Raw genomic sequence first — 72,089 nt, 5'->3', positions numbered from 1 at the left:
TGGGGTGGTCATCCTTACCTCCTCTGTGTGCCCACCCTAAACTGTGTAGGTTCAAAAAGGATGGAGAAAACACCCCCAAAACACATGTCGAGGGATGTTCTCAAAGTGTAATTTAAATACAGTCAGGCCATCTTCATTTTTAGATCTGAGTGCCTGTAGTATTACCTAGAGTGTAATTCACTTATATAATGAGTATATGTTCATGAGATATAAGTACTCTTGTATAATGTGTGTGAGTATAATGTGCTTTATAGAATGGTTTTTTTCCTGTATAGATCTAGACTAAATCAAACCTACTTATAGGTGCAAATGTTATGCATGTTAATCCTTTCTGCATATATTAGGCTATGTGCCTTTCTGTACATTGAACACAGTCAATGCACCAGAGGGTGTTAAAGTAGTCAAAAACAATGCTGAGTTCTAAACTCTAAACATCAAAGTGAGCTTTATTAATATTACCTCTTCACTAATAATGAAGTATCTCTTGAACTAAGGGCAACTCTGCACAGCAGGCACATCTGCAAGTGCAGAAGGATGTGATCTCTTCTATTTGTTTCCTGAACTAAATGCAGATCTATTCCAGCTTGAGGACACACGGCCATGCCGGTGTGGCGTAGCACTGAAAGATGCCAACCCAGGAGCACTGGTTATTCAGTTTGGTGCAGCCTGGTAGTGTCATAGGTTACACAGTTGTGGACTGGTGCAGATGGTGTGAATAGCTGGGGGAAGCCAAGCCCTATCTCTACATTGTGGTGTTTCAATTTCACATTAATGCTTGCAGAGCCTTTTCATTTCTTTTCTTTTTGCTTTTTAGTAGCACTTTTTATCTCTTTCAAGAGAGTATTTAAGTACTTATTAATAAGTAGAAATCTCTTTTACTAATTAAAAATGATCAACTTAATGTTCCCTAATAAATGGGAACTGGGTTTGCAAAGAGTGGGAAAAGTCTTAAATATCTAATTCTGTTAACTGTTAGAAGTATATCTATACTGATGTGGTAAAACTTATATGACTAAATTATTATTGGATCTATTTCCAAGTACAGCTTGCTGAAGATCTCTGATATCAAACTCGGTGTATACTGGCAATTCCAGCATTTGGTGTCTCAGACTGCGTTTTCTATTAGCAGTTTTAAAAATTTTGCCTGTGTGCACTCCAGTGCCAAGTCAGTTGATGGGCAGATGTGAATTAAGCAAAAATGTATATAACTTCTTTTTTGCTTATGAAAGAACCGGTGACTTTATATAGAAATTGAAGGCCTGATTTCCCATTCGATTTATGCATATACTGTCTGCTTTTTAAAGCCTGTCGTTTGTGTGCTTCTATGATAGTGGCTCAATACAGCATGTGGATGCTACTTTTTCTTGGCTATATGTTGCTTGTATATGCATAAGGCTGGATTTTGCTGAAACCTATGCATAAATGATCACTTCATGGCTTTCACATTCCATGGTAAGAGGCATAAAAATGAATGTGGAGTGTTTTTTTTAATGTCTAGAGGCTTAATGTGTGGAGACAATTTACTGTCATATACAACTATTGCAACATAAAGAAAATTCTTTGCCTGGTAAATGGCACACCTTACATTAACAGAATAGTTTTCATACTTTTATGATGATACCTTATGAGAGAGTGTGAAGGGAAGCATAAAATATTTACCTTTTTTTTTTTTCTATTAACTCACTGTAAATGTTAGAGTACCTGGAGCATTCAAATACACAAGGGGCATTTCCCTGCAGAAGGATTTTCTGAAATTTTTGCAGGAAGACATAGGTTTTATATCTCTGCCAGTCTGTACTTTGTGAATGTTAGATGTTGTTTCCCATTTACCTGCGTTGCAGTGGTACTGACAGCTGGAAATGAAGTTTTAGGGTATCAGAGACCTTGCATACATAAGTTTAAAATTTATTGGCCCAAGCCCCTGCAGTCCCACTGGGCAGTGACTAGTACTACAGTGTGTACATAGTTCGCATCTTGATATAGCCCTGATAATTTGATCTTCACCATGTTTCTTATTTGAAAAGAATAGCTCTCTAACTTTCTCTACTCACTAGTAATTATCTATACATATATGGCTATCTATATGGATATAGATCCTAATATATGATTTAACTATCAATTTCTAAATACATAGCATATCTGGAGTCTAAATATATTTGAAGCCCAGTAAGCAATCATTGTTATGCCATAAAATATTTTCATCAAATCTGGATGTCTCACTTTGAAATGACAACCAAAAAAATGGTCATGGTATTGCTTAACAGATAACAGTTCAAGACATAAAAATCCATGTAACGTTATCTTAGATTAATAGTTATCTTAGATTAATAGATATTTTATTGCAGTATTTAATCTCATTCTGCTTAAATTAGTGATTTCCTCTCAACATGCACACGCTGCATAAATTCTTGTTCAGGTTAGCCACTCAGCTGCTGTGTGATTGCATAGCTTAGCTAAACTGGATGATGACATGAAATTAATAATTTAGACAGAAACTGCTGTTGTAACAGTGCATGCATGACTCTCAAAAACAAATTCCAAGCAGGTTTCTTCTTTCACTGAAGCAGTCAGTTACCATGGTGATGGGGAGTGTATAAAACTAGAAGAGACAGAACAATGCATAACTTCAAAGTACTCTCCTACCCACCAAAAATGTCATTGCTCCCCATTCCCCAGCAATTCTTACACATCAAATGCTCTATGCCAGGGACAGTCAAGATGTCCTAAAAATGCCTGTGCACAAGCAGAGAGAATAGCCCTATCTTCTATTAAACGAGTTTTTCTGTCCTTGTGTCTTTTAAAATCTTCCAATGTCTTAGAAAGACTTCAGCCAAAACCAACTATCTTTATTCAGAAATCAGAATTGCTGTTACCCGATGCTTGCTGAGCTACAATTTTAAATTGCTCAGAATAATAGAATGGTTAATACAAAGACAACATAGCACAGGATAAAAGAAAACAATCTAGTTTTTGTTTTGGGACTTTATCCATCCAATTCTGTTAGCTAATGCTCATATAAAACGTAGTGTTAATGATAAAACTATGTGGGACGAATACTTGATCATAAAACAATGTTTTCACATAGAATTTAGGACCAGTTTGTCTCTACTCTCACCAAGAATGATGTCACAGGGGAAGCAATATGATGCAAGTCAGGGTAGAGATTGCCTCAGGAGAAGCTTTGAACAAATACATGAGGCCTGGAGCCTCACAACAAAGAAAGAAATGCCTGTGGACAGCGTGGGTCCCCATAGGCAGTGGCAGACATGGAATTACATTCCAATATAAAAGCCATGGACTCTTGGAAAGGTTGTGTGGGTATGGAGTAGTTATGTTCTCTTCCACTTTGATTCCTACCAACAGTGGGAACAGATGGTGCATTACATCTCCTCCCCAAAAAGAACCATCATCTGCGTACTCACCCACCAATCTCAGCACTGCAAAAGAGGCAGGGACCTTGGAACAGAGTTCTTTCATGCTGATTTCGTGTTGCTTTATTTTCACTGACATGATTTGCATAACACTAATGGAATAGAGCTAAAAAATAATCATGTTGTCTTAAGAAGGAAGGAGTCTCAGGGGACATATGGAAAAGCATATTAAAGATGAATCCAATTCTAGAAACTGAAACTAGTTAAAGCAATACTCAAAACAATCTTGAAATATTGCTGTAGTAGAGTAACCTACATAAGGGAAAACGCATCTTTATAAATCAAGCAAAATCCCTCGAGGACACTGTTTTATGACATGTATTCTTGAATACCAAAGAAGTAAAAGCCATTCACCAGTTCCTCCATAAAGAAGTACCTCCCAGACTTTAATAGGAATATTATGCTAGATGTACGCTTCTGTCCACCTCATGAAATTATACTGACCACGACGTTGGCTAGGTTGGAAGTAAGCTGAATCAAGGGTCATTAAAATTGATGTGAATATACTGACACAGACTTCTGAGACTTTGATACGACACCAAGTGAGCACCTAGACCAATGTAAACAGAGGTATTGTATATGCTCTGCAGCATTTGGGCAAAGTAAAACTGCTGTTGAGGAAGCTTTCCTGTTCTGTGGTACCTAGAGTTGGATTTATTTATTTATTTTTTTAATACTTCAAAAGCTTGTATTACCCAGAACTGTCTCTGTTTTAAGGAGATTCTTGCAGTTACTGCTTTTCCATTTGCATATCAGTGTTTTTTGGTCAACTTGTTCTCCATATTTCTGTTTTTGTATGTTTGTGTGATACCAGGTAAAAACAAAACAAGCAATATCAGAAGAGCAATATTACAGGAAATGCCTAGCAAATAATAAGCAAGTTAGTTTTTGGTTTATCTATTTTGACTTTATACAGCCACAAAGTGAAAATAAACATCAGATAAACACTTGCCCTGTGTATGAAAATGAAGTGCAGATTAGCAACTGGCTACTTAACAGGCAGAAAGCAAACTAATCATTGCCTTTGTTAATGCTTTCCTATTGTTTTCTTTAGCAAAGCTTGCTTAGCTGAATGTAAAAGATACCTTTGCACAATTTGGAGTTGTACAATGGGTGTAGAGCACCCTCTACTTTCTTTTGATCAAATAACATTCCTGGGCTTGAAGAGAAGGGTGTGCAGAAGGAACGTAGATGCTGTTTTTCTGCAGATTTTTGTACTGAAATCAGAAGAAAGAATTTGTCTATAGGGTTCATTAACTGTTGGCCTCTGCTGGCAGTAACCCATGTTATATAGGCCACCATTGTGACATCCTCAAAAGAACTCCCTGAAGGAGGCAAAGTCTAGAAGGAGAATATCTACTCTGAAGTTTCCCACCTTCCCTGAACTATATCTGCTGAGCCACCCCAGGAGGGGAGAATGTGGCTTTGAAAAATAACACCTTTGTTATTCCAAGTGTTAGAGATGAAGCAGAGTTTTCAGATGGCCCCAAGGTTTTTGCACCCTTCACCAAACACAGATGGAAACTGGACTCTTTGAACTGCTTTGAAAATCTGTTACCATGCATTGCTGTGGGGCCTGGGAAGCAGCCATTGCTAACTTCTGTCTGCCTGCAATTTTTATGGCCATGTGATGACAAGGATTAAATAGCTTCATTTTAGCAGCAGACAGCTTTTAAATGTAAAAATGAAAAACAAAATAAAACAAAAAGCCCAATAACTCTTTGCTCAAGGCAAAACCTTAATAGACATTGAGGTAACATTTCAATGAATGAGGTGAATTCTGAAGCAAAAATAAAAGCAGTTTAGAATTTAGAATTGTATCTTAGGCAATAGTTGCAAAACCTTTATAACATTAAGATCTCAGTATGTTGGAATCCAGAAAATAAAGATTATCCCTTGTTTAGGAATGTATTGGAATTACAGTATATGATACCATGACTGTTTCTTGTGGTGTTTTATATTTAGTGCCTGTAATTTACATGGAATTATAGAGGTGCTGAAAAATTGTCAATTCACGTAATGAACGCTTCTTTGACTCATCTGAATTAATTGTGCTGTTGATGGCAAATAGCATAGTTTTCTATAAGAAAATATGTCCTTTAAGATTTCTATTGCATCTTATTCATTATTCAGACTATCAGAAATGTACTGCTTATTACAACTGCTCTTGGTTTATTGAAAGTGGTCTATTGAAAGCAGTTTTTCTGCCATTATTCAATATATTGAATTTAAATAGCAGTAGATTGTCTTGTATTTTCATCTTTTTTATTCCAGAAGTATTTAGTTTGTATGCTAGAAAAATGTTTTTCATTCATAGATGAAAAACAAAACAATTGCTTTATTAGTTTGCCCAATCTCAGATATATCTGTCAGGAGAAACACCATGCTGCAGACTTCATCCACTTTTCATGAGGACTTTGGGTAAATTCGATAGCGTGCAATGCAGCTTCTGGTGTCTTTGTCAGTCAGTACAACCTGTGCTGTATTCCTTTTATCCATTATAGATGCATAACTCATGTACAGCAGCTTTGCTGGTGGAACAGCTTTGGAAGAGACGAAAATGTGATGTTTTCTTCAAGTTCTGCCTTTGCATTGGTACTGCAGTGGGCTCAGAAGCTTCCAGGCTGAAGCTTCTCTGAAGTCTCTTGTCTCCAGGTACTCGCCTGGATACTGATCTCTTCATTAAGACATGAGGATTGGCTTTTTCTCAGCCAAGATCCTCTTCAGAAGTTGGTTTAATGATCTGATGTTCTGTCTGGAAGGTGAATCTATCCAGGAAGACTGAGGCTGTAGTGAGGCTGTAGAGTTCACCACAGATTTGCTCTGTATTCCATCCATCTTAAACATGTGTGTGTGTATATAAATATATATATATATATATTTTTTTTCCATATATATATATATATATATATATATATATATATATATATATATATATATATAAGTGTGTTCTGCATATACTGCAACCCCATGAAACATGAGATTTTATTCTAGCTCAAGGATTTTTAATTATGAGCTGCATTGTCATGGCTGCATTTTACATGGAATGGAGCTTTCAATAAATATGTTGTGTTTTAGAATTTCCTCATTAGAATTATTATTTTCTGTTTTATTTTTTATAATACTGTACAAAAGAATTCAGACACAGTCTTACACCTTATGCTTTTCCTGTCAACTTATGTGCAAAAACAGAGTATGTGTATAGAGTAAGGATAACTTCAGTTATTCCTGAAGAAAGTATATCTTGATAGAAATGGAGAAAAACTTATCACAAAAGTGTGTTATATTTCACTTGCTAATGAAGATACGGATGGTTAAAGCTGCAAGTAGGATAGCCAGTAAAATGAAATGTGAAGACCCAGGATCAGTCTGAGCAATGATAAGCTTGTAACAAATCTGCAGTTCTTGGTGGCCATTAATCTTGCTGAAATTCCTTTATCCATTAATTGTAATGTTTCTTCTAGTTCAGTGAGTTTTGACCTTTAGCACAAATCATTTTATTTCTGAGGAAAGCTCAAGACTATTTTAATATTTAATCATGATTTAAAACTAATACTGGAAACATAGGGGGGCATTTTCTTTTTTAGAAGCCCTACAAAAGTTAATAGAAAGGAATACATTTTCAGTACATTTTTAAGTAGGAATATAACACCCAGCAGAATTCTGATGAGTAATTTAAACACTAAATTCTTTAAAATATATAGATCTTCAAAGAAAATTTTCTAGCTTGCTTTTTTATCTCTATAAACAGTAACATCACTTGTCACGAAAATCTATAATATGGGGTGTCAAAATATTTGGAATGAGAACAGGTACACAGACAGTGACAACACTGTCTTATGGAAAGTTTAAGAGCTTGTTCTACACATATAAAGTGGGTTTTGGCCAGACATTGCACTTTAGTGCTGATATCTTCTCAGGGAAAGCCTAATAAAAAGCTAATAACATTTCAGTCATTATACATGGCCATATACAAAGCCTTTTGTAAGGATGAAAGACCAGTTCATAAGCTGTCCTTTCTCTGAACTGCATGCGTGTTAGTCCTGCCTGTCTTTGCAGTATAACTACATTGATCACATCTAAATACTGGATCAATTGATCGTTTCTTTCAGTAAATTAAGAGATCTGGTATTTGGTGTGTTGGGTTTATAACATTGCAGTTACTAAGTCTGCAGTGTGCTCTGGGGCAGGGACAGGCCTGTGCTTCTCTTTGTTCAACTTTGGTTTTTCGCTCATAGCAGAATTATCTAAGATGCTTTGAAAGAGACTTTGGACTTATAAAAGGTCGTATTAAGGCAACTTGGCTGGTAATAGGTGCAAGCTGCTGAGCTGGATGGCTTGACTACAAAGGGACAATTGGGGGAGGCTTAGTTTAATAAGCTAAAAGTATCTTATTAATGCACATAACTGCAATCCCTTCTCTCTTGTGAATATCTTATTCAGAGTAAATTGATTTTGGTTACTATAGCTTTGTCCTCCTCTTGGGCCCTGACACAAATAGGATCATACAAAGTACAACATGCCTTCGATTCTGTGTGCTGACCCTCAGTTTGCTCCTGAACATCTTCCTGCGTGTCTTCCTGTACTGGGGATGTGCTGCCTGTTCAAAGCAGATTGCTATGCAAAAACCATTACCTTCCACCTTTACTCTGGGGCGGGGACTGATTCTTCTCTTTGTGCAGTCAAGAAAGTTGTTTTGCTGCTTGGTTGTAGCAAGAAATTCAAGAGTAGCTTCATGGGACATCCTTATTGGTTGGTTGGAGTGGTGCTCACATACCAGCCTTGTGCTGTGTCAGCTGCTGAGCAATGTAAGGCACGGTTAATCATTTATTATAATCAATCTGCACAGCCTAGCAGATGTGTGGGGAAACTATACATAAATTGCATACATATATATATATATATATATATATATATATTTAAAATGAAGGGCATACATGCTCAGAAGTTTTTTTTGATGAGGAATGTTGGATGAATAGAAGCTCAATCTGCTGAGTGTCCTTTTGTGGCCTTCATTTTTTTCCATATTTTTGCATAGTGCAATTGTAGTTCAGTATCTCATTTTTCATGTTTTTGATATTGAATTCTTAGTTATTCCTTTGATGCACTCTTCTCTTGGAGCACACTGGAGTGCTACATCCACAGCTGGTAGGAGCTGCTGAGCTTCCTGTTGTTCCACCATATTCAACTTTATTTATTCACCTTGGAATCAGGGCCTGAAGTTATTTTTTTTAAGTATGAACATAATATGTAAATGTTCTGGCATATATTAATGCTAAAGGTCACCTGGCTGATTTTGTTCTTTCTTTGAATTGCAGCAACCGTTTGAAGAATGTTAATTGATTGTAATTGTTTTAGTTAATCAATTTCAGGGTATCAGGAGCCTATTTTGCATGCAGGAGTTGTTTGCTTTCAGGCAGTTCACAGAAGTGGTGAAAACTATCCTAGGTCAATTGTTTCTTTGCAGGAGATTGTTTTGTATGTATGACTGTAGCTATGAGGGTAGTATGCCTCCAAGTTGAAGAAAACTGTTCTCTGACAATAATTGCTAAAATGATTTAACACTTTAAGTTTACTCTGAGAATAACAAGTCAAAGGTATGGAGAGCATTACTGTGACTCTTCTGGATTCAACTTCTCTAAAAATGATTTATTCTGGTTTTTTTTTTTTGGTTTTTTTTTTTTTTTTAAATTGAACAATGAAAGTAGAAAAGAGGAATCCTCTCCACCTTGTTTCTTCTAACATTTAAGGCTGTTTCACCGGTGCAAACATCAAAGGTTTACCAGATTTAAATCATCAGTCTTGTTCCTTAGTGGAAATCTGCCGATCTCAAAATGCCTTCATTGGAAATCCAAAAGATTTCTGTACAAAAATGTACTTAGCCATTCAGACGTGTTTATTTGCATAGGAATACACATGAAAGATTTTGCAATGTGTTTATGAAGTACAGCCAGGTAATAAACTCTAGGGGTGAGTTTTTGATAAGCAGATTTAATCTATTCCATCTATTAGTCTAACATTTCTTGGGATAGAGCAAAAATATTCTTTCCTACTTTTCCATTGCATTTTCCCTGTCTGCAAGTCAAAGTCTGTTGGCTGAGAGAGAAGAGGCTATCTAAAGCACATTGAAAGTAGCGTTGTATATGAAATTAAATAGAGCTTCATTGTAATTGGAGAGTGATATTGTTTTAGAAGTCTTCGGTATGTGAACATTTCCATCTATCAAAGATACTTATCCCATGAAAATAGGATGAACTTCTTGGTTTCTGTATTTTTATTGAAGTCCATAATGTAACCAAACAGTCTTTATGCCTCAGGCTGGAATTATGTACCTTAGTTTATTTTTTTATTTGTGTGAAGCTGACACTCATTTAATAAAAAGCAAATAAGCTGTTTTCTCCTTTTCCAAGTTTTCATTCATAGTTCTTTCTTTTTCCCATGACTTTTGTTATCTCTGTAGTGGCTTTCCAAACTGGCAGATGAATTAAACACCAAAATTCTGAAGGGAAACAGAAAAGCTTCTGACAGAAGTATGGGTGGCTCACTGAGGGGCATGCTATTAGTAGAAAATGAGAAGGAAGGTAGTTAATGTGAATCCCAGATTTCTGGTAGGAAGAGAAAAACAGAAGCATCAATGGAATGAAATTACCCAGATACAGAAATCTTCAATGGGTAGGCAGAATAGCATAAATATCATGAAAGGGGGACTACATACAAACGTACAGGTAGGTAAGTGCAAATTTGACTATGTAATTGGGAATCCCACACATGAAAGTGGGGGAAGATACAGAAAGGATTTACATTCTCTTTAAGATAATGAGTAAAATTGAGAGGTATGTACTACTGTGTAGTAAAGGAGATGGCAGTGGATACGTTTTCCAGAGCTGCTGAATCCCTTGTTCTCCTCAGACTGCTGTGGCCACAAGGCCCAGGGGCTGGGCAGAAGCTGAGCCTGGAAGTGTGCATGTTGAAGAAAGGAATGGCTGTACCTGGGACTCATCTTGGTCTTTTTATAGGGAAAAAAATACTGTGTTTTATGGGGGAAAAAAAAATAAAATTAAACTGCCTCTAGTCTGCTAACTTCCAGAAACAAACAGGAGTTACAGCAAACCTTCTGTATGTTCTCAATTTGTCTGCCTCAAACAGTCTCAGGTGCCTGACTCATTTTATATACCTTTCTGTTTTTAAGACAGGCAGGAAATTCAAGAACAACATAATTGTCAGTATGATAAATGAGAAGGCAAAATACTCTTGAGCAGTAGAGGACACCGGGTGTTATTATGGCCTATTGTTGCTATGAATAGCACCACCCAGACACCAATTAACATCTCATTGCTATGATTACTTGCCATAGTATCTATTCCACTAATCAAACTTGCACCTTTTTAGTCCATATTTTGATTTCAAAAAGTTATACTAAGAACAGATTACATTTATCTCAAATGCAAATAAATGTGAAGCTTAAGAAGCTAATTAAGTTTATAACCACTGAGAATAACATTAAAAAGAAAATTAAATTGCTTAGTTTGGAGGAAAACCTTTTAGGAAACATTTGTTGAATAAACATAAAAGAAATTCTCTTAATGTACTCTTATGCAAATAGTGTTCTGTTTATATTTTTCCATATGCCAATCATATATAACTCATATAATTTTTCCTTCAGTAAGCATTCTTCTTTATAGGAATATTTGCTATCAAGCACACAATGTATAGTAAGTATGAGAGCTACATGACAGCAATCTGCTCCAGATTCCCAAACTTTCTGAGAAAACAGCATCAGAAATATTTAGCAAATAATTGCTGTAGGCAAGGGGACAGAAATGATGTTGAAAGCACGTGAGATATTCCTTCTCTCATTTTTCTGTCTTTTTTTTAGAGGTCATAAAAGGTACTAAATTGAAAGCCCTGGAGGAAGGAAATGCTTTTTATGCATAGCACACGTAGCAGTACCACAAAATTTCTTGGGCTGGGTTCCATCTTTTGAAGTGCTGTGATGTTGATAGCCTATTAGCTTGCTGAGGTGCGTCTACCAAGTCTCTGAAGTCAGTAGGAAAACAAGAGTAGTTGAGCAGACTGGGGTTTTAGTAGGTTGTGCTGCTGCTCTGCCCCAGGACCTATGCCTTCTGCTGGGAGCAGTCCTGGCAGGCACAGCTTTGGCAGCAGCTTGCTGCCCAGGGGACTTGGCTGAGCACCCAGTGCTGCTCTCATCCCAAATGGATTAGCTGCTCTCAGGAAAGAAACTTCTGCTTACAAATCATTCCTCCACCTGCTTTGAGGACAAACAACTTTTGAAGGAGAAATAGTAATTCATACTCCAAAAAACAAAAACCAGGATTGTCTTGATTTCTCCTTGAAGAACTCTTCTGTCAAGGATATCGACTCTCCTTCTGTTGCTCCTATTCCTTATTTCTCACTGCAGATAAAATATGTGCAGTATGCACCCCTTCTTTACAGAAAGGAGCAAAGCAAGGCTTCTGTGTCGTCTTTGTGAGAGTAAATCCCAGGAGGCCAGGATATACTTTCCATCTTGTCCCTGCGTACTGTTTTAAGATTTTTTGGCAGCAGAGTTGGTCTCAAGGAGAGATAGCAGTACATCTGGCTTGTTGTATGGAGTCTGGGTGACCTGATGAGCTAGGAGGTAGTTCTACCCTCTGCTGGTAACATCTTCATTCTTGTGAACTGAGCTCTATGCATACTGGGAGGAGAATGTTGTGATGGTAGTGGTGATTGTCATTACAGAGGACTTGAACTTATTGTTTTGTTAATTCTTAACACATGAATTTAGCCTGCTGGTGTACAGATAGCTTGCCTTTCACTGATAAGATTTCAATTGCAACTGGAAAATTTTATATTTTGAAATGAGCCCCTAGTGGTCCACCACTATCATTTTTAAAGCTTTGGACATGGAAGACCAATGTTGAACTTGGAGCTTGGATGTAGGTATAACTTTTTTATAAAGCAGCTGACAAGTTTGCTGGATTAGTGTTTATAAAACTTATTGACATCCCATGATACCTTTCCATAGCTGAGCAGAGTTTAGATTGACTCTGGAGTATTAGTACTTGATGAAGGTAATCTGTTTCCTTGGCTGAAGCTAACAAACAAAGCAGTTAAATCCCCATTACAAATGGCTAAACAGGGACCCATTAAACTTCTTATAGGCTTGTCTCATTTCTATAGCCCCTGAAACATTTATAAAGGGCACTGTTAAAAATTTACAGAACCTTGAGATAGTTTCTTAAGCAAAGCTATTCTTTGCGTATTACCTGAAATATGCAGTCTTTCCTTAAAGAATAAAATAGAAGTCGTTAAGAAAAACTTTTTCCCTCTATCCTTTAATCTGCAGTAACTGTTTTGGCTTTTAATGCTTTATTTTAAAAGTTTCATAGAAAAATAAGTCTTGCAGGTAGAAAAGCCAATTCATGCTGAAGATATCATAGGAAGCAGTGGTTATTGGGATTGGTTATAGATAATCAAACTGTCTTTGCTAATGTTTATTTCAATTATTACTTCTTCAATCACCCTTCGTATGGAAGTCACTCTGGAAATTGTTGGCACCAAATTTGTGATGAATATGGTAATAGTGCATGTATCATGTTAATGAGAATTCTCATATTAAAAAGTATAAGAGACATTATTTTTATGATTCTACTGGCATCAAACCATGGAAGCCATAGAGTTGTTATTTTTTTTTTTTTTTAATAAATCAATCCCCACAGGACTACAATAACTGTGTTAAAATTGTTTGCTTGTTTTTTAAATTATTCTGGTAAAAGACAACCCCAATTTGAAATTATATTTTCACTGTTTTAGTCAATGTTTTGCAATGACAATACCAGGTATTCTGTAAACCTCAAAAGACAAAATGCTTTGCAGAGCTCTGAAGTGGGGAGGTTGATTCAGGCCTCCCAATGCATGTCAATAAAGAGGTGATAATTAGAGAGAGAAAAAGCTAAGCCTTCATTAGGCCCCAGATTATTTGAGTTGCATGGGCAAACTGTCAAATTGAGCTCACCAGGGATGAGAGTATCTTGTGAGACAGCCTGTACCTTAGCATGTGGGGATAGTGGCATTTGTTTGTGTAATGGGGACATGCTACTGGGAAGGGGGAGGGGATGGCCAAGCATAGAAAAGCACTATTGTCTCGTTTGGGTCATAATATTTCTATTCTGGTCATCCTTTCTGAGAGCTTAAACTTCTGTTCAACTATTTTTAAAAATAAATAAGCAAAAGATTCTGTCTTTCTAAATATGGGAGGTGATGCAGGAGGGTAGGGAATAATGAAACCACACTGTGTATATATTTTCTAGTTCCTGTGAATTTTGATAATTTCCAGATGGTGACTTGTAGGCATATTCATCAAATGCGAAGAATGGTTTTACAGACCACAATATGTATTCTAAGAAACCTCTAAAATGTTCAGAAACTTTGAATCTTTAGGAGCTGTTTTTCTCCCTACCCAACCATTGTTGTTGCAAGGAACAATAATAAAGAAGTGAATATGATAGCATACTTTTACATGGATCCTGAAAATATGTGCTAAGCCATCTGCAACATCTGCTCCAGTGAGGTCAAAGACCCAGCTGTACAAGCTTTAGGAGTAAGTATTGTAGAACTGATATTTTGTATGGGATGTAGTTGGTGTTTAAAGTGATTTAAAGCAAGCTTTTCACAGAGTTCAGGGATGCAGATAATGCATGCTAGTCTGTTCCTTCTTGTGAAATCTTGGTAGAAAAATAACAGACCTCGTTACCAGGTCCCTTAAGGAAAATGCTAGGAAGTCTACATGTGATGCAAGCTGAGAGATTAAAGTGTCTTGTTCCCTTTACAGTATATAAGGAGGGATCTGCTGGTCCAAATAGTCACCTAAATGTCCATCTTCACTTAACAGAGTAATCTTATAGTTGAACAGCTTCTACATGCCCATCTCCAGAATACAGACCAGTTCAAAATGCAGTCCCGTGCTGAATTCTTTTCATTTTGTGCTGATCTCTGTCAATCACTCGTTAGCCAAGCACAAGACACTAATGAATTATACAAGCCCTTACAGTGCTTATATTTGTTCCAGGTACTTGTTTCATCCCTGTCCTTTCAAGTAGATAAGTCAGACAAAGTCATCAGACAGAGGACAAAAAATATAGGAAATTAGTATCAGCATCAACTAAAAAGATCCATTTTGACTATCCATTTTGACTTTGGCTTAGGAGAGTTAAATGTCCTAGAATATTCTAAGCAGCTAAGCTAAGCAGCTTGTGTTATTTTGACTCTTCTGAATATTTTAGGGTATAAGGCACAAAGAAACAAACTACACATCATTTAGATCTTCTTTTATACTGTGTTGAGTAGCTAACATCCTAGAGGAACCTCTTCTCATGTTGCTTTTACTTTCAGAAGTTTAGTGACCCCAAATACTTTTTTCTAGAATGGTGAAGTACTTTTATCTAGAAGAATATTTCCGCAAGAGCATCATAGCCTTGTAGACGGTCTATAATAATAAAAAGCACTTCTTGAGAATATGACAGTTGTAAGTAAAATTAAAAGGGTTAATCTCCTGTTCTCCCACAGACTTTGTGACTTCTCAAGTTTTTCTCAAACATCGGCTTTCAACTCCAGAATTTAGAGGAAAGCCAGAAAAGCTCATCCATTTCTATATATCTCCTCAAGTGGGCACTCATAGATATCACCAACCATGTCAGTGGCTATGTCTAGCAGTCTACATTTGAAGGCAATGATGAAAACAGCAATGAAAATACAAACAGAATTTAGAAATAGTACTGAGGGAGAGGCAGGGAAAAGAGCCCTCACATACCACAGCTTTATTGTTCTGTCTGTTTAGCAGTTATGCCAAGTGCCAATATGACATACCAGAATGTTTCAATCATCAAATTATTATTGTTATTACCGAAGAAAGAATTTTAAAACCATGGCTTGCACTACTTCTTGAAATGTCATCATAATTGCGTATCTGATGAAGTGCTATTGGTTTTGTACTTGCAGGGCCATACTTAGACAAACACTTCTGGGAGCTGAGACTGCCCTTTGGAGCACTATTTTGGTACCAGTAGTAGTTTGAAATAAGCCACTAGAGTCCTTTGTGCATTCTTCTGCAAATCAAATTACCTACTAGCTGACTGAGAGAGCAATAACAGAAGGCAATTTGTCTGAAGAAAAAGACATAGAGAATGATGGGTGAAAGGTACTTGGATTTTAGAGATCAGTCAGAACTTTCAATCCATTGTTTAAATTTCATGTCAGAAGTGAATTTTCAAAAATTACAGTTACAATGATGCTTTTCAAAAAACCTTTGTGCCTCTAGAATGGAGTTTCACGAGAACTGACAGTGCTGTCCCAGAAGGTAATTTCCCACATGGTTTGCCCTCCTTTTCAGGAGGAAGAGACAGCTCTTCAGATTCCTCTCTTCCACCTTAAGTTAGGAGCTAGACTGAGAGTTCTTAATGTCTCTTGTATTGCACCCTTTGAGCAGACAAAAAGTGACAAAAACAGGTGTAATCACTTTGTTTCTCCTAGGATTCCAAAATTCTAGGCCTACCCAGAGTAGGAATAGCTCTGGGTGGTCACAGCTGTGGATGTGCCCAGGCAATGGTCAGGTTTCCTTTTTTGTCTGTTTGGCAGAGATGTTGATGTTCAAGCCCTTACAAGTCAGGAAAATTATTTCCTATGAGTTCTCATTGTGTTCATGTTGCTCTTTTTCAATAGGAAATAACACATTCACAACTGAGTTTCTATGAAACAGTTCTCCTTAATGCAATTCTCTATTTGGGGAAAGGGGAGAGGAGAGGATGTAGTGGACACCTGGCTTAGCTTGTTACTGGAAGATTCTCAAAAATAGCATAGTGGGAACACTCAAAGTATGGTGTAAGTTACTGTAAATTTTGCGGTTGTGCCTGCAGTCTACTAGAAAATATCCCAAGACTCCCAGCCTGTGAATTTTTACTGCTGTACTCTGATTAGTATTGTTAGTTACCATGAGGATTTTGCCTCGGTTGTGAGTTGATCTCAGGCTTCAGAGAGCCCACAGTCTGGGTGCTGAGTGAGTTGGACTGGCTAAACCCCTCTGTCATGGCCCCAGGGAACACAGGCAGGTGCCAGGTGCATTGGTGGTTTACAAACTGATGCTAAGGACCCATGTTGCTGGGTGAGGGCTAACACGTACTCACCCAGCCTTGAGCATCTTTCTGCACTTTAGGGTGTATTTTTCTGCCTTTTTTTTCTTCTGTTGTACAGGGCATGCTCGCTTAACATTACCCTAGTGCACAAGTGATTGATTTGTGTGGATGTAGTTAACTTCTTTTCTTTTGCCATTCTTCTCAATTTTCTAGATATTTCAGAATCCTTTACAAGTAAAACAAGAATTTCCATTTCCCAATTCATGACTGCACGTGCTGTGAAGAAGTAGGGGCTTTTTCTGGTTATAAGATACCTACTTGTATGAGAAATGTGTATCTTTGGCAGGCTGCTAAAGATTGCTGCTTAAATCTATTACATGGAAGCACAATTTTCTGTAACTTAATTTCCTAAGCCTAATGAACCTAGTAAATTTCCTTTGATGTCTTCCCAAGTTAATATGTTAAATCTAATTTATTTGGCAAAAAATTGGACAAATTTCCTCGTAATTGAATTAACCTAAAAAAAAATGTATTGTTATGGTAATCTGTGACTAATAATTCCTGGGTTTGGTTCAATTCATTTACTAGCTTGCAATTGCTATTTTGTGAGCTGTAATTTAAATGACTGATCCAAATATGTATTTGAAAAGTTTGATAGATGATCCTGAATTACTTATTGCAACTTAATGTTGCAGAAGGTTTTCTGTCCTACATCATTATTTACGTACTTAGTCAATATTTTGTTCACTCATTGATTTTCTTGACGTGTTACTGGTATTTTGTGGGCAGTGCTAATGATTTGATGATACACTTTCATCAGCACTAACACATTTTTAGTGCAGAGAGAATTCCATCTGTTTGGCTTAATTTTTTAAAAAATGAAAGCGTTGAGCAGTTCCATCAAAAGCTGAGGCAAAACCACAACTGGGAGAATGTCCTGGGCAAGGTTCAGTGGCAAGACAAAATATGAGCTTGTCTATACATCCTTACTTTGATGTTTTGTGAAGCGAGTATATATCAAATAAGAGTTCTTTTCTTCTGGAAGGTGATTCATAGTCTTCATGCCAACAACGATGCTCCTCCTTTCCTGCCACTCATTTGTTATGTGTGAAGTATGATATGATGTAAGCAGTAGAGCCAAACATCTGACAAATGTGTTCCACGGGCCAATAATGAGTGCAAATCCATGTATAACCTTTAGAGATTTGTGCAGCTGTTTCCACCCTCAGATGTAGCTCATGCTGAAGGAATCTTGATACCTGATGGTACAAAATGACTAGGTATATCAAAAGAATAGGGCTGGTTTATTTTGTTTGTATGTTTCTGCCAGTTTCAAAATTGCTCAGGACAGAGTTTGGCTTTAAAATCACAGGCCAAAGATCTTCCTAACAGTCTTGTATTTTAAATTGAATCTTAGTGATATCCAGTAATATTTGTAAATGGCCCAGGAGTGTTTCTGCTGTAAATGTTTACCCTGATGCTTATATCTTTTTCAGCACATCTGCAATTGCATGAAAAATAGTCAACAAGCTGCAATAGTAAGGTCAACAGTTTTAGTATTAAAATCAGTTTACAGTATGTTTGCTTGAAGAGCACATAAATTCAAAGAGGCAATAAGTATAAACAGAATAGCTGATTTCTTGGATGCACTCCAATATAATTATAGCTATTCACCCTTGTGACTATTTGTGCGTGTAGCTTAAAGCTATTTGCCTGCCCTAAGGTACAGTAGCAGTATTTTTATACATCTTTGTATCTGATTGAAATGCAAAATTCAGTAAACCTGGAAAGGATGCTAACAAGCTTAAAGAAATGCATGAGTAAAATGAACCGGCAGATTGACGGTGCGTTTTGGTGTTTGTTAGCAGCATCACCCAGTTCTTGGTGCAGGTACCTCTCATTCGCTTCAGTTTTGTAACTGAGATATCCCTAAAGGATTTGTTACCAAAATAGTGTATTTCTAATAGGCAATTATGAAAAAAAAAAATCATCATCAATCACATTTATTGCAAACATCTCATATAACAGTAAAACATTTATGTGGCTATGGAAGGCAAGTATGTTGCCATGTAATATACTAAGATTTGCATATAAAGAACAGCAGGCAGCGAACAAGTATCTTTTCCTTTCTTATTCCATTTATATGAGCGCCTTTGATGCAATGCATCTATTTAATTCACATCAAAACATTATAGCTGCAACACCTGAGTGATATTAACTGCCATTAGGTCTGGGAAGCACGCAACATGGAGGTGGCTGGTAGCGCTGCTCTCTGCAGGTAAGGTCCATCAGGCACATTGCACCTTGTCACAGCCTGTTTATCACCGAGCAGGCAGGGTTTTGTCTCAAGCTGATGTGCACCTGTCAGGGATTTTTCTCATTTTTGCTCTCTCCCTCCCACAGTGTCTCCAAGGATCATTCCTGTCAGGATTTTGTTTTCAGGCTAATTCCAAGGCTATTGGGACTCTGCGTTGTTTCCATGTGAATAAGAATAAAATGTAGGTGCTTGGAAAGACACAGGTCTTGATTTGGGGTTGGGGGAAGCTTATGGCAACTGACTGTCAATACCAGGATCCACTAATCCCCCCTGTAATCATGCGTGCCGTGTGCTCACAAACACTCAGAAATCATTTTCCTGAAACTTTTTTTAATAGCGCAGAGTGCGTCTACTGCAGTGCTGTATGATACAAAATGACTACTAAAATGTGAGGTTATTTGTGTGTCAGAGCTGGTAACAACTGTCTTTATCTGTTGTGTTTTTTGTTTCTTGTTTTTTTTCCTGCAAGCTTCAAGGCAAAATGAAGCAGGCAGAAAAGAGAAATGAATGACATCACATTGTATAAATCTGTGGGATTTTTTGACATTTGACTTTCAACTATCATTTTAAAAAATTCTGCCTTCTATTTACTTGTCAGAGCCGGATTTAATTCTTATATGCTGCAAGGAATTCGCCATGTTAAGATATTGATATAACAAATTGCTGAATGTTTTAGAGATTGATTCTTGCTGACCAAAATGGGCTTTCAGATTGGAAGTCTTTTTTTCTAGAAGACACCTGCTGAGATAGAAGTCTGAATGCTACACAAAAGAAATATATGGTTTGTTTAGTCTGCTTCTATCTAGCAATTTAAGGATGCTATCAGAAATTGCATTTTTTAATGAAAATTACCTAAGGATTTGGCAAAGACCCTTGGTTAAAATGGATGGAATAGCCAGTGCCAGGTGAGTATTAACATACTGATTGGTTGTTACTGCTGTCAATCTTGCTGCAAAATTATGACAGGCCACACAGCAGGGAGCAAATGATCATTAATACTCCATCCTCCGGGACACAATAAACTGCCATTCACTTGCATACAAATAAAATACATAATGCTTGTCAGGCAAGGTGACAGAAAAAAATGTTTTCTCAAAATGATTTATACTACAATGGGATGTGATCATTTAAGACATATTTTTATATTGTACAGTGTATGATCTTGGTAGCAGAATATTTGAATTTGTTCCATTCAAAAAATATCCTGTAGTTCTATTTCCCAGTGTTTATTTCATTAGAAGACCACATGATTTTGGACAGTGTTCTCAGCTGTACAGTGGAAAGTTAACAATACCTCTTGCAGACAGCAATGTTTCTGTATTCAACTCAGTTTCTGAAATAATCCAGACTCTATATGTGTGTTTGTGTATGCAAAGTGAATGCAAAGTCTGATGCCAAAGTTGCCAAACAGAACAGATATTTCCAAACCAAAAGAGGCTGTTCTGAACTTGAATAAGCTGTTTCCACAATATTTTCAGTAACAAAAAAAAAAAAGGGGGGGGGAAAGGGTTGTATTATATTCTTGGTAAGGACTAGAATTTGAGGTATTTGTTTGGCCTGTGCTTCCAGTAATGCTGCTTCTGTTCTGGGAAGTGCACTGAGAGAAGATAATTACTGATTTATGAGGAGATTTTGCATGTTCTGCCTATAGCATTTTCTGTTTTGCAGTTTTTTGACACATCCAGCAATGAATTATTAGGTGGTTACTGCACTGAAAGTTTTGTGCAAGCAAAAGGCATAGGATTGCTTAACCAGGCAGTGTGGAGCCTGGTAATCTCACAGTATTGGAAGGAATTCCTTACAATTTGTTAGAAAAAAATAAGTTCTCTCTCACACTTTTAATGTTTCAACCCATTTTCCTGCTTTAGTACTTCCTGTAACTCACCTAAGGCAAGCATTTGATGGAATGTTTCAGAGTTAGCTTCTGCTTGGGGTTTTCTTCTCCTGGTCTTAATGGCAGAAGTTTCACTAATGAATGCTCTCTTTTGATGGTAATAGAAGAAAGAAGTATTGAAAGTTTCACATGAATGCTTTGCAGATCTGTTCATGTTCTCTTGGATTTCTGCTCCTTCTATGTTCCTGTTAGTGTTTCAGTGTCACCTATGTTAAGATGCAATATGACAAAATGCTGATGAATGATGAGTGTTAGCACCTGAGAATCAAGCACATGTGCCACCGGAAGGGATAGTGAGGAATCTCCCAATATTGTGGAGATAGAAAAAGTTAGATGTTACTGAATCCAGAGGGTAGTGTTGTTATGTGTGTGGTTGGGCAGGCAAGGAAAACAAAAATAGAAAAATACTTCTTATATCACTTGTGTAACTTCTCTAGATCCAGTTTTTGGATTAAATTCTGAGAATGAAGCAGCAAAACTAAATAGCACTCTGGAAAAAACAGGTGGAGAAAACTGTGATGCAGTGTGTTCTGTTTTTTGTTTTTGCCTGGTAAGTACATGCATTGAGTGCTTGTGGGTTGTTGTGTTTCTGTTATTTAGAAACAGAAAAATGCTCAATAGTCTCAAAGAGGAAAATAAACCTTCTGTTTTGGTAGAATGTTATCTTTTATATAGACTTTTTAATATGTCCTGATATTTAAATTCAAAGTCTATATTAAGGGGTAAGCTCCACTGTAAGACTAAGAGCAGACTATCTGAATTTTTTTATGATATGTTATTAAATATCATGGTTCATATTGCTTGGAGTTTATGAAGTTCAAATGAAATCAGTATTTTTTTTGGCACAGTAATTTCCCTTCACCTTTCTTGTGTCCTGTTGCTTCTGGTTTGTGCATGCAGAAGCATGAAAGTTAGGACTGATGAGCTCGACTGGCACTGCAAAATCCCAAGAAAAATACTCCTGTTAATGAGAATTGTGCAGATAACCACCTGCGTACTGCAATGACAATTCACTCCCTATGACTCTGTCAAACATTGCAAAAAAATAAATAAACCTCATAACTCAATAATAAATAGCTCAAGACACTTTAAAGAAAACTTTAAAATGCAATAGCCTAAAATCCTCATCCTGGCTGAATCCTCCTCTCTGACTGAGTTCAAGGCAGATAAACTGATTTACAGTGGCTAGGGAATTAGCTGGTTGTGAGTCAGACTGCAAAGTATGCAAAGGTTTTGGGAAATTCAGTTGGAACATGGATGGAAATGAATATGGGGGTTTCAAATGTTAAAACAAAGCACCCTTAAACTACTTCTTGAAAATCCTGAACTACCACTGCATATGTTCCAGTAATTTGTTCAGCCATGCATTATGCTGTATTCACTGAACGAAGGAAACTTCTCATGAGAATGTTTGAAATGTCACTGAAGTTCAGTGTGGATCAGAGTGCAGGTGGCTCTACAAAGGCTTTGCAGAGAGGATGTGTTTATACAGTTGCTGCTGACGGATGGTATTGATTGGTTAGGCAACTAATAAAACAAGCCACTTCACTTTCATCTTTGTGGTTTCTGTTCCTTCAGTACATAGAAAAGTGGTTTTAATTATTCACATCATCCATTTTAATATATATTTTTATTCTTATCCACCCACTGTCTTCCAATCAAGTCATGTTCTTCTGATTATTGAATGAAACTTTCAAAAGGGTGGGGAGACAGATAATGTGTTTTAAAGAATAGGAACTTTTGCAGCCTTGTTGGTAAGGTGAGCAGAAATCTGCTCACCATGAGATCGTTTGGGCAAGCTGTAGGATGGCAGCTCTTGATAGCAACATGGATTTTGGTATCACTGTAGGTTCTCAAGTGTTTGGTGTATTTGTGACTTGTATTTTCAGTCTCATGGCTCTACATCTAAAACCATTTCTTCCATAATAAAGCATGTTTTTCAGCTTTCATGCAACTTGGGAGTTGCGTACAGGAAGGTGAGGTCACTCAGTGTTCTTGGGTTTTGCAATGTCTGGTTATCTTCAGAATAGAAAGATGTGATCCATATCTGAAAGGGTATTGGAGACTTTTAGCTTTAATTGTCCATTCTTTCATGAGGTAATGGCTACTGAGGAGGAGACATTAATGTGCACATGTGCAAACCAGCAGAAAATGTCCTTTATTTGTTCACTTTTTTTTTTTAGTAAAAAGGTGAATATATTCCTTTAATGTTTATAGATGATAACATTATTGCTATTATCTTGAATACAACAGTTTATGGGCTGATTTACATCTGTCAGCTTTAGTTAATGTTGATGTTTATCATCATCAGAACCTGCAGGTTTTAGTCATCTTCACAGACAGTCTTAGATGGAGCAGAGCATGGACATGATGGTTAGGGCTACTTGCTGGTTCTGTGGTACAGTGGACCTGAGTCAGACTATCTAATGGAAGAGCACTTAAAATCTTCTGAGGTTTTCATACTTTGCACATATACATTTCCCTGCTAAAAATAAATAAGTAAATGCATTTATTGGAGCACGGAGCTAAAGCACAGTTGATTTTTTTTTAATAAATGTTTTATATAAATATAGGCTTTTCTAAGTTTCAAAATCCTTGCTGCTCTCTGGGTTTGTAAAAGACAAATGAGTGAAGTAAATATGATAAGCCTTGTTGACAGCTCCAGGAAAAGGAAAAGCAGAAGATAAAGAGCATTATAGTCTCTGAAATGGCCCAGCAGAGCTCTGAAGAGATTTCTGGCAATGAGCATCTGAGATACATAACATAAAAATACACAATTATGCACCAGTTCAGAAAAAACATATGGTGTATGTTAGAGCTGCCTTTTAAGCACCTTGGACTTATTTCCCTGCTAATTATTGTTTTTGGTACACTTTTTGCCCATAAATCTAAGTGCTAGGATAAAGCTTTCTGTCTACTGTTCTCTTGCACAACAAGTAAAAAGAGAAAGCATAGATGGGAGAGTTCCTTACTCAACTGGAAAGGATTGTTGGAAAGGATTGTTTGGAGAAAGCACTGCAGTGGTGACCCTTTCTTTTTTCTTTTTGAGATGTTCATTTTTCCTTCAAGCTAATTTTAACTTTAAAACATCTGTGATTATTTTCTTTTTAAATCAAATTGGGCTGTATGGGGAAGGAAGGTGGGGAAATGAAGCCCCAGGGCTGAGAGATAGGGTCTCTCCCACTGCAACAGCCATTGGTGGGCACAGGGCTGGGGGGGGGGGGTCACCGATGGATGGATGGATGGCAGCACAAGCTGTCTCAGCCTCCCTGTGACAAACATGGAAGCAAAAGGGCAAGCAAAACCTTGTTTTCTGCTTCCTTCATATTTAGAAGCTTAATCTTGAGTTTACTGGTAGCTGTTCACACTAAGTGCATATTCCTTTTATGCTTTTGTTTCCTCTGTAGCATCAGCCTGTCTCTCAGAAGTAATAATTTGAGTGTGGAAGAAAGAGCTGAGTTGATTGCAGAGGATGCATACTCCCTATCCTCAGTAAAATAAACTAGGAACCCATGGAAATGAGGCATACAGTTTAAAATGAATTGGGCTGATCATGATAATGTGTTCGAATGTGTCTCCCAAAGTTCATTAACTTAATGTAATATACAGCAGCAAGTATGACACCTATGATTACTCCAATTCAAATGATAGTTCTGTACTTTTCCATGATGCAAGGTAATGCTGTGAGAATAATGAAACACCTCATGAATGGCACCCAGCTGCACAAGTGGCAAAGTGAATCTTCCAGCTTGTCCCACACAGCATTGGGAATGATAGGAGTATGGGCTGTGGTTGGGTGCTGTTAGAGCACAACAACACCAAGGCAATACACCTGTGATAACGTTGTTCAACAAGTTTTTAAAACACATAGGGAAACATGAAAATATAAACTCTTAAATGGAAGTAAAAGAATAAAGCAAATAGAATTAAATATACCACTAAGAGAAGGCTGTAAGCAAGAGAGGAGTGCTCACCATCCTGCTCAAAGGAAGTGCAGGATTAAAGCCGTGCTCTGTTTTGAGCTCACTGCTTATTAATAAAGAGTGGATGGGAACTGAAGAGATGAAGAGACTGTATTGTGAGACACCGCAGAGCACTGAGTATGTGATGTTCCTTCTGAAGCCATAATAACCATTTGATTTCTGACCCTGAGGTGAATTCTGTATACTCATATGCATGAAGGAGGTGAAGGGATGTGCACTGAGATATGCCCTTCCTTCCAAACGGTGTTTTTAGAAGTGACATAATTGAGGTATAAATAAAATAACAAAGAAGCCTTTTTCATACATATATGATTATTTCAAACTACCAACAGTTGTCTTCACATTCGCTGGTATTTTAGAGTCCTGAATTTTAAATGGCACAGCTCTACTTTACCGGTTCTTGGAAAATGCACTCAATAGAGAATGCATCTTAAGGGAAATCAGGTCTATAAGGAATAGTTCTCATACATTTGCTGGAGTTCCCTGCTTGTCTCCTATTTGTCCTGTGGCATCTCTGATAAAGAATACAGAGCCCTAAAACTGGCACTTGGCAACAGGCGAGTCTGTATCCTTTCCCCAAAATTAGAGAGGGGACATAGTGCATGGTAGTTGTTTAAAGTGTCTGCCATTATGTGAGATGCCAAGAGGCCCCCCCCTGCTGTTTTCCATTCAGATGAATAGGAAACCTATGGATAAATTACCACCTGCAGCGCGTGATAGCGGACATTGTAAGCAGCTGTCACTGTAGCTCTGTAATTATGCAAGTATTCTTCCAATATTACACTATTAGATGGCCCCATCTCTCTTTCTTTCTCTTGATAATGTTTTTGTAGGTGTCAAGAGCACTGAACTCTCTCCTTTTTCGTTCACTTAAGCCTTGGTGCAGTACACCCAGCACTTTGCTGATGTCCTTAGTTGGCAAGACAGAGATTGTTTTCTGCTGCATTTTCAGTACTGCATCACATTTTTGCATTGTGAGACAGATGAAAATCATTGAAATAACTGTCAAAGAAGTTGTACCTTACCTTTGTGAGAGATACTGAGCAACATTGGCTGACAGAAGCATGCAGCTGGCTTTATCCTTGTTCAGCAGAAACTTCTTGGAAGCACCTTTTGCTGAAGCGGGTTGTGGGAGATGGACCAAAGAATATTGGTGCCTTGTTTATGTGTTTGAGCTGTTTCGAGCTGAAAGGACAGGGGAACTGGCTGGTACAGCACAAAGGTACTTTTTCCAAAGTAACAAAATAGAGTTCAGTTCTCAGCTGGGGAGCCATCTCATTAGCAAATGGTTAGTTTGTTCCTTGAAGCTGGGCAGGAAAGCATGTTTTACTACAGAGTGCTTGTCTTTCTCATTATACTCTCCTGTTCCTTTTCTTAGAATGCCAGTCTATAATTAATGATGAGCTTATGAATAATAAAAACATGCATTTTTCTCAAGATTGTTGTTAAAAATGGCAGCTATTTCTATTTTTCCCCACCTCTCCTGCCATGTTTCAATCTCATACTTTTGATTTTGTCTATTTCTTCTGTTTTGTGTTTTTGCAAGTCTTTATTTGAACAAGGAGGTGTGGAGATTTCTTGAGGCTGCGCAGAATATAGATTTCCATCCTCAAGGGGATTAACAAAAATGTGAGCTAATTCTGAAACTGTCTTTAATTCTGCTGCTTACAAGACCCTCAAAAATTTGTCTCTGCAGAAAGCGTGCAAAGATTATTAAACTGGACTCCTGAAGCAGCTGTGTCAATTAACACATTAACCCTCCCCACACACTGACATGGCACCCAGCTGTGTGCTGTACAGCCAGCTCTAGTGCAGGCTCAGAAAGGTTGTACTGAAAGCACTGATGGTACAGGGCTGTGCTCAGTGCTGGTTACACAGCCGTAGGAGAAGAGAACAGGGATAGTGATGTTCCAGATCACTGTGTAGGAACAAATGTGTGTCCCTGCCTAAAGCCACCCAGAGTGTGTCCTGCTGTGAGTCCCTGGGGTTTGTGCTGGAGGTGGTGAGTGCTCACACGTGGTGGTCACAGAGAGTCAGAGGGATGGCTGCAAGGAGATGACAAAGGAAAAGCAATGCTCCTGGAGGTTGGATGAGGCTTTGGGCAGCCTGATATTGTGTGGTAATCCTGCCCTCAGCAGGGGAATGGAACTGAATGGTCTTTAAGGACCCCTCCAGCCCACGCCATTCTATACCTCTGTGATTCTGTGTTGCAGGCTGCAGGTTCTCCTGCTTGTGCTGTTCAAAGACACAGGTAGATCAGGGCTATCCCATCCTTCCCACCACTGGAGGTGCTGCTCTTCTCAAGGCAACAGTGAGGCGATATACTCTCATGCTGTGATATTGCTTTTTTATCCCTTTCCATGAATTAGTCTCTGGCTTGCTTTGTACATTCACTCAACATCGTGTTTTGGGGGACACACATTACAGATTGATCTATTTATGTTAGAGTATGTAAACAGATCTTAATTAAGTTGCAGATGAGAAGAAAGAGTGGATATCCCATGTTTTGGGTCCTGCAAAGGATATCTTAAAAAGCAGGATATGTAGAGTATAATTTCTGCATTTATTTATTGAGTTTATGCAAATAAATATAGGGTATCTAGAATGATGAATCTGATGATAACAGAGCATCATCCCAAACTGATATATTAGAAGAAACCACGGTAACATAATGCCCCCTATGGTTTACAAAGCAGTATGTACAAGAGTAAGAGGAATGCTTCCCTACTTTCCTTCAGCTGAATCAGAGTTCCTCAGCCACAGAGGAAAAACAGCTGGCTAGGTTTTCCTAATAAAGAGGTCAAATGCTGCTAATTTAGGAGCTCTGATTCTTCTCCTCCTTTTTGGAGACTGAAGGCAGTCGAGATCAAAAAATGTCTGCAAGTGGTGGCACAGCCAGCAGCATCTGGGCAATACATTTAGGTACCGGCCAGGGGTCTGATGGAGGAAAGCTGAATGCCTGCCCCAGTGGGAGGATGCTCTGTAATTGAGTGAATGGCCACTTGATGGCAACATTTTACCACGCATAAGAAAAGCCAGCAGATTTTGACAGTAGAAACTATAAACCTGAACAACAACAACAACAAAACAAAAACAAAAAACAACTAACCAAACAAAAAAACACCACCACCAACATGTGTTTCCTCAAGATTCAGTTAAAAAAGCTATTCAAAAGCTATTCCAGATATTCATACAGCGCTGCTTTCTAACAGCTTCTGCAAGTAAGACCTTTTTACCCACCATATCTTGTACACCTCACAGCTACGTGTCCTTGTGTTTCCTTCTTAGAAGACCTCATTTAGCAAGTTAGTGTTTCCTTCAGCAAGCCAGCCCTTTCAAGCAGAAGTAGGTTTACCATTAATCACTTCGCAGCTTCAGCAAACTTAAGTTGGCTGATTTAGCAGAAAGTGTATTTAGAACTCAAGAGGTTCACTTCACTGACAGATTACAGCATGAATCCCCTGGCTTCCTCTCAGTACCAGTGCATGTTGGAGTGGGAAGTGCCCCTCTCCTTTCCTTCTCCTGCAACACCTGCTTATCTATTGGACAAGGACCGACACCCACTGAATTCACTGCTAAATTTGCCACAGCTAAGGTTAAACAAAAGGTCATTTGTTATTTTGGCTACTCATCCACTGGTGTATGTACAGTTAATATTTAAATTCCACAAAAATACATATTCAAGAGGCTTGTGAAAAATGAGGCAGTTTTCATCCCCGTGATGGCACGGATCTCAAATGAGTTGTGCTGTCAATGGGAGCACAAGAGGTTATCCAGTTTTCCATAATCTATAAAGCTTCTTCAGAATCATGTCATTAGCTTTCCTGTGGTAGCACGCAGCAGAGCTAATAATGCAATTATGGTTCATGTAGTTAAACTATGCTATTGATATTTTTTTTTCCCAGGAGGCCTTCATTTCTAGCAATTCTAATCATCTTCATTGTACAGCTGTATGGATTCCACTTTCACTATGAGGGAAATAAAATTGCAAATAAATACTATCTTTCCTAATGTCTCTGTAAATGCCAGATTTAGTAACCATTAACCAAATGTTAGAGTCTATAAAATGTATAATTCTTTGTCTAAAAAAATATAGAAGAGACTACATTCATATCCTAGTCACCAGAAATGAACTGTTTTGCTGGAGTAAGTGAGAGCGGAATTTCATCCAATACTTGATTATTCTCATTTTTTGCTGTTGTGATTCATTAAATTTTTCTAGTTCTTTGTCTCCTAACTTTCCCCCTCTCTATTGTATTTAAAATGTAAGTATTAGAATAAATTAGTATGATTACTGTGTGAAAAAAGCACTTCTGTTCTTCAGTAAAGTGGGGAAAATATTCAGCCTGTCAATTTGAAACCTGTCTAAACAAAATGCTACTCAGACATACCAATTGGACAAGTTGTGCATATCTTACTGCTGGCCTCTCTTGCTCTGGTTCGGAAACCAATCATAGAACCGCTGAAATCACCCAGTCCAACTGTCAGCCCAATGCCACCGCGTTTGCTAACCACACACCTCAGTGTGCTAAGTGAAAGGACAAACAGTTCTGAAATGGTGAGCATCCATTTCACGTGTGCAGAATTTTTCTTATTTTGCTAACCTAAACCTTTGGGAGTTAGCTAATGTTTTCTTCTCCCTTCTTGTTTCATGTAACAGAAATCTGAAAAGAGCTTCACAGTTATCTAAAGTACATATTTATCACTTCTGGCAACTGGAGAAAAAATGGGAAATGCTCTGATTTTCCACCAGTGAGTGAACTATGATACAAAAAGACAGAAACGTAAAACAATTTAGGGAAAAAAAAGATTCAGTTCTCCATACCTATTGCTGATTTGGGCTGAAGAGTGGATTAGCATGCGTAAAAGTGTGATTTGAGCCTTAGTGTGGCAGCCTTGGTGACCATCAAATGGCCCAGGTAACCCGAGCTGCAAAACACCATCTGAGAAGCTTGTAGAATTTTGTAAGTGCTGTTTTCTGAGTTTGTTGGAAAGAAAGCAGTAAAGAAGGACCTTTAAAAATCCATGGCTTATCAGCTTTAATAGTATGAGAAATAATGTGTTATTCCACAAGAACTATTTTCTTAGGTAAGCAGGCCTCTGTTATCCCTTCAATAAAAAGTCAGAGCGTAAGAAAAACAGTGAATGAAAAATCTAAATGTTTTCAAATTTAAAATATGAGCAATAGTTTTGCTGTAGCATTGGATAAAAAACTTAAATGTTGCTACTAAATGTAGAAGAAAAATTGAATGAGGTCCTTAATTCCTTTTATTCTTTTTACATTATGAAAAGCTTTATTAGAAATAAGTTCGTCTGAAACCTATTATTCTTTCAGTATTCTAATTAATAGAGCAGGATTGTGAATTTATTAATTAAAATAAGATACCTTGGGGAAACTGAAATTAATTTTGATGTCCTAATAGAGTTACTGTTATGTCATTCAATTTTATGGGTATCTTATCCCTTTCTCTTCTTCTCTGTTCCCTCCTAAAAGTGAAAAAAAAACCCACATTTGATTTAATTTGAATTTGGAATTAGAATGTTGAGTAGTGACTTTCTAAAGATGCAGTGGAGATAATCTTACGATGTATCATTTTAATTTTACTGATAATTTTACAATAGCTGCACCCCTTGAGAGGGTGCCAGAGCTGCACACCTAATGAACACTGAGCGTGCTCTAAAGGAGTTTGGTACAAGGTACCTTTAGGTCTTCCACGCTACTCCTTTATTGACTTATTTTTGCTTAAATCACATCATTCTGCTTAAATAAACCAACATCTTCATGGTCATATTTTCTTAACCATGTTTAATAGGATTCAAACTGAAATATTTGGGTCTGCTGTTGAGCTCAGTCTTTTCCATATATTGGGTCAATATATGGGTATGGAAGCTACTTGACAAATTTCTAGTTGATTACTGTATTTGCTGGCATCTAGGTTTGCTAACATCTATGCTTGGATTCTGACCCACATCAACACGTGCTGGGGGTAGCATTAAAATTTCTAATACACATTTTTCAGTGCAGAGTGTAATACTATGTAAAAATCTGCAGGTTGGAGCTTACTGCACAGCTACATTTGATTCTTGCGCTCATGCAGTGTTTCTTCTTGTGCTACAGGGTAATCTAAGAAAGATGGAAGGCCACATAATTTCCTATAAAAATGGAAAATGGCTATGTAAAGCATTAAAGCTGGTGACAATAGATATTTTAGGGAAAGGAAACTTAAAATTGAAATTGGCATTAGTTATTCCTCTTCCTAGCAGTCAGGAAGCTCTGGAATTGCTGGCAGTGCAGACTGAACTGATGTGAATAGGCAAGAACCCTGCAGTCTGCTCTTGGATGGCACAGCATGCCTTGACCTCCAGAAACAAACAGCTTTCTCTCATACTCTAAACCTTGCTGCTGTCTCCTGTTTTTTTTCCCAGCACTTTGGCCTGGTGGTCACAGCCCGTGAATGTGTTGCAGGTGTCCAGCACCATCACCCAGAAGAAGGGAGCATACTCTGTTCCTATTATTCAGTCTCCCTGCAGTAGAACAAATGTAGGCAGTGATCCCAATGTCTTCAGTGGGGTACGATAAGGCTGAGCTCAGTGTCTTGGCAGAAATTGGGTGTTGCCATTCAGCTTGCGGAATTCCTTAAAAGTCAGCTAGAATTAGTTGTATGTGATTAGTTGTCTGTATGTCCCTCCCTTGCTTGTAGTTTTTCCCTACGTGTTTTTAAATAGCACCAAAGGATGGCTGCATTTGTGGATAAATACGATTAAGATTTCTGTTCCTGCAGTCCTCAGTGAGGCTGCCTTTAATCACAGCTGGAGCAGATTTAGACCAACATGTGGGTGCTTAATAAAAAAATAAATAAACTGAGATTAAATAACACAATTTTAATTGTAAAGACTTATCTCAATGCAGGACTCTTTTTCAGATCCTGCAGAAATCAATTGATACAATCTACTGAAATGATTGTTTCAGTCTAAAACAATAAGGTAAGAAGGGGGCATTGTGAAAGATATGGAAATTTATGAAAGCAGTGAAAAAAAAAAAACAACCAAACAAAAACAGAAAATATACTTCAAGCCAAGTTTTATGTCTTCCTATTACCCACTTACTGCAATTTTGTGAATAATGCCAGGAAATGAGTTCTTTGGGGCAGAAACACTCCAGAGAAATGTTAATTTCATGAGCAGTGGAACACTGAACTTGACTCCTGCTCACATCTGGACCTGCCCCTGCTACCATGGTGCTCCTGGAAAGAGCCCACACATGTGCCTCAGCTCTGCTCTCCTTTCCACCGCCCACTGTCCAGGTCAGGGATCCTGCTGCAGGCACAGTGTGTTGGTGGGGATAGGCTTGAGCATTGTTTGGAGTTCTCAGAAAATGCTCGGTGAATATTTGAAACCTTTTTCTTCAGTATATATCTCTTAGCATGTGGGGTTTTTTTTTGTATTGGGCACATTTCTCCAACTGCCCTTTTCTTGTTTTATGCACTGATAAAAGTACTGGGATGTTTTTGGAGTGGTTTTCCGAGAGGCAAAGCAAACTATTTTCCTTGTTAAGGTTGGGTGACTGTTGTACCCAAGCTGCCTTTTGAAATTTTTCATCCACCGCTTTCAAAGTTATGTTTGAAAAGTTTATGATATTTACCTGGGGCTTTTCCTCTCCCTTTCTTCTTCAGGGAGTTTGCTGGAGCTTTGTGCCTGCTCCCCAGGTTAGATCTTCTGCTCTGAAGAAGCACATCTTTGACAAGGAGAAAGAAGCAAAAACTTCTAGTCATTCCTAATCTTTATCTCCTGTGATGGGAAACTTCTTCCCAATCTGAAAGGATTTATTCAGTGCAGAGTTGTTCAGCAACCAAATTTCCCACGTCTGTGAATAGGGCTGCACTGCCCCGTGACTTCTCAGTGCCCAATGACAAGCTCCCAGGCAGTTTTACACAGCCAAATTTTCACATGTTCCACTGTGGGCTTTGCATTTACTAATAAACTCAATACAAATTGTGTTCCTTCTTGCACCTATTCTTTCAGAGATCCTCATCAGTATCTCCCTGAGCTGCGCCCTCCAGAGATATAAATCTGCTCGGTGTGCTCCTGTGGACTGCTCCCAAGTGTCAGGACCTGCAGCAGCAGAGCAGAAATGCTCCCCAACACCTCGCCCTGCTCCTCCGTGCGCTCTGCTTAGGCTCTGCCATTTTGCAGCCATGTATCATATCTGTCTGCGGCTCACATGTGCATGATCTCCATGGCGACTTGGGCACTCGAGGTAGAAATATGAGCTGGTAAGTCAAGGTTATCCTCCCTCCTCCCTCTTTGCTCTCGGTGCAATGCGGGTAATTGTGCGTTACGTGTTGGCATGGACGATGCTCGCCCGCAGCAGGATGCAGACAGCCCGTTTCACTTTCCATGTCTGTTTAAGCACTTCTCAGTGATCAGCAGTGAAGCCCAAGGGGTGTGGAGGGGCTGCATGGAGCTGTTCCCGGGGGTGAAGTCCTGGGGAAGGGAGACTGAGCCCCACAGGGAAGTGCAGGGAAAAAGCCCACACAGCCCATTCTGTTCCGAGCACGAGATGTGTTGTGTGGGTGCCAGCAGTGGGAAGATGCAGGTAGCATCTCCTCTGTCCTTGCAGCATACCTGCAGAAATCGAAACATAAATATTGAATTATAAAGGCAGAATTTGTATAGTCGCAGAATACATACATACATTATAAAGTGGAGTTGCAGCTTTAATGCGTTCTGTTTCCCAGTGGGTACATCGAAGTTTTACCTCTTTGTATGCACAAAACACTTCTTCCTCTTTCCATTGGTGCAAATGACTTGAAATGAATAATGTTTTTCTTGTTTGCTAGCATCATCTCCCCCTGTTGTCCATCGACATAAAATGCAGTGTTCTGGAACATGAGAAAGGCAATACGTTTCCTCCAGTTCTTTGTAAGCTGATATGAAGTAGACAGACACCTTCTGAAGTTTTGTGCATGCTGTGCTCTTTTTTTCTTTGCTGCAACAAGAAAAGCCTTTTCTTTTAACCTGGCTTCCTTTGAAGAAGTAACTCAGGAAGCTTCATGGCCTCTCAAGGTAAGTGCATCTATAGTCCTTATTTTTAGATCATGTTTACAGAAAACTACAGTCTTGTACATTTCCAGCAATCAGCAGTCTGATGAAATGAGAGTTTCAGGCTAAAACCACAGCAGCCAAAGCACGGTTGTTTGGGCTTCTTTTAATTTTTCAGTATTCAAGAGGCTCCTAAGGAGACTAAAATCTATACTGGAGTGTTATTTGAATAAAGTGCATTACAAAATGTTTGCATCTACATTCAGTCAGGAAATGGTGCTTGTATCTTTGTGCTTAAACCTGTCAGTATGGTCTGCATGGGAAGGGCATATTCTGATCCAAGATTCACACAGATTTCGCACTTCTTTCCTATTCCACTCTGAAAATATGAAATCAGCAAATGCTTTTCACTTTCAAAACTGACTGGAGTTTTGCAGGAAAAATATCTGAAGAATAAATGAATGCAACCAGATTACTTCTTTCTAGGTTAATTTCTGTCACGTATTGTCTTTGAACTGCAGCGCTTGGCTGTTCAGGGCTGTAGATAAACACAGGAATACGCTGCTCTCACAAGCCATCAGCATTCATTTTTTTCCATGCAGTCAAATCCAAAAGCTAAGCAGAAGGACACAAATCTGTTTTTTCTTAGCTGAATGCAACCCCACAGGGATTGCCCTGGTGTGACGTACGGAGGCAGATGCTGGCCCAGGGAGCTCCAGCAAAGTAATACTTACCCCTTTATTCCCCCACCAAGTACTTCAGACATTTCAGTATTTACAGCACTAGAAGTTATGCAGCAGGAAACGGATTTTAGAGCATTGTTGTACTCTTGGAATATACGTTTTTCCCCGAAGGGAAAAGTATACGTTTTGCTTATGTTTAGCCATGTAAAAGAGATCTGGTTCTGTATATTTTAATGCACAGTACTTAACAAGAACAACAAAATAGTCATGTTCTGTAATACAGTTTTCATAACGAAGGAACTTGGTAATATGCTTCTGTTAGGAACCAGCACCTCTGCAGATTGCTCACTGCATCATGTCGTAACTTTTAAGTTCTCCCGCACTGTAAATGAAGTAGGAAGCAGCCATGAAAATAGACAAAGCCTCAAAGTAGCTTAGGTTGTCATCAATATTTAATGCATTTACTGTTTGATTTTTGTATAGCTTAAAATTTGACAGGTAGAACTGCAATTTGTTGTCTTTCTTCCTTTTTATTATCTGAGAATAACACTAACACTCGGCCACTTCGTGGCATTTCATGTAACAACAAGAGTTACGGCAGTAACAGAACCCTGTGAGGTAAAATGATGCAGAAGAGCATATAAAATATTTATCTGCCAGTTATACATTTTTAAAAGCCAGCTACAAATTCAAAGGGGTTTCTTCTTCCTCCTGTGGTCTCCGGCTTTGAAGGAAAGCAGTGGCTGCAAAGGCAAATTAAGATCAAAATATGATTAAACGATGAATCAGCCACAGTGGGTTCAAATAAAGCTAAAGGACCTCAATTAAACACACAACTGCAAAAGGCAGCTTCAGACCTAAACCCAAAATTCCTTCTGGAGCTCGGTCCGTGCTGTGCCTGAGTATTGTCACGTAGGAGATAAAGATGGTTTGGTGACTGTTTGCTGCAGAGGCGGAGGGGCTTGGTTAATGCGAGGACTTACCATAGATGTGCTGAGAGCTGCAGCTGGCACGTGCTGCACGAGCAGAGCCAGTGTTATTGCAGTGGTGGGAAGGTGCTGGCACTGAGACCAGCTTGCAGCAGACAGCCAAGGTGCTTACTGCTCATCTGAGCTTAGATGCTGGTATAGGCACAGGCAGAATGTGATGCTGGTGTCCCAGTTCTACCGGCTGCTGTTTGGCACTGCTCATTTCTTTTTTTTTTTCTTCTTCTTTTTTTTTTTTTTTTTTTCCCCTGCAGAATCTGAAGGACAAACAAACCCAGTCTTTAAGGACTACCTCCCTGGTTCTTCTGACCTGTCAGAGCAGGACAAGCCTGCTGAGCCTGCAGGCCCCTGGAAGCAAGCCTCACACACGCATAACTTACCACCTGGACTGGAGTACCTGAACCAGGTCCAGAATCTTTCCCAATGCTGGGACTGTTCTGTTTCATCATGGACTCCTTTGGTAGTTGAGGGGAGGGAGTGTTTGGGGTTTTTTCTTGGGGAGGGGAAACTGGATATGGAGAGGCTTTTCTGTTGTTTGACATTTACTATAAGATAAAGAATGTACAAATTATAAGCACTTCTTTCATTGCTGCTATTCATCTCTGCAGAAATCCATTTGCTGTGCATGCAGCTCTCCTTGCCCCCAGACATGATTTTCTTCTCTCTAGGACTTTTTCTAAGTCATACTATGACCCCTCTCATTGTCCCTCCAGTTTCTTTCCAGCTCCTTAAGGGAAACCAGTGCCAAATTCCTGGCTGACTTCAGAATTTGTTTGGTTGATTAAAACCAGCAGTGTGAGGGAATCACACCCCTCTCCCTGAGGAACATGGAGGTCTTTGGAGCAAATTCCTGGTGCCCACAAGGACAATTCTCTCCAGCTGAGAGGGAGAAGCAAGTTCTCAAGTTGACAAAGAGAAAGCCTGAGCAGCTGCAAACTTGCACCTCTGTTCTGGGCTGTGAGGCAGAAAAGGGGCAGTGCCCAAATAGTGTACTGCAGAGAAGAGGGAGCTGAGGAGTAGTTATGAGGCTGTGATTCTGATGCATGGCTTGAGGGCTGTATTTAAAATATGCTTTTCTGTAGTTTTGTATAGAGGCAGAAATTGAATGCATTTTCTATTTGGAACATAAGACAGTTAACAAAAGCGGGAGACCTTTCAGAAACCATCTTTCATGTGGAGTTATGATTTTCATTTCATGGAGCCTGTGCACAAAATGATATGTGTTGTCAATTACAGGAGCATTTGTTCACAGACTGTGGAGCTACATTTTTTAGTTGAAAAGTGATTGTGATAGTCAATACTTGGCAGGTAACACATTCAGCTTTCTGTATGAACACGAATTACACCTTACCTTTATCTGTACAACGTGGGTAAGCAAATTCTATTACTCTGTTTTATGAAAGGATTACATCTGACATAAAGTCTTCATTCTCAGCTCAATAACCACGTCTCTGTGCTGCAGCCCTTACTAATTACTCTCAGTTCACTCCTGAGATGACTCCTGGTCCTTGTGTGTTTGGGTCCCTGTGAGACTGCATTTGTGAAGGTAGGGCATCAGCCTGGCCCTCAGTGTCCCCTTTTCTGGCCAGAGGAAGTCCTGGAAACCCACGGTCTGCACCAGAACTTGCAGGCAGAACCTCTCATATAAATGGTGGAAAGTATTTCTAGCTGAACTGGGGATTTTTGGTGGAGCATACCATGTTTGCTTCTGGTTTTGTGTGCGTTATGGATGTGGGTTCCCAATTGGAGCAGGCACAGAGAAGTGCCATCTAAAGGGCACAGGGAATAGAGAACTTGCTTTAAAACAGGACTGCAATTTTTTCATTTTTATCTAAAAATAAAATTCTATCAGAGAAGGAACTCTGACAGCTGTCATCCCTGGAAGAGAAAACAACCTGTGGGGGAAAAAAAAAAAAGGCATTATTTTAAAGAATGATTTCAACAGAAGAAGGATTATATAGAAAGTGGCTGTGAATAAATAGAAGATAGCAAATAGAAATGAGGTTCTGGGATTATCTCCAGCAGGAGTAGGGAAGATAGCTGGCTAGATTTATTTGAGAAAGTTGAATATATTTCTTAATAAGGCCATAACATACTTGCCTCTGAAAGCAGGATCCAGCCCCAGTGAATCTCACAGAGATCCCCACAGTCTTATGCTAAACAGGAACTCTAGGGCACAGCGTGTAGCACTGGGTGAGAGGAACAGAAAACATCTGTCACTATGCAAATGCACACTGAAGTCAGTCGGGCTGAGGAGCGATGGGTTTTGCTCTTTGAGGTGCTTCAGAGCCTGGCGATAAACTGCCTCTGCCCTGCTGAACTTGCTTTCTATAATCATCACAAAAGTGACGTTCTAAATAATTTACTACAAAACAGGTTACCCGAAAAAATGTGATTAACTTCCAGATTGAAGCTGTAGTTCTGGGAATTGTGTGGGATCCACCTCAAAAGTGATGGATCACACTTTGCCCAGAGAAGAAATAGGTAGAAGAAACCTGAGAATTTTCTAAGCAGCTCAACCTTGTGTTGTGCAATAATTCAGGCTTTACCAGTTTTGTAAGAAGCTTCTTAGTTTAGACTTGGTCAGACTGAGGTTTTGTAAATTTAATGCCCACAAAACTAAATGCTAAGAGTTAGCTTTGCATAAGGAATTTTAGCACATTAGAGTTCAAGAGTACTGAGACCTATGTAAAGCAAAGGGCTTTCCATGCTTTCAAATGCAAACGCAGAATTTCCTTAATCCACGAGTGCCTCAGTGAAAGATGCATCAGAATGGTTGCCTTGCAGAAACAAGGCAAAACAAACAAGTCAAACAAATGGTGCTGCCTGTTGGCTAAACATTGCCTATGCTTTGTTCACAACAAACTGGTATGCAGTGCAAAATCACTCTAAGTTTTTAGCAGTTCAAGCTCATTATTTTTCTTTCCTCCGTGAAAGCCTGTGTGGGGGAAAGAAATCCATATTAAAATCAATACTAAAATATTAAAATAGCTCTGCCATCTTTAACCTGTTTATTCATTTTTCATCAGCAGAGCTCTGCACTAACTTCCCATGAGCTCCAAGGCTTCTCATATCTCATGAAATCTAAATGACAAACAGCAAAGCTTCTTGGGAGAAGATTTTTAAGTCCAAATATTTTTTATTATTTCAATTACTGGCATGCACATTTTAGAGATTAATGAAAGGGATCTGGAAGTTTATTTATTACCAGCTTTTCTTTGCTGTCTGAACTAGCTGCAGGAGATGACTGGAACTGATAAATTGCTACAACAGTTTGAATGTGTACAAGACAATATTTATCAATTGTGAAATATACATATGCTGGAGAGCTGTGACATGCAGGTCTCAGATGTCTGTCATGAGCTTTCTGTCTTCAGCTGTGAGTAATGGCAAAATTCAGCATCAGGCGTCTGATGCCCATCTGGAATTTAAGGAGAAGAAACCAGCAAAGCCTAAAATGTCACATAAAACATGCATTAAAAAGTCACATAACGTTGGGAGGTAGGCTGAAATTAAGGTTTTGCAATACTAATTATTATTTTCTAAAGCAGAGCATGTCGGAGGGACAGTAAGCACAGAAAAGTGGCAGTTTGTAACCAAATGACAGGTGAGGATGGTTTCAAGCAGAGGGTTTCTTTGGGGAACTCTGGAAGGAATGGAATGCAAAGAGACAGGTGATCACCAGCAGCCCCAGACCTTCTAACACCCACTAGCTTATATTTTGTTCTTTCTTTTTGAAACAGCTTGACCGGATCATTATTCATCAGCAGGTGGAGCTCCTTGAAGGTATGCTGTTAATAACTCTTGTGCTCCAACTACTGCTGTCTCTAAAGGGCTTCCAAGCCCAGCTTCATGCTGACCTTCCATTAGGCTTCCAGCATGGTGTTAGTGTGGTGAGATGAAGAGAGGAAAGTTACAGTGCCCAAGCCCTAAAATCCTTCCCTCAAAGTTACTAGAGATTCAATTTTTTCCATGGATTGGAAAGATGGTTATTGTCTTAAACAATGATGAATGTGCTACGAGTGAATAAAGTAAAGAAGATCAGAAAGCATTAAATACAGCATAATAGTTTGATTTACATGGTTCTGCAAAATTTCATGTTCAACAATTAAAACACCTTAAAATGTATTCCTCAGTTGTATTTCTCCTATTCGAGAAGTTTTGGCCTGATTCTTGGGCACCTCTCTGAGTGAAAGTTGTGTCATTGAAGTGGGATAACCTTGTATCAATATTTTTCACAGTGTACAAACTAAGAAAAGCCAAAACCAAAACTCAGTGTATGAATTCTGTTTTGTGATACGTACTGCCGTTTACAGCAGATTAAAGTCTTTGATCTAAATGTTCTTTCAAAATAAAACTTGACATGATTATTTCATTATTATTATACATTTTCTTTATGTCACCATTTAAAAACAATTTTTAAACAGTCTCTGTTCATAGTTTTTTAGAGTAAATACCGCAGAGAAGACTGGAGCTGTAAATATGTATGCAGAGCAGAATTCGGTGAGTCTTGGCAGAGGCTCTTTGTAATCTAACCTTATGCTAAGGTAACATCCAACTTGTTTGGCTTTTTTAGCCATACTTGGCACAGAGACCTGCAGCAAATATGAGATTAAAAACCATTTGGGACAAAGAGTTTACTTTGCAGTGGAAGAAAATGGTTGCTTCAATCGTAACTTGTGTTCACCTATAAGGTCTTTCACCATAAGGATTGCTGATAACTCTGGCCGAGAGGTGATTACAGTGAATAGACCCTTGAGATGCAACAGCTGCTGGTTCCCTTGCTTCCTGCAAGAGGTGAGTGTTGCCTAATTGCCTTTTATTCGAGCATCTCACTGCATGTGCTCTGCATTAATTAAGCCTTGCATGACCTCAGTGAGGATGGCAGGAAGGAATTCCCAGCCGTGACCTAGCCTGGGCTGCATGGAGGCAGCTTCTTTTTTTGCTTCTGCACTTGCTGATGCAACACTTTGAGTGAGAGAAGAACCCAAAGACTTTCCTTTAGAAGCGATTATTGATAAACAAGGCCCTTTTAGAAGTAATTTAGAAGTAACGTGCCAAGCATGCCTCTCATGGGCATCCCAAATAGACTCCTGCATCTGATAACACAGATCTCCCTCTGTTTAGGGCGGCCCTGAGCCACTGCTCACCCAGCTCAGACTGACATCACTTAATGCTGTGGATGTGCATCGCTCACTGCAAGCACAGAGTGGGAAGGAGGGACTTTTCCTGGGGCTGGCAGTGCAGGCTGAGCCTGGGAAACAGCTCTCAGGTGAAGCTGGTGTATTATGTCAGGGCTCCACTTCTCCAAGGCCATGGAAAATTGCAAAAATCAGCTGCTTTGAGTGAAAAACAGATCCTATCGAGAATAAGATCTTTTCTCCTTAATTTTGATTTTCATTCATAGATATTATTTTATGAAAATGTTTTGTAGAGAGACTTTTTACCTACATTTTCAGTTCTGCATACAGATTTCCAGAAGAAAGAATCCTGGGTAGCACAGTTACTGCAGAAAATAGCCTATGGGATACTCACACATTACAGGCTTTTTGTTTCTCACCACAGTGTATAACTTTTATGAAATCTTACAATTGATGTAAAATGATAGCTTCTAGTGCAGCTTTTGAGTTCTCTATTGTTCACTGTATTTAAAAGCGCCTTAGATGTCCCGTTCGTGGTTTGGTAAAATTATACACAACTGCATTAAATGAATGGTTTGTAATTACATAAATGATAAAGTATTATGGAAAAATATGCTAATATAAAATTAGTTTATAAGATTTTATTCTGTTTTGTTTGCTAGTTAGAAGTTCAGTCCCCACCTGGTACAGTAGCTGGTTACGTTGTACAGAACTGGGACCCATTTCTGCCTAAGTTTACAATACAGAATGAAAGTAAAGAAGATGTACTAAAAATAATTGGCCCATATGCAACTTGTGGCTGTTTTGAAGATGTTGACTTTGAGGTATGTTACTTATGAGTGTTAAGAATTTTACGGTTTTGCTGCTTTGAATGAAATTCTTAATCAAAAACCCTGTCATTCTACTCTTAAAGACATTACATATGTTGCAATAACTTGGGAACAGAATCACAACCATGTGCACTGGAGTTCCAAACTTCTACATGCAGATTTCTGCAGATGTCTTCTGGATGGGATTGACAATTCTGCATCCATTTATCTTCATTTGTCAGGACAAAAAAAAAAAAAAAAAAGTAATTTGGAAGAGCCTTTGAGATACTTAGGGTATGAAAGAGAATGAGAGACTGTTGAAAAAACTGTGAACAGTTTTCTGATGTAAACAAAGCTCTTCCTCTTAGTTACATAATCATAAGAGAACTTCTGTGTTTCTAGCCACATCAGAAGACTTCAATAGGTAATGTTCCTAATTTTGTTATTGTGTGAGGAATTTGCAATCAAGAACATATCCGTCAGTTGTAGGAGACAGCAGACCACAGCAGTGCTGCTGCTGTGACTTGGAGCATATCTGAATCTGGAAAAAAAAAAATCCTTGTGAAAGAAGAGCAAAAGTGGTGTAAACTTTCATAATTGCTTCCCCCCATTTTTCTGTCAGCTCTGAAGATTCTGATGTCTCCAAATTTGCAAGAGAGACTCTTTCTTGTATGCCATTCCTATAGGCAAATCTGACACTCGTAGAGCATTTCAACGACAAGAAGAAAAGAACAGCCTGACAACTATAGAGTACTCTGCATGTCAGGGCAGAGTCATTAATTCTGTGGAGATATAATCAGTGCGTATTTGATTTATTTACATCTAGGCTTATTCCTTTTATTTTATTTTTAAATTGGTGCAGGTAAAAGCCCTCAATGAAATGTCGACGATTGGCAAAATTTCCAAGTACTGGTCTGGATTTGTAAACAATGTCTTTACCAACACTGCCAACTTTGGGATCCAGGTCCCAGTAGATCTTGACGTGAAAATCAAGGCAGTGATGATCGGTGCATGCTTTCTCATCGTAAGTATGAAAAATCAAGAGGTAGTCAAGAGCTGGACAGACTGCGACCAAAGAGGTCCTTGCTATTGGCTGTGACCCTACAAAGGCATACAACCATTGGATAAAAAGAGCTTGTGCTGCTTTTGACGCTAACATGTTAATATTCATGTGCAATGGTTTCAGCTGTCTAGGATTTGTACAACACAAAATATACATAAAAGGGCAAACCTACTTATATTATTCACTGCTCTAAAATACCAGCAACCTATATATTTTGGATTTATTAGGTTAAAAACATAACTCATGTTACTAAAGATTTTTGGATTGTCTTCTGACATTCTTATTGCTCAGTGGCAGAATAATAGAAAATGATTGACTAATCTAATTAATTTATGTAACAAAAGCCTACAAGCACGACTTCTGATATTAATTGTTGCATTTTTGTACTTTTGTTACCATTCACTATTTGTTTACTTGTAGGACTTAATGTTCTTTGAAAACTCTCTGGATGGCTTCTAACAAGATGACAGAAACAATAAAATATGCAGAATGTGTTTCAGTAAGTAAAAATGAACATAAATTGATCTTCTTGCTTTGAAGACTTATATGTTAGATACTTTCTAATTCTTTTTCATTTTCTTCCAGAAATCTCTTGAGCTTTGGACGTGATTTTGAACTGCACAAATCCTTGTTCCTTATAGGAAAAGAAAGGGAGCTAATGATGTTGTTTATTAAAATATATCTCTTGTAAATAATAATTTCCCACTTACATTTTACACGCGTTGTAGCTAAACATATACTTTTCCCACAGAGCACTGTTCCAAAGGAACAGTGCTATTCTCTTCTTTCTCTTTTGATCTTCCTGCATGGGAAATCATGAAAGATTAGACGAAGCCTTGCAGCGTCACTGATGAAAGTCTCTGTTTAAAGAACTCTTTGATGCTCTGTGAGTGCTGGTACCAGTTACTAACCACATGAGGGTGTGTTGTGAGGGATTTGGTTTAGCTTTTTCATAATTTTAGAAGTCATTTTCGGATTTGTTATTTAATTAATAGTAACAAACTGAGTTTGAAAGCAACAAATATAAAGACATCACCCAATGGGAAGTTCAACATGGTATCTATTTCAGTGAGTTGAAAGAAGGGATGTTTGCTTGCAATTTATTTTATGGCAAAGATTTATTTAATGAGCTGTGGCCAGAAATTAGGCTTCCGATAGTAGATAGGGGAACTTAAACTCCATTCAGAAAATGTGGACTTTTGCTGTCTGTATTGAAGGCAGGCAGTATGGTTTGAGAAAGTCCCCTATGTGCACATGAATCACTTAGCTTTTGACCTATCTAATGTGAAGCATTTGTGCTCCTATCCACTCAAGAATTTCATTTAGAAGTTGTTTTTTTTTTTTCCCGCTCTTCGTAATATCTGATGGTTGATAACTTCTCAATTGGCCTTGTCTGAGGCCATCCAAGAGCAAACACCTCCTTGGAACGGAATTATCTTTTTTCTTTGGCAAGCTCAGGTATTGTCTATGGTAAAACTGTACAATAGGAGTTTTCTCTGTTAGGTAAGTTTTACGTAACTGCTCGCTCCTGCAGTCACAGTATTTCATAATACTGTTCCTAAGCATTCATGCCAACACGGGCTCTTAGGGACAAACTGGGGATTAGGTCCAACCAGCACAGATTCATGAAAGGCAGGTCCTGCTTGACCAACTTGATCTCCTTCTTTGATCAGGTGACCCACCTACTGGATAAGGGAAAGAGTTTTGATGTAGTCTACCCAGGCTTTAGCAAAGCCTTTGACACTGTTTCCCACAGCACTCTCCTGCAGGAGATGGCAGCCCATAGCCTGAACAGGTGTGCTCTTCTCTGGGTAAAAAAACTGGCTGGATGGCCAGGCCCAGAAAGTGGTGGTGAATGGCACTGAATTCAGATGCTCCTCAGGAGTCAGTTTTGGGGCCAGCCCTGTTTCAAGTCTTTACTGATTATCTGGATGAGGGGATTGAATGGATCATCACTAAGTTTGCAGATGCCACTAAGTTTTGGGGAAGTGTTCATTTGCCTGAGGGTAGGAAGACCCTACAGAGGAATCTGGGTAGGCTGGTTTGATGGACTGAGGCCAGCATTCATTATATACATGCAAGACATAAACAAAAACATTTTGTTGCGAAGTATTTCCTGTATGAACTTACTTATGCTTCTCTCAAAAACTTCAATGAGTTCTTCAAGAAGCAGAGAAGTACCGTAAAATACTCGTGGTAAGAACAGTTTCCAAGGGGAACACCTTACAAATCACCTGGAATGCTAGATTTTGAAACACAAACTGGTAATTCAATTCTTGTAAATAACCAAACACATCAACGGAAGGGAGAGGAGATGATGAATAATTCATAACAATGAAAAAGAGCTAAATTTATCAGGTGATTAATTCTCAACAAATATTTAGACTAATTTTAATTTAATGTTCATGGGTATGAATTCAAACACAGTAAATCCAGGAAGCTGCAACTAACGTTCCCATAGTGAAATTAACTCAGGAACGTTCATAGATTTAAACAGTATGTTTTAGATTATATACCACACTTAGGTATTTATACACATTTACATATGTCTTGAAAATAACTGCGGTTAACAAGCTCTGACAATCATCATTATTTGTTAACCGTTTCACTACCAGCTCTCGCTATAATTCCCAGCAGCGGCTCAGGCTACAATTGGCGGAACAGGAGAACTCCGGGGAGCGCTGCTGTTTCCTTTCCCTGTGTGCTAGCAGTGGGCTTCGTGGGCAAGAAGCTCCCTCCTGTGGAAATATATGGTTTTGCAGAAGGACACAGGTGACGCCAATTTGCTTTTCTCACTAGTGTAATTCCGTTGAATTCAGTCCTTTCACTCCTAAATTCCCCTAATGCAAATTGAGAAAAAGAACCAGATTCCTATTTTATTTTATCCTTTGAAATCGCTTTGCTACCTCAGACACGAGCAGCTGTCCTTGCAGCCACAGTCTTGCTTCTTACACCAAACCATGCTCTTGCACTGATGCTGTGCACAGCCAAATGCAGTGCCTGCTGAGACCAGCAGCTCCCTTGTTCTTTGCCACTTTTCACTCCCAATGTCCAGCCTTCTGATATCCCTTAACAAGCCAAAAACATCTCTGAAATAAACATGTCCAATTCACATTGAATTTAATAGAGCTGTCTTTACCTGCAGGGCCATCAATGTCCTTGTAGGTTAGCAATGTGTGCTTGCACACGTTTTCTTCTATATTACAACCAGATGATGGAATTGTAGTTCTTGCGCTTACTGACTTGGTTGCTGTTTTTGTGTGTTAGTCTGCTTTATTCTTGGAAACAAACAAACAAACAACAACACTTGCATATGTGTATGTATGAATGCCCCGTTCAAACCCGGTGGCAGCCTCTGGTATGATCCAGAACTGCCTCAGTCTCTGGACAAAGCAAAGCACGGGGACTGCGACTGCTCTTCCTACCAAGGAGAACTTCCTTGGCAGCCTGCTTGGCTTTAGTCCTACCCCTCAGTATCCTGGAAGAAATACAGTGCCAATGCAAGCACTTTTTCAACTAGAAATTCCCTACTTATAAGGGATGAGAATTCAGGCTCACTAAAGATGGATTTTGATGTGATATCACCAAAGAAAATTAACATTATTTAAAAAAAATAAAATCTGCAGCTGTATAAACTTTCTTACTAACAGCAATGTATTTCACATTTTGGGTGCTCTTTACAAAACTCACATTTCTCAGTACCCCAGTGGCTTCGAACCACAAAGAAGAATTCAGTACTTCCCACAGGGACAGGTACAGTCTAAAGTAGATGCACGTCCTGAACTTCTATACAGAAATACTTTTGTTCTAGTGAAAACCTTAATTCAGCCAAGTGACCAGTTTCCCGCTCCATAGCTAGCTGCTGTGTTGATCTATGTGATATGCAGTTTTTGTGCTCAGTAGATGGCAGCAACAGTTCATTAATAGAATGGCTTTCACAGACCACAAGGTGTACTCAGGATACTGATTAAAGATCAACACACTTTTAACCTCTTATTTCTCCCTTAACTGAAGATTTTTTTTTCTTTGTTGCCTGATATAAAACCTTTGGTACAAGATGCTGGCTTGTTCTTATCGCCTGCTTTTTATAGCTGGATTACAGGTGACAAATATCTCATGAGGTTACATGGGCAGGAGCCAGTCTATGTCAAAGAGAGCATTTCCTTTGGTTAGCCTCAAACCTATCTTCTGCACCTGGAATATCTCTCTATCTTCCTCAGGTGGAGGGAAAAGCTCTGATTCCAGGGCACTCCCCACCTTCTGCAGAAACAAAATGCTGTGTCTAAAAGCAGCTGCTTTGTGGTTTGCTCCCTAGAAGAACGGGGACTTTCTATGGGTAAAATACCTTTGTTCCTGTCCCATATCATCATGGTGCCTTGCAGTGTGCTGTCCTGGGGCAGAGGGTGGAAACCCCCAGTACTGCCACAACCCCAGATGACAATGGTACCTGGGAAGAGAGTGGCAACACAGCATCTCTGTAAGCTCTGAGATCTTCTGGTTATCTAATATATTGGGGATATGAAAGTATGTCTCTTTGAAGATGTTGTACAATCCAAAAAAAAAAAAAACTTTTTAATTTCCTTGTTCTATAATTAGACAAATGTGGAAATGATTCCAACACAATGTTTTCTAATTGAGGTAAGTGCTTTCTGTATTGAGAGAAAAAAAAATAAATAATTCTTCCTATTTGACTCTCTTCTTAGTTGTATTGCTTTCTTTTCAATTAGGATGATATATTCTAAGTTAGAATCATGCATATTACTTTAACTCAAAGAGCAGCTACAGGTTTTTATGTGTACTTTTCTTTCCTGAAAAGTGGCACCCTTGGTGGGGCAGGGGGAGCTGAAGCTTTAGATCCTTAGGAAAAGTTAGTCCATATTCTGTGAAAGGAGATTTGTTGTTTTTTCTGGAATGCAAGATGTTTTGTTAAATTCAATCTCTCTTAGGAATGGCATCTTCAAAAGCAAATCGCTCCCATTAGCAATTGCCATGAGACTGACTTGTTTATTTACCAGCAGTTAATTCCTTCACTTCTCTCATATGAAGCTAAGAAATCAGTTTGCAAAAGAGATGAATACTTATTTTTTGGACTGAGACAGCCCAGGCTAGATACAATTTCCTGCTTTCCTTTCCATATTTGTTAACGTTCTTTTATTAGCGCAATACTAACCTTTCACAAAATAAAGTTCAGATGGGCAGGTTGATGCATGCCCAGTGATTGTACCCCGAGTACATCAATTCCTTTAACTCAAAGGATAGGAAATTTTTGGGATTGTGAAAAGAGACCTGTAGGTGACTTCCTGATTGTGCAACTCCAGAATTGCCGCTGAAAATTAAGCTAAATTCACAATTAGGTCTTGCATTCCACTCTCTTGCAAAAATGATAACAGAGACCTCTCATCCCCATTATCTTCTGTTTTCTCCTGGCAAAGGATTAGTATTTCTGTAGGAATCAGAGCCCTGTCCTCATGTATCCTGATAGCCTCAAAGTCTACTTGAAGGCTTCAGATTTGCATCGAACTCTCTATGCTATAAGTCATGTCAACAGGATGTGTTACCTTGGTGTGTTTCTCCATGCTGAGATACTTCAGGGACTTTTTCGCTCTGTGACAACCACATCAGGTAAGTGCTCTACTTGCAGTGCAGTTGTTTTGTATTAAAAAAAAAACAAAAAAAAAACCAAAAAAAACATAAGCTATCATTGCTCCATACAGAAATACTTCCTGGCCAGAAATTGCTAGATACCAGCAAGCAGAGTGAAGGAGTAACTTGAACAATTCAGACAAAAATGTAAGAGACCAGAAAAAAACTGGAAATGGGAAAGGAACTGCAGGGAACAGTGCCAGTGTAAATGGGCAGGGTGTGTCTTCTGGCATGCTTTGTTCCTAACAGTGGAGAACCTGGGGCTGACGCTGACATGAAGCGTGCCAATAAGCGTTACACCTGAAGAAAGGGTACATATGCAAGTCACAAAAGCTTTTGTAAGCTAAAATTGTTTGCTTTAGCTGCAGGAAGCAGAACTGGTGGCAGAAAGCCATTTTGCCTTGATTTTCATGTGTTTCTCAACAGAAAAGTCATCTAACAGTTGTGTGCATGTGAGTCCTGCTCTGAAACTGGCTGGAATGCTGTTGGCATAAGAAGATGCAGTTATATGGCTAGGAGAAAGAATCAGCATACATCAGACTTGACCCCATAGTGACCTGCTTGCACAAGCAGCCTCAGCTTTCTCTGAAGCCTTTAGGTCAATTGTTCTGTCTGCCCTTGTCAGAACTGGGTTTGGCACGTTTTAGGAACAGTGTGTTTAGTTTGAGCTGTCACCACCCTGCTTAGCATTGTCCCAATGTTATGAAAGGTGGAATGACTGGGAAGCCAGAGAAGCACTTGATGAAGATGAATAATTGTGAAACAATAGTGTAACTTCCAGGAAAGACTGAGACCATCGCAGAACAGAGCGGACATGGAGTGAAGAAGGACAAGGTGAGAATGAAATATTTACGGCAAAAGTAAAATAATGCTTTCAACTACTTGTTAAGTCTGATTACATCCTTAAAAATATAAGCTCAGTGGAAAAAATATGGCAGAGATTCATTACAGAACAAACATCTGCTTGGTGAAGTCATTTTTCTAGTGCACTGCTGATCTGTTCAAGCCATAATACTCTGCTCTTTTGTAGTTAAGAAATATCACTGAGAGAAGATGATGAAGAAAGAAAAAATGTTTTAAGAAAATCATTGACGACTTGCAGCTCTGTTATACTCAAGAATTGAATCAGGAACTGGATGGCAAATACAACTTATCACACCATGTATTGACCAAGTCCATCAAAAATGTGAGTAACAAATCTGACATTCTTAGTTTAAGAACTAATAGGACTAAGTTTAAATCTCCTGAAAACTGTGCTCAGGATTTCTAAAGAACAGTCCCAGAGTGAGAGAGAGGTTTCTGCTTTGATAAACAAGTGGAGAGTTGTTAGAGTTAGGGTAGTATGGTTAGGTTGTGGTTGGACTCGATGATCTTCAAGTTCTTTTCCAACCCGAGCGATTCTACACTTCTGTGATAAACAATCTCTTCATGTGTAATTACTCCACATCCAAAGTAATTAATGAGATAAGGGAGTTCACTGTACCTGATGTTGACATCTCAGTAAGACTTAATATTAAATAGAGTTTATGTCTGATGTAAATATCTCTTTTCCAATGTTTTCCCCTTTCTGGCCTCCTGTATCTCCTAGTTCTTGTCCTGGGTTTTCTTGAAACATTCTTAATTGACCTGTCGATCTGCATCATAAACCTTTGCAGATCTAGTGTCCCTTTTACCTTCACAACCTCCTAATTAATCTACTTCATTAATGAAATCCTCAGTGATGCCAGAACATTCTTATCAGATGAGTCACTTATGCAAAAATGCGCATTCTGTTCTCCGTCTGGCTATGTGTTCAGGTATTGCAAAATTCGCACTCAGGCTGATAAGAAGTGAGTGCACAGTGTACCTCATGGCACAGCCCTAATAGCACCCTTTGTGACTCTTCCATGTTTCAGCACCTCTCTTACTGACCTATGGCACCTGATTAACTATCACATCATATAATAAAATCACTAACCAGTTTGGGTTAGATGGATCTTAAAGCCATCTACTTATCAAACCCTGCCATGGGCTGGCTGCTCCCCCGACAGCTCAGCTGCCCAGGGCTTGAGCACCTCAAGGGAGGGTGGAGCATCTACTGCTTCTCTGGGCAGCAGTGCCAGGGCCTCACCACCTTCTAAGTAAAGAATTTCTTCTTAATATCTAAATTTCTAATCCAAACGTCCCCTGATTTATTTAACAACAGTAAAGTCAAAGTGAAGTGTTTTTTTTCAAAAGCTCAAATTCAAAAACAATGCTAGGATGTATAAGACTAGCTAACTGTAAATAAAAACAGGTGTGGGGCTGAGTGCTTTCAGATACTCTTTGTTGTACTCGAACAAAGTGAGGCTGGGCAGTGGAGGAGACCCATATGCAGACCCCTTCATGCCTAACACCAACTTATTCACTACAGCCATGCAGCCATGTGGTGTGGATGGCTGCTGTCTGCAGTGCTTTTTTTCCACGTGGCTTTCAAAAATGGAGGTAAATGCAATTCAAGGCCCCAGGCAGCCTAACAGAATTGACCAGCTGCGATTCCCTGTTCATGCACTGGCAGGGATGCTGGGTCTGGAAGTATCTGAATGGCAGCAGGGCAGCGTGCAGGGGCACAGGGGCACAGGCATCTTGTCAGTGCTGGGAACTCTAAGGCTGCCTACAACAGAGCCTAAATGCAAGACCCTGATGGTGAAATAAGCTTAAACACAAATGCGAGCAGCTCTAGACTGCCTGGAAAGCTGGAGTGTGCACTTTGACACACACACTGTGTGCCTGCAGGATAGGGAACAGGAGCTGGCTGGAGCTGACTTTCCTGATTTATTCTTAAGCCTGAATTACTTATGCTTTTTAGGTAAAAAATCATGCCTATGGGAACGTTGCTCATAAATACCTATTTGCCGGATAAGGAACACTTCAGCAGAAAACAGGATTTACTCAAGCTGCATTTAACATTTGTAGTATCCCAGTTAATCCTAAATGTTGCAGGCTGTAGCATAGTATTTCTTTTTGCCTAGTTGTTCTTTTCCACTCTATATCCTGATTTCCTACTCTAAAGCAGCTTACGTCCGTTCATTTGCAATGCTGGCATTCAAAATTTTGTCTGGCTGGCAGCAGCAAAACTTCATTTAGCCTTCTCCTCAGTGTAAGAAATGGGTTTGACAGAAAAACATTTAGTAGCAAAATCCAGTGTGTTGTGTTGATTCTTTCATTGTTCTATTATTTTTCCTCTTCTGTTCCAACATTTTGAGAAAAGATGCACACCAACACTTGCTTGTTCACTCTGGGAATTGCTTTTCCTGTTTAAATGACAGTCCCTGTCTGCCTAAGTGGACACCTAGCAGGTCAACATGGAAGAACCAAGCAATTCAGAATTCTTATCCACACCACTCTGTTATTAGAATGCTGATTTAACAAAAAATGCAATGGTATTAAAACTATTTTCTCCATTTCCCTTCTCAAAGGAGAACCTGAAAGTCATTAGTCAGGCTGCAAGCTTGATGCTGACTTGACATTGTTAAATGAAATCAAATAAGCTAACAGTCCTGTTACCACAGCTACAAATCTTTAATACTGACTTATTGTGTCAGCTGTGTCTTCTAGTTTTGTGAATACAACTTTTATTATCTTAGTCAAGGCCCAGTTACTGAACCAAAAACAGAGCACAACTGGGATGTGGAAGACATTGGCTCATTTCTCTGTCTGTCAGCTGTTGCTGCGAAGGAATCTGTTTGCCCCAGTTCCATACCAGAGAAATAATAATAGTAATTTATCTATTTTTCATATGTTTAGATTTAAGCTGCTTTTTGCTACATGTTCATCATCCCTGACACAATGGTGGTGATCTGATGTTACTCTCGCCATGTTTCATCAACAGGGTTGAGGTCTCATCATCGCGGTTGGATGCTACAGGATCCACCAAGGTGCCAGAGTTTAGGAGGACTGGAGGTTGAAGTGGCTGTGATATTCTAAGCACTCTGAATGCACGCAACATATCTCAAAAATGGGATCAGGAATCTACAAATAATGTTTAATTCCAGTTAAACATGATAAACCTGAAGAAGGAGCGTGGTGCCTTTCTCACTTCTTTTGAAGCAATTCCAACTTCTCTCAAATGTTTAAGGCACTGATTAAATCTGCTCTCTGGGGCAAATAAAGAGGCACTATGTGATCTGACTGACAGCCTGTTGTGACTCCAGTGATCTCAGTTGGAGAAAACAAGCTGGGTATTGTTCTGTATGGCAGGCTGGCCATTTACTTAGTGTTGTGTAAAACATGGCATATTTCTTCTGCCCCTGCAGGTGAGTAGGTTTCTTCCAGAAAAATGTCTGAGAGAAAAAGGAAGGATATGCTGCTGTTCTCCTTGACAGGACAAAGATATCCTTATGCAGGAAACAACATTCATCCCTCTGTCAAACAAGCATGTTTGTTGGAATAGAGTATTTAAGTCTTTGCACGTAAGTCGAACTAGCTAACAACTTCATTCCTGTTGAAAAGGAAAAATATTATCATATACTACCATGTATTTCTGATTTTCCAACCGTATGAAAATATACATATATCTATTCCTGACAAAAATTGGTGTCCAGTATTAATTCTCTTAGTGGACTCAGTGCAGATATGCGGAATAATGACAACTCCAGATTAGATTTGTATGTAGCTGGTAGAACCACCAAAATAAAATCCCCAAATCTCTGACATGCCCATTGTCTAGATGAAATTCAAAATATGGCCAGAATAATATATATATTTATTTATTTATAAAAGTTGAATATTCAGATGAAGACTTTATTTTGGGAGATAGAAAAGGGCAGCTGTAGAATATATAAGGTTACAAAGTGACCTTCATTTACTCATTTCTCTTTTGTCTGGTAAGGATTCTAATTTAATTTGCAGTCTTGGGATTCATGCATGCACAAATTACTGCAATTAGATGTGTCTGTTTTAGATTAAGTGCAGCTTGCTTTGCAGAGATATAGATGGAAAACAGCAGCCCTAGCATGGACTACAGGATCTATAGATCATCCTGTGTGCAATCACACGACATGTGCAAGACAATCAGGGAATCAAGCCCTGCCAGCATAGGTTCATGAAAGGCAGGTTGTGCTGGACCAGCCTCATCTTATCCTATGACGAGACGACCCACCTGGTTCAGCAAGACCAAGTGCCATGTCCTGCACTTTGGCTACAACAAACCCAAGCAAAAGTATAGGTTTGGGGCAGAATGTGTGGAAGGCTATGTGGAGAAAAAGGATCTGGAGGTCTTAGTTGATATTCAACTGAACATGAGCCAGAAGTGTGTTCAGGTGGCCAAGAAGGCCAATAGCATCCAGGGTTGCTTCAGAAATAGAGCAGCCAGCAAGAGCAGGGAAGTGATCTTCCCTCTCTTAGCTCTGGTGAGGCTGCGTCTTGAGTACTGAGTTCAGCTTTGGGCCCTGACTGTAATCATGTCACTGAGGCCCTGGAGCATGTCCAGAGTGTGGCAGTGAAGCTGTGAAGGGTCTGTAGCACAAGTCTTAGGGGGAGCAGCTGAGGGAACTGGGATTGTTCAGTCTGGAGAAGAGGAGGCACAGGGGAGACCTTTTTACCCTCTACAACTCCTGAAAGTAGGCTGTGACACGGTGGGAGTCGCTCTCTTCTCCCAGGTAACGATAGGATGAGAGGGAATGGCCTCAAGTTGTTCTAGGGGAGGTTCATTAGGAAAACATTTGAAAGAGTGGTGAGGTACTGGCACAGGCTGCTCAGGGAAGTGGTGGAGTCACTGTCCATGGAGGTGTTCAAGGACCATGGAGATGTGGTACTTAGGAACATCGTTTAGTGGACATTATTAGTGGTAAGTTGGGCTAGATGATTTTACAGGTCTTTTCCAACCATTGTGATTCAATGATTACATGAATGTATAAAGAAAAGAAAGTAGAAGGTGATTTCACCAGCACTGCCATCAGCACGTGAGCCACACTGCTGCAAGGGATTTCTTTCCTTAACAATTCACTGTTTCTTTTTTTATTGCTCTTGCCATGACTGAGAAGTACACAAGTTTGTGTGTATAAATATATATATAATATAATATAATAATATAATATAAAAATTATATATATATAATAGTACATACATATATATATATATATCTTTTTTCCCTAAGGAAAAAAAAACAAAGTAAAATAATTTCAGCTATCATTTATTTCATTTCTGATGTGGGCATACAGCTTGGAATTATTATCTGTACTTAAAAACACATGGCCCAAAGGTGCTGCAAAAGTGTTCAGAGCTGTGAGATCTGACAAAGTGACTGTTGTGCTACTGAGGTGATGATGATGCCATATGTAAAATATTTCAGAATAGTGCTACTACTTATTACATCCTAGACACTTAAATCATTAACATAAGTAAACAGTAACATAAGTAAATCATTAACATATGTAAATCTTTAACATAAAGGTGCAGAATATCTTTTTCCTTCTTGTGAAAATGCATTTTTTGTTTCTAGTGATTTATCAAACAGAGTTGCTTTCTATTATTACTTGTCTGAAAATACTCTTAAGCTTTCTGAAGTAGGAATGTATGATGAAAGAAAAGGATTGCAGCAGCCTAGAGATGGAAATATCTATGTATGCTGCATGCAGGTTCTTGTTTGTTGCTGATGAAAATGCACAGCTGATGGTGGTGTCTGTGCTGAAAAATAGTGTTCCATAGCTGAGAACTTGCTCTATCAAATAGTGTTATTGTGCTTTTTGTTCCTCTTATAGTTTTCATAGAAATAAATACTTTGAGTGACCTATGTACAACAACCCTTATAAAACCAGGCCTTTCAATAAAATACATCCCTGGCTTATCTATGTGACATGGATATTAACTGCATCTTTGGGTAATCTTTAACCTGAAAACATATGGAACATACATGTTTCTACAAAGCAGCTTCTACAAAAGTAGCTGAGCTGTAAGGAAGTATTTAACGCTTTCCTGTCTAGGTCATCCATTAACAAATTTTGATGAAATATAACTGATTTCTGATTTCTTCCTTCTTTCTTCTTCCTCTTTTTATTTTTATTTTTTAATTTAAATATAGGCATAGGCCTTTGGGCCCCAAACTACAGCTGCTCTTATCTGATAGACCACTAGTAGCTCTCCTGGTACTCTTTTTGAGCTTCTCCATTCTCCATCGCCAATGGGCTGCTTATGGATTAAGGATGGTGAGCGGTTCCCCAGGGTCTACATGGAAAGCGCAAGAATTCAGGACAGCTTTAAAAATTACAGGACAGTTTCCAATTGTCTCAATCAGCTCAGACTTAAGAACTGCATTCCTCTGAGCAGTATGGATCCTCTGTGCTGTCTGTATTTCTCCAACTGGTACCATTGTATTGGTAAGCATTAAAGTGTTACTTATCAGACATCAGAATGAACCAAATGCAAGCCAATCACTTCCTTAAATCAACAGTGTTTTCATAGAATGGTTTAGATTGGAAAAGACCTTAAAGATCACTCAGCTCCAACCCCCTGCTGGGAGCTAGTTGCCATCCACCAGACCCGGCTGCCCAGGGCCCATCCAACCTCAAGCATCTTCAGGGCTGGGGCATATATCGCCTTGATGTCTTTCCCACAGATATGGGCATGTGGCTATTAGGTCTCCCCACAGCCATTTTTTCTCCAAGCAGAAGCAACTCCATGTTCTCTGCCTCTTCTCACAAAGTACTGCAGCCTTGACTGTCCTGGGACCCTGAGCCCAAAGTTAGGAACCAAGGTCCTTCTGGCACAGAGCGCTCGGGGCAAGGCCAGACACAGCATTCCAGCTTGAACTTTAGAATTACAAAGTATAGGAGTGCAATAACTGCCCTCCAAGCACTGCCTGTGCTCCTGTTAGAACAACTCAAGATGCTCATAGCCTTTTTTTTTCAGTTTTCGGGAAACTATGCACAAACTGCATCCAGGATAAGCACTAATCAAAAGCAGTTTCATTTTGTTTTCTTCCTGAGCAATGCTTCCCATAAACCAGCCGGTTTTGCCAAGTAGCGTTTGAAACAAGTAGCTGAACAGCCAAACCTCCTTAAAGAGCACCTGCGTTACTTCAGTTCCAGAAGTTATACCGGGGGAGCCATTACCACTTTAAATTTCGAGCCGTGCAAGGCCTTCTAGAAATACTCAGGGCTTTTTTAGTGTTCGCCCTCGCGCTCCGCCACCAGCGCCGAGCTCGGGTCAGCGGCGGGCTGAGGCCGCTCCGCGGGGGAGCCGCGGGCGGGGCCGTGACGCACGCCGGGCTCCGCGCACCCGCGGCCGTGCCCCTTCCCGGCCGCGCCGGTCTCTGCTTTGCTCGGGGGCGGCGGCGCTTCCCGGCCGCACCCGCCCCACTGGGCTAAGAGCCGCGCTGAGCGCTGCGGCAGTGCGGAGCGGTCTCCAGGCGCTGGCGGGGCGTGTGCTCGCCGCGTAGGATTTCCTCCGGGTGCTTCTGAAGGTATCTGTATTTTTGTCACGGGGATGCTTCATGATCAGAAGGGCCACGTTTTTCACTGGGGGATTGTGCGGTGAAATAGAGAATCTCTCTCTTCGAGGATAGCCGGCTGTTAGAAGTGGCACAGTAACTCCTTCCGAAGGTGGGCTTATGGGGAGATCTCGTTTCTGGCAGTGCTGAGGGTGCGTGGTGGTCCTGGTGGCACTGGGGGCTCGGTGGTACCCGGGTGGGGCTGAGCCGGGATGCTCTGCACGATGTCCCCAGGGCTGTATGCAGGGCCCTGGGGATCAGGGAGGTCTGTGTAAGGGAGGAGGTATGTCACTGCACCAGAAAATAATTTTGTGTCACTTGCAGGTCATTAAATTCCTTCTTGAAAAGCTATTTTGTTAATTTTGACCAAAAAAAAAAACAAAAACAAAAAAAAAAAAACCACCGAAAAAACCCACCTGTTTAATTAGGTAAACACGGTTAAAGTCTAAGCAGTCAAGGTTAAAATCCAGCGTTTGAACAGTCTGAAATAATGAGCGATAGAAAGAGGTGCTATAAAGCTAGCTGGGGTGAACTAATGCTTGCCTTACGGCTATTTGGCTCCTCAAGTCTGTTTTCTAAACCACGTGCTTTCTCAAAAAGGGCCTGTTTGGGTCTGTAAGTGGCACTGTGCATAGTGTTTGTGTCTGGGGACACGTGTTAATGTGCTCTTGGCAGCATTGTGCACAGCTGGGTTGGAGATGGAGCTGGTGGTCACGAATGGAAGCAGTGCCGCTTTTCAGACAGAAAGCAGAAGCCCAGCAATTAAGTGAATTAAGGGGTCTTGAAAGCAGTGTATCATCGCTTCAGATGTGCATCGGGGTAAGATCTAGAAACTGAGGCTGTGTAATGCAGTTCTGAGAAGAGTAAGGGGTGGAAAAGCAGCATGGGCATTGTGTGGCCCATTGAAAGGGGTTGGTCTCAGGGCAGTGTTCCCATACTGTTCTCTAAACTGGAACTGCTTTGTTCTGACTTCCTTCAGAACAGGTAATTCCACAGTTTCCTTTCCAAAAGTTTTTTGCTGACCTTAGGTGCCTGGGCTCAAACTTCCCCGGGAGGGAAAAATGCAGCGCCTTGCACCTCAGTGCCACTTTTGTGGTACTTGTTAATGATTTCAGAAAATAAAGAACAGGTTGGGTGTGTTGTTGTTGTTGTTGGTTGACAGAGTTTAAGCTGTGGAAGCCCCTGAATGCAGCATGTCAGAGCAGAGGGAGAAGCCTGGGAGCTCCTGCTGTGCAGGCATATGGGCAGCACAGTGCTTCTGGGCATGGGCAGTGGGTGAGGCTGCTGGGCCTGGTCCCTTTCACTCCTGAAGGCACAGAGCCTGTTCCCTTCCACCTTTGCTTGGTGGCAGGGCTGGCCCTGCCTGGAAATGTCAGGTTTCCCAGTGATCCAGAAACCATTTCATGAGTGTCATTACTGGAACCTGCCAGCAAAATCACTCCTGCTTTTCTCCGAGTAAACTGAACCCTGAGAGGTCTCTCCTCTACCAGGGGAGGGTATTTATATCCCCTGTGAGCCCAGAGCTATGAAATCCCATGGGAATCTCAGCCAGGAAAGGGCAGTGCTTGACCAGAACGGAAGACGTCTTCCGGGCACATGGTCCTATTCCCAGCCCTGACCCCAAATAGCTCCAGTGTGGGGCAGGCCCAGAGCCCCAGCCAGGTCCTCTCCACAGGGATGTGCCATCAGCGGGGCTTTGTGGCACCCAGCATGGCATCTGAAGGATCCTTACAATCCTGGCATAACTTGGGTTGGGAAGGTTTAAAGCAACTGGTCTGCTCATTGCTACGTTTTCATCACCATGTGGGAATTTCCCCATGCATATGAGAATGGCTGAACAATCTATTGTGTAACACAATTGAGAAAAATGAGATTTTGTTCCTTGTTCCTGTGGTACTTCAGAATTTTGCATTATTTCACAATCGGTGAAATCACACGGATGAAAAGCAAGGTGTGACTGGCAGCGCTGTGACATGGTAGCTGAATCACAGGTGGCAGGAGTCTGGATAAAAGCAATAGAGAAATAACGTTAGTGAAAGAAATAATGTCAACACTAGTGTCGTGTCTGATGAAATGGGAGGTGAATGTTGTAAAGTCTTTACTAGCTGTAGAGCACATCTCAGTATTTCTGGATCTTCAGTCACACAGAGGAGTGTGCGAGTGGCTGTAGGGAGAGAAAATACTCTGGGCTAATATAAAGGCTTTCTGTTGAATAAATCCTATGGTTCTGTCTCTGCTTGACCTTTACTAAAGGGTTCAGTTGTAATTCTTAGTACTTTTCAGAAGTTCAGGTATGCAGAACATCTCGCAGTGTGAGCTGATATATTGAAACTTGCAAAAGATCCATTTACGTAAATATTTAAATCACCTTGAATTTGTGTATTCCCACAAGCTGGAAGTTTTGTCAGCATATTTTAATATGGTCATATATTAAATGTGACACACCAGATTATCATCAGCAAGGACAAGGTTTAATTATGTAGTTTTAATGCATTATTTCAGATTTTTTCTTTTATTTTTGAAGATGCATTTTTTTAGATTTTTTTTTTTTTTTTTTTTTTTTAATCTATACACATACTGAACTAGAATCCAATTAAAATGCATAAAGCAGCATGGTATTTCTGTTAGCAGGGTATGCTAATAAAGAAGAAAAAGGATATAGAGAAGATCACTTTTAAAACTAATTTATTAAACAAAGAGGATGTTGTGTTAAGCTGGGCAGTGAGCTGGAAGCCACATTGTCCCACAGCCATTCAGCATCCTCTTATGATACTAGCTTTTGCTGAGAATGAGAAACAGGAAATAACTGCTTTCAGATTAAATTCCCAGTTTTGTGTCTTTGCTGAACTTGACTAGCTGGATGAACTGTAACAGGCAAAATATATCTCTAGGTTTTGCTACATTCTTTTGCTTATTCAAGTCCTTTTGGAAGCCCTAGAACAATAGAAAAAGGCAAACAGCTGGCCCTTTTGCTGCTGGCAGTCTGCTGTGGATGCTCACTCGCATGTGCTAGCCTACCTCTTATCATATATGCAATTTTTGTCTTCATGTATAATATCTAGCAGGGCCACTTGAAAAGTGAAATAGCGTGGAGATTTATTAGTGGCAGCTGCTTCAAGATTTACCCAAGCAGGTTTTGTTGGACGCATGGATAACTAAACTAATTGCTTTGAAATTACTGTTATACTCGTTCATATGAATTGCACAGTGACTTTGGATAGTTGCACAATGTCATCCTGTGTTGCAGTTGAATAACCGATGCTTTCCAACGAATTGAGCATGGTTTCAGGATGCACAAAGCAGGAGTGCAGCAGGCAAAGGCAATGCAGGGTTATTTCGTGGTGGCCCAGGAGGAAGCTGAGATATTCAGTTATTTTAGCTTCTATTTGTAATTCAACAGTTCCATATAATTTAGACATTCATGTATCTTTTACTGCTAATTAATAGAGAATGGTGAGTGGCCTTTCTGTGAAATTGTATATTCAAAAACCAATAAATAAATATGTTGTTTTGCAGAACGGTTACAAGCAGATCCATAGCAATGCAAGGTGAGTAAAACAGGCCAGTGTTGTCTTGTGTTTTAGTAAAGACAATATTCTTTCTTAAGTATTCAAGCAATGTTAGTTGAGATATAAATTTGCCTAATAATTTTAGGAAAGATGTCTGAATGTTTGGATTCAAATGTCAAAATTTAATAATTTACACAAAGTTTTCAAATCTTGAATCATCTTGAAACACAGGCTACTTCTGCTTACATGCTGATGTCGGTAAACGTTACTAAATTCATAACTCTGAAATCAGCAGGTTAGCTGACAAATTAGCACATTACTAGCAAGAAGAACTTGGGAGAAAAGTTTTATGTAGTGGAGAAGGAGTTGTAGTTGACCAGTCTGTTCTGTACGGGAGTGCAGCCTGTCAGTTCTGGGACAATTCTTTGCACTGAAGCTTCCTGTGAATGTGAATGAACAAATGTCCCTGTGGTCCAGATGGACAGTGAGCTGACCCGGCTTGGCAGGGCTTGGCTAGGTGACCTCTGGGTGTGGCTTTCAGCTAAACAGTTCAAATCCCAGTTCTGTTATTTTGTGATATTCTTTGTGATATGCATGACAGTGCAGTAACTGTCCTTTTTTAAGCATGCTAAGAATCAGAACCCCTTTGAATTATGTCGTGCTTTAATACACATATTTTCAATAGATAAAATACAAGCTCATTTTGCTGTTCAGGAAACAGCAGCTTAATTTCTGTACACCTATTCTGAAAGAGAAAGCAGTGTTGGGGACCTTTTCCCCTATGTGTGAGAGGAGTACTCAAAGCGTATGTTGCATTCTTACAGCAAATAACCCAGCACCAGCACCTGGATTCTCCAATACTGGCTATGCACCAGGAAACCAGGCCCCATATGGCCACCCACAGTATGCAGCTGGGAACTTCTACGGTAGGTTGCCTGGCTACAGATCTGCTGTTTGGTTATCAGGTGTGCATGGGAAGCAGGAGGTTCCATCAAAGCAGCCATCTCCGATTTACAATTCTGTATTAATTCTGTAATGTTTCTGTTAATATCTGTTCTGGTGGAAAGTCATACTCTTTCCTTCTCGGTGTTACATGTTTATGTGTGCTGAGCAGTCCAGCAGTGGAGGAACTCTGCAATGCTAGCTGTTCCTCAGTGGTTGCTGGGGGTGAGCTTAGTAGGGAAGTGCTACTGATGCAACACAATTAATGTGTGGCATCTTCTTGCTGATGATCAGATTTTTTTTTTTTTAATGTTGTTTCAGTTCTTCAGTTTCTTTTTCTCTAGTAATCCAGAAGTGAAGGATTGTTTTCCTCTACAGTTCTGTCGTTTGAATAGATCCTATTTCTGTTTCTTTTCCTGCTGCTGTACTTTGCATGTGGTTGTACCTTCCATTTATTTCCTCTTTTTAATCTCGTTTTCTGCTCCCCATTCAGAACAGAGCACTCACAAATAGCTTATCACTCTGGCAGCAAACTGCTTTCTGAAGAGCCAGATCAGCTGAACAGTATCTTAACAGGCTCCAGGCATAAATTATTTATAAAGTGCAAAGTGTTTGGCTTAAGTTTCTGTGCTGTGTGTACATTAAACCTTGTGCGTCTTTCAGCTAGGAAATCCGAGTTCTGTGAGGACGCAGCCTTCAAGGAACGAGCACGTGCTCCCTGTGCTCAAGGCCAGGGAGTGGCTGTGTTACCCGAATGCTGCATGTAACACACACTGATAGCCGTCGGCTCTGCAGGAGGGTGGGTCCTTATCTGCGGTGGGCGGTGCTGCTGTTGCGGGGCTGTAGGCCGCGCCTGCATGCGCTGTATGGTTTATGGCCGCAGCGTCACCTTTCACGTGAACCAGTGTGTTTTATAACAGGATGAGGCACTGGTGCTAAGGTTAACCACGAGGTCTATGAGGCAACATCTCTGGAACCACTTGTCTTGGGACTTCACACAGAATCACAGAATCACCCGGGTTGGAAGGGACCTCAAGGATCATGTAGCTCCAACCCCCCTGCCTAGCAGGGCCACCAAACATACACATTTAGACCAGGTTGCCCAGGACCCCGTCCAACCTGGCCTTGAACACGTCCAAGGACGGGGCATCCACAACCTCCCTGGGCAACCCGTTCCAGGGCCTAACCACTCTCCTTGTAAAGAACTTCCCCCTAACGTCCAACCTAAATCTTCCCTCCTTCAACTTGGATCCATTTCCCCTAGTCCTGCTATTGTCAGCCCTTTTGAAGAGTTTACTCCCCTCCTGGGTGTAGGTTCCCTTCAGGTATTGATAGGCTGCAATGAGGTCGCCCCGCAGCCTTCTCTTCTCCAGGCTGAACAAGCCCAACTCCCTCAGCCTGTCCTCATAGGGGAGGTGCTCCAGCCCCCTGATCATCTTAGTCGCCCTCCTCTGGACCCTTTCCAAAATCTCCATGTCTTTCTTGTACTGAGGGCTCCACACCTGGACACAGTACTCCAGATGGGGCCTCACAAGAGCCGAGTAGAGAGGGACAATCACCTCCCTGTCCCTGCTGACCACCCCTCTCCTGATGGAGCCCAGGATCCCATTTGCCTTTCGAGCTGCACTTTCTACGAAAGTATTCATGCTGGTTTCTCCTTGCAAGCTCCTGCGTGCTTCTGAGCAAAATACAGAACTGTGCATCTGACTGGAGCTGTCACCAGCCTGCCGTACCGGTAAACGGGGGCAGCTTGCCCTTCCCGTTCCGCAGCTGCTGGTGACGACGTCAGAGCTCTCCCGGCACGGGGCTGCTGGCGCCACCTGGCGGCACGCCGCAGGGCTCCCTGCTGCGGAGGTGCTGCGGCCCGCTGCCGCACGGGAGGGAGTCCTTCGAACAGTTTTAACTAATCTCCGTGTGAATGGTATAGTGAATACTATGCTCAAGAGAGACGCGTTTGTTTATTTCATTTAGTTTTGTCTGGTGTGATCAGAGCATCCCAATCCGGCATAACTTCCTTCATGACAGTTGTAATATCCCTAACTGAAATACGCTGTAGGTATGAGAATCTGCGTAGTTCAAAATAATTTATATGTTCTTTTCTTCTGAAGGTCCACGATACAATTCTTTTATCAAGACCTCAGTTCCCTAACTGCATTTCTCCTGTCTCTTCAGGCACTCCTGCACCAGGGCCCTATGCTTACCAGGCACATCCCATGGGAAACCCACCCGGAGCTGCTGTTCCACCCATCCAGAACCAGCCTCCCGGGACCATCTGGATGCCCATCCCTCCTCCTATTCCCAACTGCCCTCCTGGACTGGAATATCTCACACAGGTACCTGCACCCTTTATCCTTCCCCAGGAAACAGGTGGTCACCTGAGAAGCAGCCTGCACCTGGGAGAAAGCAAGAAAACACATCTGTCTTTACTGCAGCTGCATGAGTTGCTGCTTTTAGGCTGCTGTGTGAGGCCTCTTGTAACGTGACTGATGCACATGTGAGTGTGGAAGTGCCTGTTATGGCCAGAGCACTTTGAGGGATACCCACTCCTTCTGAGTGTGATGCTAAAGGACAGTGGGCACAGAGCAATTGCATATCTTTCCCATTTCTGAAGCTACTGTTTGGGAGATGTAATGCAATTTGTCAAGATGCATTACATTTATATGTATACGTATACAGGCACCTGTAGCACAATATATGAGCTTGCTTTCTTACATGATGCTTTCTCAGTGTCTCTAGTCAAATGTAACAAACTTAGAAAATGTTCGCAGCAAAATGAAAATTGCTCCCATGTTGCAGTATATATCACAGGAAACACCCTTTGACTGTAAAAGTGTAGTTTATGTCATCACTGGAGTAAATACAAAGGCCTTATGCTGATGTTTATGGATGTGCATATTTCTCAGAAAATAAACCAATACCAAACTTGGTGTTTCCTTAGTTTCACTCAGAACTGAGCAGTAGCTGATGTTCTGCTTTAAAATTTTTGAATTTCCTCCTAATGGTTCCTGCTTTTCTCTGTGCAGACTCCTGAGGCAGGCATCTGACATGGGGATTTCAGACTCTGTAGTGTTACGGAGTCACACCAAGTTGTGAAAGTAGTACATTAGACCTGCATGCCTGTAGCCAGACCAGTCTGGTACAGCTTCCATCATCTGCTCTGGTGCTTGTAACACTGTTCTGCTAAAATGAGAGAGAGACATGATTCATGTCTGCAGCTTTACTGATAGATATCAATCTCTGAACAATGTATTGACATTAACACTGTATTCTGAAATGAAACAACGTTTCTTAAAACTGGTATATCCTAGTTACAACTTGCTAACTATTTATTCTGTTTTATTTTTCAACCATGAACAGATTGACCAGATACTAATTCATCAGCAAATTGAACTTCTTGAGAGTAAGTGAAATGTTTTTATAGCAGATTGGCTTATATGATTGATTCTTGACATCTTATATTTGTTTAGCTATGAATCCTGATTGTGAGGCCTTTTTGTGGCTTTCTGAATATGAACTTAATTGTGCCCTCTGGAGCCCTTTTCTGCTTCACCATACCTTCTGCTCTTCCCTAAGAAACTTCCTGCTGTGTGGCTAGGAATGGTAATGCTTGCTCTTGCAGCAGGCACCCATGACTGGAGGGAGGGGAACTGATGGACGTCTCCATACTCTTTCAATATCACCATGTTCGTAGTGTTTGTCCTTTTCGAACTTCTGTTGGGTTGCTCTGCTTGAGGGCCCTTCCCCACTGCTCCCTCTATGAGAGCTGCCTCTGATGGTCTCCAAATGAGGCTTTTCCAAGCAGTAGGTTAGGGTTAGCTTGGTACTTTTATTATTTGTTGTTCATGCAGATGCACCTCAGGAACTAACAGTTCTGTTACTTTTTTCAGTTTTTATTGGATTGGAATCAAACAACAAATATGAAATCAAGAATTCAATGGGACAAAGGGTGTACTTTGCAGCAGAGGACACTGATTGCTGCACAAGGAACTGCTGTGGGCCAGCACGACCTTTCACTATGAAGATTATGGACAATCTGGGTCATGAGGTGATAAGGCTGGAGAGACCCCTCAGGTGTTCGTCATGTTTTTTCCCCTGCTGCTTACAGGAGGTGAGTCACTTCTCACCATGAGGGATAAGATCTTCTTTAATACTAATGAATCTCAGGTGATGGTTATGGACGGAGTCTCAAATCTCAGCCTTCTCAGAGCTCTTACTGACAGATGTGTAGTAGCTGCACCCTATGAGGCCTTGACTTTCAGGATGCTTAGAATCTTTCCTTCACATACATTGATCTTTGCAGTTTAGACCCATAGCTTATATGTTCTGTAGCTCAGGAGTATGCTGTTGATTTCAGTGAAGGTTGAAGTTGCGTATTGGTTTTGGAATATGTGTTCAGCTTTCTGAAATTGTTTGCAGAAAACCTAGTGCAGCTTCATTGGAAAGCTGGGTTGTTATGGAAGAATAAGTTGTGTTCAGTTTGCATATTACTGTGGATTTTTGTCTAATGAATATCTTCAAGCATAAAAAACTGCTTCACGTGGGGATTTTCTTTTTCCTCTGAAGATAGAAATTCAGGCACCTCCAGGAACACCGGTAGGTTATGTTGTCCAGAATTGGCATCCCTGCTTGCCCAAGTTTACTGTTCAGGATGAGAAAAGAATGGATGTACTGAAAATTAGTGGCCCTTGTGTCGTCTGCAGCTGTTGTGAGGATGTTAATTTTGAGGTATGTAATGCTAAGAATTGTTTATATATATCTCCTTTCAAACGGTATTTTGATAGTAGTAGTCTTGTTGTCTTATTACAATTATACTGTGGTATATACAAAATAATTAGAACGTAATCTTTTAAAGCTAACATAGTCAATTCAGTTCTCTAGGTAGGTAGATCATTCTGGAAAAGCCTGGCAAACCTCCAGAAATCACATATGAAAGACACTCATCTGAGACCTGATTCTTTGTGATTGCATGCAAATCTCTTAATGGAAATTTGGAAGCAAAATCTTTTTTAATCCATCGTGTTACTCCCAAACAGGAAAAAAAAAAGTTATTATCAGTTGTATTAGCTGTTTATTAAGATGATTTTCCACAACCACTCATCCAATCATTTAATAGTCATTCACTAACCAAGTAAGTCATAATTTGGACCTAAAATATACACTGGAACGACCGAAGAATGGCAGCTTTTATTTAAAAACAATACTGGTTAATGCATTAGCATTTTCATACAAATTAACTAGTAGATAAACTCATTAAACTTTGTTTAAAATGATGTTGTAAATTGCTGAAGCAAGTTTAGTCTGATTTTATTTTGGGAGATTACGCTTTCATAGAACTATGAACACTGGGTGTAACTTTAGGAAACAATGTTAAGAAAGGGCTAACCTCTCTTTTGGAACAAGAGAATGTTTACTTTCCCTTGAGCTGTTCTGGTGCATGGCAGGATGTACTAATTCACTCCGTTGGCTAAAAGACAACACTCCCAACACAGTGTGTGTGTACATGCATGCGTGCATGTTTGCATGCAGTAGCTGACTTCCAATACCATTAAAACATTGAATTCCAGTCAGATGTAGAATTAAGTTGATGCCTGTGTTACTTCACTCTGACTTTCTGATGGTCTGGTTTGTCTTTCAGTACCAATAGTTGCATTCAGTGACTGCATTAATTTAATAACACAATTTAAAGCTTTCAAATGGATCTATTATGAAAAGAATTCGGGGATTCTTGAACAACTTCTTTTTTAATTTTCTGTTAAAACAGGTGAAGACTTTGGATGAGGCTTCTAATATTGGGAGGATTTCTAAGCAGTGGTCTGGGTTTTTGAAAGAAGCATTTACAGATACTGATAACTTTGGAATCTCATTTCCAATGGACCTTGATGTAAAAATGAAAGCTGTCATGCTTGGCGCTTGCTTCCTTATCGTAAGTCTGTAGCTTACTGATATTTGAATATGAACTGACTTCATCTCAGTGTTTAAATTGTGCTGATAAAGGTTTTCATTATAGGCTTCTCAAAGTGTTTGAGAGCTTTTGCTGGATTTCTTGTGTGTAAAGCTAACCCTGGAAGGAATATTTTGGATATTAAGCTTATTCGAGGCTATATGAAGTGCTGACTATATTAAGAAGAACTTTTCACAATCAGATTAACAAACCCTGTAAAAGACAACTCTACAGACTCATAAGCAGAGGCAAGCATGTTTATGTGGGTGGTGAGACAGAAACGTACAGAACAGCATTAGCCAGGAGGCCCAACCAATGCCAGAGCAGCTGACTGAGGTGGTGGACTGGACAGATAGGTGCTGCATCCAGCTCCTCCTGATCCTTCTTCTTGGAAATATGTGAAGCACCAAGAGGAGTAGGATTAAATGCTCTCAGAGGAGTTGTTTCTATGGGCAGAGACTTCTGTGGGGAGCAAAGTACACCTGACTTCATGCCATCGTTGTCAGCACTCTGACTCTGCCATGCTTGTATTTCCAATTAACCTGTGCACTTCAGCATCAGGTACTGTTTCAAAAGTGCACTCTTCCTGTGTTGGTCAGGCTCCAGAAAGGGAGGAAACAGGCTTATACAGCATCTGAGTTTGGAAAGTTCTTGCCAGCTTTTATTGCCCTGCATATAGACTAAGTTTTCCTTAACTGTGTGTTTTTAGGTGCAAGGATGTAGGTGAAGAGTAGGGAATATGAAGAAGCAAGGACTTCATGCACAGAATATGGGTCTCCCATATGTAAAGATAGTGACCTTTATGGTAGAATCCAGTTTGAGGTAAAATTGAAGGGACTTGAGTCAGGCTAAAGGAAGTTAGGATGGAAATCCTAAGTAAAGGAAGCATGCCTTCTGATAATGATAAACATCCCAGTCTTCCACCACTTTTTTCTCTTTTTGTGAATGCCTTGTTTTCTCTACAAGAGACTCAGGGATTAGGTTGGAGAGAGGTACTTCCAGCTGCTTCTCATCACATAAAGTTTCTGGGGGGAATTGCTTTGAATACCTTGCAAAAGAACCACCAACCAAGATCTAGATTTTAAAAGGATTTTTTGTTTCCTTTTTTTTGCTTTTTATTTCCTTCCTAGGATTTCATGTTTTTTGAGAGTATTGGTGACAGCCAACAGCGAGCGGGAGTGTGGCAGTGAAATCTAGAACTTTGTATTTAGAAGGAAGAAAATAAACCACCCACTTCCCAGTGGATTACAGAGCTCCAGTGAGAATGTGAGAAGTGGAAGAAGTGGACCTCTTACTCTTGTAATTATATTTCTATAAACTAAAGGCTTTATTGTCTAGCTTCTAATGACACTGTTGTATTCAAATAAGCACCTTTTGTCTGTACAGATCAATACTGTAATGTATAGAAATATATAGCAGCCTTTTTTCCAATAAATTTGGAATTGTTGTATTAAAAACTTAATTCTTAAAAAAAGAGATCTATTTCTTTGTTTAGTAATAATATAAGCAGTCAGCCTAATAAAGAAGTTCTGATCGTTTTCTGTGTGTCTTCTTTGGTAGTTTTGGCTTGATGTTGATATTCTGTTGTTTCCAGCTTACCAAGTAAATACATTCAAAGACAAGTAATCTAAAAGAAAAAGAACTATCAAAATTCACTGTAAAAATTATAATAATCTAGTGAAGTTAGAAGTTAGAGGAGACTATTAAAAGGAAGTAGCCACTGGCATTTGTTTCTAGTACTGTCTGAAAAGCATCTTGTCATCAATTTTATATCATGGGACAGCTTTAAGAGTGAATGCAAATATAAGCAAGGTATTAGGAACATTGGGCTAACAGAACTTAACTGGGAGCCTATATTCATTCCTCCATGTAACTCAAAATCTTGTGTGTATTGCTTTGCTTAGGTGTTCAGTGTAAGGCCTGAAAACACCCTCAGTCCAAGCTGCATGCAAAATTAGACAAAAACAATCACATCTGTCTCTCAGATCAAACTATATAGGGAAAATATTTATTATAAGAAAGAAACCCTGGCTAAGCCTCACACATTTGCCAGAACTGGTGTAATAACAGGAAAGAACTACAGTCTTGATTTATTAAAGCACACAGGGACCACTGGACTAGGAACTTTCCATCAGATGGCTAACTGGGTAGTTATGGTGCTGGTTCCACAGCTCTTTCGCATTGCAAGATGCTTCACAGTAGTCTTCTGTGAGGATGAAAATATTACCTGAGAATTCATAGCTAAAGCTACCAAAGGATAACTCTCTTGTTCACCAAACAGTATGCTACCACTGTCATAATCTATTACTGTTTCCTAATGATATTTAATTGTGGAATGCTTATTCATTTATTTTTTCAAGAACTTCAAGAGACAAGTGTGTTTGTGCATTTTTGAAATTGATTGTGCTAAATGCAGAATCGGTCATTCTTAAAGCAGTTTGTCTGTATTTTGAAGAACCCACAGTAGCATCCATACTTGATTAAAAAAAAACAGGCTCTAGAAATTCCCACTTTCATCTATCAGACCGTAAACAAGACAATGATTTATCCCCTATCCATATTCCAGGCTTTGGAAAACATGAGAAGTCTTTCAGCACACTGCATGTTATTCAATTCCATCTAGGTTAGAGAAAACTGTTACATAAAACCTTTACAAAGGGAGATTTGCAGATGGATTTCTTGTGTTCTGTTAATGACCTTTCCATCTGTATCATCCATGTAAGTTTTTCATCTCCAGCTGTTCAGAAGTCGCAGTCACTTAATGAAACCCTAGGGTCTATATGTCAGAGAAAAACATAATTTATATGATGTTTCTCAGTAAAATAATGTGTAGATAGTTTGGGTTTCTTAGAAAATGAAATCATAAGAAAGAGGGAAGAAAAATCATCTACCCCTTCCGAAGCCTTAAAACAAAATTGGGGTTTTGCTACTTGATCAAAGAGAATTTTGCGAACTGGAGGAGAGGAGGGCCAGTGTTTAAAGGTATAGTATGTTACAGCTTGTCTTCTAAAGGTGTTTGAACTCAGATGAGTTTTATAAAGGTGCTTCTGTAGACCCAAAGCCAGTCCATACATGCCTTACATACCTTGCCTTGGTTTTACTAGCGAGAATAACTTTTGTCAATGCTGAAAAACTGAGAATGGGAGTAGAGACTGAACAATAAAAGTTTGTCAAGAAAGAGAAAAGCAGTTGGTTTTCCCGTCTCTTCTGAAGAAATTTAGATCATTTACTGTATTTCAGGTATGGCTTATTGGGAATGGGTTGATAAAGAAAATCTTTGTTCAAGGAACGTATTATAAAATGTCATGGCATAAATATTTGACTACTAATGGGCATTGCATGAATAAGAATGCTAATGCTGTGTGACAGAAACACATAGGAATTGATAAATGTGAATGGTGATTGGAAGATGCTGAGGAAGAAGTTTCCTGTGAGGACTCACAGGAAGGGGAGCTTGTGCAGCCGGGGCAAGGAAACAGAGACCTGCTGCGCAGAGAGAAAACTAGACTGTGAGATGAAGAAGCCAATTCAGTCAAAAAGCAGTCATGTAATGGAACCTGATGTTGGAATTAGTGAGACAGGAGGTAAGAAAGATTAAGAAATAAACATAAGCAATAAACAAAAAATCTGCTGCCCTTCTGGGGTGCAGCAACGAACCTAGCCAGCAGAGAGAGGTGTTGTCTTGTATCAGGGCTGTGTAAGCTCTCTTCAAGCTTTCATGACACATGCCTATATATGCTGTGTCTATGGACCGGGTTGGATCACTCTAGGATTTGGATGTGCTGTTCGATGTTATGCTTTTTTTACAGTCCCCCTCCTAAACTGAGCAACAGTTTAGAACCTAGACCAAGACCTCAAAAAGTTGCTTCTGAACCTTCATGCCACTTGTACGTCTTCTGCTGACTAAATGTTGTTGCATTGTAGAGAAGTTAAAAACAAGTAGGCTGAGACCTAAAACTTCTGATGGGCCATTTGGCATAAGGCTCCTTTTGGAAAGGTATGTTACATCATTCTTTACGCTCTCTCCTTTTTATCATCCTCTCTTTTCTTCTACTGTTTGCTGACAGCAATATTGCAGTAACACAAAGCAAAGCTGCCTCCCAGGGGCCTCCTACCTCCCCAGCACGCACAAACGCTGGAGAATCTCTGGGCCAGTGGATTGGTCATCTCTATGCATTTGGTTCTGAATAGAAGGCAAGGAAAAGAAGGGAAGGAACCCCAAACTTCCACCTTTATACAAAACATAAAATGTAAGGCATCTTGATACTTACTTATTTTTCTCAGTTCTTTTCCCAACGTTGTTTCTGTGATCATTTTGAGGAATCCCGAGTGTCATCTGCAAGTTAAAAAAGACACCTTACAAATTTTGTCCCAGAGAAACATTACCCTGTGTTCTACAAAGACATTCGACCCGCCACTTGAGGTAGGTTTGTTTCCATTGTTTTCCCGCTAGCGCTGATACAAGCAGCCCAGCGTTCAGTAGGTGGCAGTGCCGGCGTGGAAATGGCAGCTGCAAGCTTAAGGCCGGCACAGTGAGCTTCCCTCCGGTTTTCTCTGGAAGAACTGCAGATTACACTATCTCTGAAGTATGTATTCCCTGCATGTGTGTGCAAAGCGAGATATTTCCCATCAAAGCTTAAACATCTTCAGCTGCGAATGGAATGATGTGCCACTAGGAAAATAAAAAATGCACGTGCAAGTATGTGAGAACACACTGCCAAAAACTGTGTAATGCCTTTAAAGTTGTACTAGGCTTATAGCACATGCAAGAATTTGGGTTTGGGCTGTGATTTCTGACATAATTCATAGCTTTGCAAGAAGTTATGAATGCATCACAGCAGCGTGCATCAAAGGAGTCAGGCTGGTTTTGTTGCTGGTATAATGGCATCGACTTACCTTTGAGGTGAGTTTGGGCCTTAGACACAAGACATGGCCATGACAGAGGCTGAGCAGCCCCGGGGCCATGAACACTTGGGAAAGTGGACAAGAGAGGGGCAAGCCAGGCCAATGACTGTTTTCTTTTTAGTTTATTTGTTGGTATTTAAGCTTGCTGCTAGTGTTTCTGCTGGTTTAACCTTTAGCTGACCTAGTTATTGAACCAGAGCAGCTGGAAGCAGATGAGGAAGTCAATA

At 39.8% G+C, this 72,089-nt stretch overlaps 2 protein-coding genes across 2 annotated transcripts; both read left to right on the top strand.

The window, feature by feature from the left end:
- Positions 1-33,805: 33,805 nt before the first annotated feature.
- LOC306949881 (phospholipid scramblase family member 5-like) lies at positions 33,806-42,935 on the top strand (the record flags this gene model as incomplete). The annotated part of the gene is made up of 7 exons (XM_079539930.1): positions 33,806-33,818; positions 35,718-35,869; positions 39,207-39,249; positions 40,040-40,260; positions 41,267-41,428; positions 42,276-42,437; positions 42,897-42,935. 7 exons carry the CDS (start codon positions 33,806-33,808, stop codon positions 42,933-42,935), a joined length of 792 nt encoding a protein of 263 aa, XP_079396056.1.
- A 20,258-nt stretch (positions 42,936-63,193) lies between these two features.
- On the top strand, positions 63,194-68,147 carry PLSCR1 (phospholipid scramblase 1; the record flags this gene model as incomplete). Its single annotated transcript, XM_079539960.1, has 6 exons — positions 63,194-63,349; positions 64,374-64,416; positions 64,904-65,124; positions 65,580-65,741; positions 66,778-66,939; positions 68,088-68,147. Exons 1-6 carry the CDS (start codon positions 63,230-63,232, stop codon positions 68,145-68,147), a joined length of 768 nt encoding a protein of 255 aa, XP_079396086.1. The 5' UTR covers positions 63,194-63,229.
- Between the last annotated feature and the right edge of the window lie 3,942 nt (positions 68,148-72,089).

This window comes from Tetrao urogallus, assembly GCF_951394365.1.
Source record: "Tetrao urogallus genome assembly, chromosome: 9".
NCBI classification, from domain to species: domain Eukaryota; kingdom Metazoa; phylum Chordata; class Aves; order Galliformes; family Phasianidae; genus Tetrao; species Tetrao urogallus.
This window is presented reverse-complemented; position numbering and strand designations above follow the sequence as displayed.